The sequence below is a fragment of the Gopherus evgoodei genome, chromosome 8 (genome assembly GCF_007399415.2).
Source record: "Gopherus evgoodei ecotype Sinaloan lineage chromosome 8, rGopEvg1_v1.p, whole genome shotgun sequence".
NCBI lineage: Eukaryota > Metazoa > Chordata > Testudines > Testudinidae > Gopherus > Gopherus evgoodei.
In genome coordinates this window covers 78,968,749-79,040,079 of record NC_044329.1, presented here as the reverse complement: position 1 = coordinate 79,040,079, position 71,331 = coordinate 78,968,749, and the positions used below count along the sequence as shown (strand labels likewise).

The window sequence follows — 71,331 nt, the reverse complement described above, 5'->3', positions numbered from 1 at the left end:
GGTAAAACTCTCACTGAAGTCATTGACTAGATAGACGTCAACCTTATTTACTGGGATGCAATCTAAAACAATCTAAATCTTCTTATCCGTGGACTGATTCCACTGTGAGCATAGTCTGTTTACAGACGACATACTTTTGTATTTTGATGAGGGAGCATCCAGAGGATTAGCTGCTACAGGGATTTTATGGTCATACCCTGACCTGTCCCCTGCAGAAGCGTTGCCTCAGGTAGGATCCTCTCAAAGGCATCTAGGGCATATGCTAATGTACTTGTCCAATGCGAGAATCTTCAATCCCTTCCCTTCTGGGAACATGTGGTTGTATGAACTTCAGGCTCCTGTATAAGGAGATGTAGGCAGTGGCAGAATTTTCATCAAACCACCATTATCCCGGCACTTTTGAAGCTGATAGCAAAACTCCCATTGACTTTGTTAAGGTCAGGATTTCACCTTCTGTCTTCTGTGAACACTACTGTGAAATTACTGTTACATGTTTTCTTTTTATATAAAACAGGGTAGTTCAGGATTTAAAATGCTCTCTCATGTGCACAAATAAATAGTGGAGAAGACACAGCCACCAGCTGCAGTGCATCAGCACAGACAGCCGGACTGCACCTCACTTGGCTTCAGCAACTCCTGTATCTCAACAGAGTTACTAAACTAAGAGGGCTCCCCTTTCCTCTAAGCTCAGAACACCTCCAGACCTCATAAGTTTTGCAACCTTCCTCAGGCCAGGGTGGATACTGCAGTCATTCTGGAACCCCCACCAGCTTCCTCAAATCACATCCTCCTACTTCCCAGCCTCATCTGCTTCCCCAAGTCCCATAACATGACCCCTACTCCCAGATCCAGCTTTGTCTCCTTGCTAACTTTATAACATCTGCATTGGATCTCCGGTTTCTGCAGATATAACGATATGCAACATGTCTTATAGACTTTTGAAGGTCCACTGTACAGTAAAACTGTAATGGAAGGAGGAATCTAGGTATGGAGCTTTGGGAACCAGTAGGAGCCAGGAACTATGAAGAGCTCCTAAGCTCCACAGGTTTTCTCACCCTCTTCCTCCCACTAACACACAGTTCTATGCAGAGTTCCAGTGTTTCCAGCTCAACTTGTCCCAGTGTTCTGTAAAGATTAAGAGCTTCATGTCCTCGCTCCCTTGTCTTCTAGTGCATGTGAGAAACATAGTTTACATTAAAAACCTAAGGAAATTCACAGGCCAAAAAAAATCAGTTAAAGTGGAGAATATCAGTAATCTAAAGTTTAAAAAAAACCATAAGAACGTTGAATTTTCCAAAAACAAAAAAAAATCAGAGTAAAAATTAAACTTAAAAGAAACCCAAACATGCACAGGCACTCCAGTCACCTTAAATCTGCTCCCAGTAAAACCAGACATTCTGAGACTATGTTATCCATTCATGACAGAGGTTCAGATACACCCTCAGTGATTACAAAAACTAAAATTCCTTACTCTCAGTTGTACAGTGGTTGCATCAACCTTGACTTTCTTGTTGCCAAGCCAGACTTAGGCCACAGAAAGAGCTGTATTTTACAAATTCCTGATTACACAAATAACTAGGGCTCTACCAAATTCACAGTCTATTGGGCCAATTTCACAGTCATAGAATTTAAAAAATCATAAATTTCATGATTTCAGTTATTTAAATCTGAAATTTCATGGTGTTGTAATTCTAGGGATCCTGACACAAAAAGGAGATGTGGGAGGGGACTGCAAACATGGGCAGTGGGTGAACCCCAGCTTTGGGGAGGCAAGTCCACTGGCCCCACCCTGAGCTGAGCTGCTACTGCCCCCACCATTCCACCCGACTGCCAGGCCAAAACATTGGCCCCCGTAACCCACCACCCCTCCCAAGTCGGGCTGAGCTGTCGGTCTCTCCCAGCACCAGGCAAGGCCAAGCCGCCGGCCACCCCGAGCGCCAGGCTGGGCTGAGCCACCCGCCTCCCTCAGTAGTGGGCCAGGCCAAGCCACTGGCCTCCCCCACACTGGGCTGAGCCACCGGTTCCCCCAACCCCCAAGTTTCTATTGAGCCAACCCACAGCCCCCTAGCGCCAGCTCCTTCCACCCTTGAAGGCTCTGCTCGAACGCTGAGCCACCAGCACCTGAGGAGGAGGGATGCAGCAAGCAGTGGGGGTGGGGGGTGTAGAGTGGAGGAGGAGATGGGGGTCTCAGGGAAGGGCCAGGGCCACCACAGCCCAGGTGGCCGGCGGTGTCAGCACCAGGGAAGGCAAGGCCTTCCCTGGCCTATTATACCTGCCACCCATGGTTTCAAGATTATTGTAGGGGGTGTTGTGGTACTGCTACCCTTACTTCTGCGATGCTTCTGGCGGCAGCACTGCCTTCAGAGCTGGGCAGCTGGAGAGTGGTGGCTGCTGGCCAGGATCCCAGTTCTGAAGCCAGAGCTGTCGCCAGCAGCAGTGCAAAAGTGAAGTGCAGCAGTGCAGAAGTGGCATGGTATGGTATTACCACCCTTACTTCTGCACTGCTGCTGGCCAGGCACTGCCTTCAGAGCTGGGCACCCAACCAACAGCCACCACTCTCTAGCCTCCCAACTCTGAAGGCAGCGCAGAAGTAAGTGTGGCAATACTGCAACCCCCCTAAAATAATCTTGTGACCCCCCCAAATCCTCTTTTGGGTCAGGACCCCCAATTTGAGAAACGCGGTCTCCCCTGTGAAATCTGTATATTATAGGGTAAAAGCACACAAAAGACCAGATTTCATAGGGGGAGACCAGATTTCACGGTCCATGATGTGTTTTTCATGGTCGTGAATTTGGTAGGGCTCTGCAAATAACCCATGAAAGGCAGTCATCCCCCTCTCTGTAGCAAGATTCTATGTGCTACAATTATACACATCATTAAAAAGGGATCTTGCATACCTATAAACCTAGGACCAGACTTCTGAAACTGTAGCTGTTACGTGAAAAAGAGCAAAATCATTGTTGTGATAAAGCATTACACTCAGTATCAGACACGTTTATGAAATCAGTTATTAAACGAATGTTCTGCAGAGCACATCTGAATACATCCCTCATAAACTTTACTGTATAGTGCTACCTCCAAATGTAAGATGCTCACAGCTATAGACTGCAGACTTTTTAAAGACCTTATACAAAAGAACAATGAAGAAAAGATGGCAGGATGGTGTTGGCACAGTCACTATACGTGTATAGTGGCTTTTACAAGTGGAAGATGTGTGCAGCTATAGGCTGTGGACTTCTTAAAACCCTTAGAAGTCTTTGATCCAAAAATCACTTCTTACAAAGTAGGTATAAAATAAATAAAAAAGAAGATTGGAAGCTGGTATCATTACAGGAGCAGAGTTAAGAGCATCTGGATGCTTAAATTATGCATTTCCATACTTGCAAATGTTCAGAAAACTTTTTACTTTAATCTGTATCTGAATTCCTTGACTTTCTATATGTTTGTCTTGATTTTTTTTTACCCTTAGCTTATTGATACTCTGAACCGCAACAAAAATTTTGACTAAGATTAATAATAATACCTAGCTCTTATATAACACTCTTCTTCAGCAGAGCTCAAAGCACTTGACTAAGGACGGCAGTTAAATTATCCCCATTTTTACAGATGGGAAAACTGAGGTATAGGGCGGTGAAGTGACTTGACCAAGGTCAAACAGAAGGCTAATAGCAGAGCCCAGATTAGAACCTAGGTGTCCTGAGTTCCACTCTAGTGTGCCAGCCACTAGGTCCAAATGAGAAGACTGTACCCATTGTCCCTGAAGATCACCAACTTCCTTCTTTAGTGTGCAGCTACTCCTGCTTTTGCCCCAACTAGGACTCAAACCTGAATTAATTGTGCATCCAAAACTCCTATTAGAGTGAATGGTGATTTTGGTGCACAAAGAATGCAGGATTAGGCCCATTAAGTCATAATCTTCTATTTGTTACATTACAGTCATCTCTATTGCAAATAACTATGATGTCACAAGCAACATTATAGCTTCATCTGAGGAACACACAGATGGGTCTGTCAGGAACAAATAAACTGTTTATATGCCATTTCTTTAATAATCAAAAAGTGGAGAAAAGAAATATGAAAGTGTCTGCGTGCCTCACACTTTGGACCCAGTATACCCAGATCTAGTTCTAATTGGAATGTTTTTCAAAGTTTTCCATGAAACATCAATGACTGTATGCATTCATAAATTACTTTGGGAATATTTGGCATTAGACTGCTTTTTTATTTTTGTATTAACTATATGGATGTTCATGTGAATTTGCTTAAGATCTGCACCAGAGCATCAAACTCATGAAACATATTCCCAATGGACAATAAATTTGAACCTTATCCATTGACTTTAATGTTGCATCAAACTCTTAATAGGAATATAGTAGTTCTTAAAACTTTTTAGGTATCTTTTGGGTGCAGAAGGAAGAACTGGAAGTGATGAGACATTGAAAGCAGGAGGAAAGGGGACATTAGATGACAGCAGTCAGACTCATTTTGCATCAGAATTTTTTCTTTGTTTTCTTTAATCTGACGTGATTCATTAGAACATTAGAATTTTAAAGAAGAGAAAATCCTATGCAGTTTTAATGGGACTAAGCTTTCTTCTTTTCTTATTAATCTCATTTTTTAATACACAAAACAAGTACACATAACCCAAATACAATAAAGCAAGACATAAATATATCAGATTTTATAACTAACTCAGGAAAATAATAAAAACAACCATAAAAATGAGTTTTTCTTTAAAATCAGAGAAAACTGGAAAGGAAAGTGCAGATGTTTCTCCTGAATGATTCTCCTGAGCTTCACGGGCCACAAATATAACCTACATTTTTTGTTGTCTTTCTCTTCATGAAAAACGTAGAAGATTCCAAACTGAGCATTACAGCACTCCCAACTAGTCAAAGACCTAATCCAAAGTCCCTTAAAATTAATAGAAAGATTCTTACTGACTTCAGTGGGTTCTGGATCAGGCTTTAGGAGGTAAACTGCTAGTAACAAACTCAGGACACTTATTTTTTCTATTAAAATCATGTTTATGGGACTTGGAATCCTGGGCAGCCTTCCCAAGATCTGCCCCCTTTGCCCTTACTCCCATGCAGAAAAACCATATTGGCTTTGCCTTCAACAGCCATGCAAGGAGTGCCAAGATTTGTCCATGAATTAGAATTATCCAACAGTTATTTTAGAAAAGTGATGCATTATTGGGGAGGTAATGGTGCCAGAAGATTAGAGATAAGCAGATGTACTACTTACAGATCTTCAAAAAAAAGAAAGAAGAAAGATCCTGGAAATTGTCCTCCTGTAAGTCTAAGCTCTGTCCCTAACAAAATAATGAAACTAAGGCCTCAGTCCTGCAAACATGTACACACTTGAATTTATCGGAACTGCTCATGTACTTACAAGTGAAGCATGTGTGTAAATGTTTGCAGGATCAGGAGCTAAGAGAGAAAAACAGTAAAAGCCTGATCCTGAAATGTGGTGAGTACTATCAAGTTCTATGGACTCTCCTGAGAAAGGTAGGCACTCAGCACTTCATAAAGTCATGCCCTGAGTATCTAAAAGGTAATTGGAATGATAAACAATCAGCAGGATGGATTTATAAAAAAGAAAATCTTTCTAAAGTTGATTTTCCTAATAGTGTAAAATTAGTGGATTTTTGTGAGCAATTTGATAATCTTATTCTCATAATACAACACTGACACAGACTGAAAAACTGAAGGAAAGACCATAAACAAAAGGTCAAGAAAAACAGTAATATATGCAGTTGTGGAGGCATTTGAGGGGAAACCATAAGGAACTGTGTTAGGTCCTTCATATTTAATAGTATCTAGCCCTTTTATAGTACTTTCTGTCATTAGATCTGAAATCACTTTACAGAAGAAGTAAGTATCTTTTCCCCCATTTTACAGATGGGGAAACTGAGGAATCTAGTGGTGCAGTTACTTGCCCAAAATTACACAGCAAGCCAGTGGCAGAGCCAGGAAGAGAAGGCAATACACTTGAGTCTCATTCCAGTGCCCTATCCACTGTATCATACCCTAAGATTTAAAATCTGCATTAATATTCTTGAAGACAGAATAAACAGTACATGAACTACATTCACAGAGGCTCCTTGTAACAGAATGCTGGTTACGAAACCCTGGACTAGATCTCTGGCACACCAGCTCCAATCAGAAAAGGGGAATTGGAGGTGGCTGAGTAAGTCCAGGCCTAAGTGGCAAATGGGGAATAGCTGCTGACCTCATCAGCCAGGGGCTACATAAAGACTGTCAGGATCAGGAAGGAAGCCAAGGGGGAGAAAATGGAAGAGCCTGGGAGGCATTGTTAGCTGCAAACCTGATGCTGGCTGTAGTTATAAGGTGGTGGGAACTTGTGTTGTGAATAAAGAGCATGGGTGATTGTACCAAAGTAGAGGTCTCTGACTGTTTTTCTGGGTGTAGAAGTAGCAGAAGATAGAGGGGGCCCACTTGTGCCTTGTTACACTCCTACATTAGGCACAGTTGCAAACCCTGGCAAAAGACTTGGAGTGTTTAGCAATATTGGTGATTAATTCTTAGTATAAAATCTTTCAGAAGAAATACATAGTACAGTACATGTACCAAATAGGAGGGACATCATCAAACATTCTCATCCACCACTTTCAATTAATAATTTTCATCTTCTCCCAACTGTCCTAATTTAAAAGGGACTACCTGTTCCACTATAGTTAAGGCTGAGGAACGCTTTCTGTTCAAAGGACAACTCTTCTAAGTACTCGAAAGTCTGCATGATTACCTAGATTGCACTGAAATTTGGTGTACCTCAACGAGGAGCAGGTTAGGTTTAGTGATTCAAATTTGGAATCATTTTGACAGAGGAGTTCCCAAGATATAGCCCCTCAAAACTCCCCACTTATGCTTGACAGATCTATCAATATATGCAGAGTTGCTGTACTCATGTTGGCCCCAGGATATTAAAGAGACAAGCTGGGTGAGGTAATATCTTTTGTTGGACCAACTTCTGTGGATGAGAGAGACAAGCTTTTGAGTTTACACAGAGTTCACACACAATTTAAACAGACCTGGAGAAGAACTCTGTGTAAGCTCAAAAGCTTCTCTCTCTCACCAATAAATGATTCTATCAATGTTTTTTACACACACCAGGGGATCAAACCATAGCTTGGTTGGGCCCCAAAGGGTCTCTATCAGTTGACATTTACCCCACAATATTGAATGTTACTCAACCAAGAGTTAAGATGTGCACATGGGCTCAAGCCTAATACTCACATGCCAAATGGATTACATGGCGCGTGTGTTGACAGTTTACCCAAGAGAGTTAGTAGCCCGCCAATTTTCACATTACCTGTGTGGCTCAAGGGGAGTTGTTGTGGCCACTGAATTTGCTTAACACCCAAACATTGTAAATTCTGCTCCCCTGGCAAAAATCTGAAAGTGAAATGTAGGTGTGTTGCTGCCCTGTGTCAAAGAGGGTGGGGTGTTTTGAGGAAATTTAATGAGTACAGCAGAAAATTCAGAGGGCACTCAAACTATTTTTAAAAAGAAAATAAATTACTAATGCTTGCTGGGAGGGAAGGGAGGATAAGAGGGGCAGAGAAATTGGGAAGAATATGGGGACAGCAGTTTGAAGCTGCAGCGAGAGGAGGGGGACCAGAAAGAGAGAGATAAATGGGGATGGATGGTAGGGGTGAGAGGTTGGGGTCACAGATCAGGGGAAGGGAGGATTGGGGAAGTGGGAGGAAACAGGCAGGACACTGGTAACATTGGCATTGGCATGGGTGGGACACTGGGGCCAGAGTGACATGGGTGACAGGGCAAGTGGGGAGATTAGGAGTGGGGGATACCTGTCAGACCCACATTTTCCCCTATTGTGTGTGTGCCAGGTTCTAGCGGAGCCCTACCCCTCTGGGGTGTCTAAGTCCCTCTCTCTGCCCCCTGTGAGCCAGCATCTTGAGAAGTCTGAGCCCCACTCCCTGCTCCCCATGTTATCTGACTTCTGGGGAAGTTCTGATCCTCTGGGTGGGGAGTGGAGAACATGCATGTTGGGAGCAGCACCAAGAACATCTTGCTGAGAGTGGGTCAGGAGCTGATAACAGGCATGCTTGACGCATATCACAGGCTCTCAAACATTGGCAGTGGGGAGGAGGAATGAGAACACCCATAGAGACGAATAAAGCAGTTCACCTGGCTCAGAGCTATTGTTTCAGACTGCATTCATCTCCTTAGGGTATTCTGAGACTATGATATTGAGATGAATTGGCTACTTCACATATCTCTGAGCCTCTTATGCAGCAGATGGATGTATAGAGCCCCTTCCTTCCATCCTCTCTCTAGCCTAAAAAATCCCTGTTTTGGGATTATTGTTTGGGGATTTGACTATAACAAAGCAGTTGCTGATGACTTACAGTATTATATCAGCACATCAGCTCTGCTATGATTAACATTGGCAAACCCCGCATGTTTAAAAAATGACATTTCTTACTTTCACTTACTGAGTGCTCTAAAATCTTCATGCTTAGTTAAATTGAGTTGAAATTTGGTGTGCTTCCTGGGCAGCGGGTAGGGTTAGTGCTCCAAATTTGAGGTCAGTTGAGCCAGAGGCTGCTCTAGCTATAGGCAATATAGGCAGCTGCCTAGGGTGACAGATTTGGCCCAGTTGCCCTTCTGTCATGGTGCAGGGGCATCCAGGCCAGATCTGAGTGATGTTGTGACTCCGTGTGCCAGTTCGCAACACCATTACCTTAAATTTGGTCCAGTTGCCCCTTCATCATGATGGAGGGATGGCTGGGCCGAATTTGAATGGAATGGGGTGCCACACTGAAGGATTGTCAAGGATGGCAGATTGCCTTGAGCAGCTTCTAATTTGAGCAAGGGAGTCCCCTGAAAAAAACGACCAGCATTTCATAAAATCAGCACATTCTACCAACATTTTTTGCATACTCTTGGAGCTCAAACCATGACTTTGATCATCCCTCACTCAGCTACTACTAACATTTAACCTAGCTGGTGCATGGCACCCACCCTTTGGCAAAACAATATTGGACTTGTTATTACAGAAAGAGTTAGGTTCTCTAGATTAGCCTATGAGACTCAGGAGTCCTGGGTTCTATTTCTGACTCTGCCCCTGGCCTGCTGGGTGACTATGGGGGAATCCCTTCCCTCTTGGTGCCTCTGTTTCCCCAGGTGTAAAATGGGGATGACGACACTGACCTCCTTGATAAAGTGCTTTGAGATCTAGCGATGAAAAGTGATATATAATAGCTAGGTATTAGTATTGTTACCTAAGGTTTGTCTACACTTGAAATGCTACAGCAGCCACTGTAAAACTTCCATGTAGACACTACTTATGCTGATGGGAGAGGTTCTCCCATTGGCATAGATAATCCACTTCCCCAAGAGGTGGTAGATATGTCGATGGAAGAATTGTTCTGTTGACTTAGTGCTGTCTACACCAAGGGTTAGGTTGGTTTAGCTATGTCACTCAGGGGTGTGGATTTTTCACACCACTGAGCACTCTAGCTATGCCAGTGTAAGTTCACAGTGTAGCTTGGCTCTTAGCCACAGTAGTGTCTCAGCTGCAAACCTATATGATAACTCCTACTGCCTACATGACCACTGACTCCTACAACAAATATGTATCTTTCTGTTAAAAAATAGGAAATTGACCAAAAACTTCATTAATATATATAACTAAGTAAAACTTAAACTTCTGAAAACCCTGAAATATAGAGTTAAGATACATGCAAACCCAACCTTAACTCTGTCCTCTTTGAGCGATGAGCCAATACACCCACAATGCACTTCCGCAATCTTCCTTTGCAGATAGTGCACATCACTCAAGGAATAGGGTACATAACAACTGTAGCACAGAGTCCAATACTTTCTTTTTCCTAAGACAAAACTTGTGTTTAAATGAGTTACCCAGCCCTGTTCTACATTCAATGAGCCTCAAAAACAACCCCACCCTTAATACATTTTACAATCCCTTCACCTCTTTTTCAACCCACTCACTCTCACCCACAGTATTCAATCTAACACTATATTTTCACTTACTGAGCTTTAAACCCACAAACCACGTCCCATAACCCATATCTCCCTTGCAGTGATGGAAATCCCCATGGCAAGAAGACCCCTGTGCTCAACCATTGACACAACCTACAGAACTGAAATGAAGCATATCTCAAGGATGCACCTCCTCCACCTTGAGTGACCAGATAGCAAGTGTGAAAAATTGGGATAGGGTGGGGGGAAATGGGCTCCTGTATAAGAAAAAGGCCCAAATACCGAGATTGCCCCTATAAAATCGGGACATCTGGTCACCCTACTTCCACTACACATACAGGGGGGCGGTGGGAAGGGAAGGTGATGGTCAGATCAACCAAGTGGGGCTGGGGACCCACAAAATTCCTCATATCCCAATCACACCACTGCCAAGATACTCCAACTAATTCCTCCACCATTCAGTACAACTCCACCTAACACAGTGAAGAAAGCTGGAGTGCAGATAGATAATTGCCACTGGCTATTGCCTGCTCAAGGATGGCAGACTTAAAGCTGCATCGGCATGTACCTTAACTCTGAATTTCCTGATTTTCAGAAGTTTAAAATACCTCGACTCTTCATTTGTGGTTCTGGAAGGGGACAAGGAACTACAAAGCAACCTTAACACTGCGTTAAGGATGGTTTTGTCAGTGACTAACTATTACTGTATGTAATCAAGCATTCCAGTGACTGCAAAGAAGATGCACAATTGTGAGGGAAGGGCGTCTTCGCTCTTAAGAAAAAAGCCACTGTTGGCAGAAAGTAAATTTCAAGGGGAAGACAAAGTTTAAGTGATCCAGGAGGAGGGGAGTGGGATTCCTGGGGAGGATTCCATGGGGACATTCCAGGAGCAAGGGCACTGGGGAATCCAGCTGGGTGGGAGAGCTTTGAGGAATCTTGCATTATGGCAGGGATGGCCAACCTTTGGCTCTGGAGCCACATGCAGCTCTCAGAAGTTAATATGCAGCTCATTGTAAAGGCACCAACTCTGGGTCTGGAGCTACAGGTGCCAACTTTCCAGTGTGCCTCTGTCACAAGTCCTACTCCCACTCCACCCCTTCCTATCCCCTCCCCTCAGCCTGCAGTGCCATCGCTCCTCCCCTAAAGCCTCCTGAATCCCAGGAAACAGCAGATTGGGAGAGGGAGGCACTGATCGGCAGGGCTGCCTGTGGGTGGGAAGTGCTGGAAGTGGGGTAGGGGGAGCTGATGTGGGGCTGCTGACATATTACTGAGGCTCTTTAGCAATGTACTTTAGTAAATTCTGGCTCCTTCTCAGGCTCAGGTTGGCCACCCAGAGTTATGGCGAGGGAGCCAGGCTGGGGAGTCCTGGAGAAGCCCTGGGAAGGGTGAAATGAAAGCCAGGGGATCCCTCTGTGTGTGTCCTTGGGTGCCTGGGGAAGAGGGGAGCCTGGGGACCCCTGGATGAATTAACGCACACATGAGGATGTGCGGGAGCCGAGAGGGGGTCGCTGGGGAACCCGGAGCTTTCCAGGGAAGTCTAGAAAGACAAGCTAAGCAAAGCCAGTGGCAGCTGAGGCGCTGCCACTCCTGGGAGCCGAAACTTCCCTCTGCACTCACGGCTCCGGCGTGCGATTTCTCTGCCTCCCAGAAGGGGGCACCAACTTCCGTTCGCGCCCCTAGTGTGCAGGGCGGCTCTTTCTCGCGGCACCTCCCTCCGCCTCGTCGGTCGGGCTAGGTGCTGCGGCTGCGCAGTGGGCACGGCCTTTTCCCCCAGTACTACGGGCTGTGGACGTTGCGCTGAGCGGCCCCCGGCCTAAGCCGAGACGGGACAGAACCTGGCGCAATGGTCAGTACCGCGCACCAGGGGCCCAGCGGGGGTAGGGGCGGCACGGGCCGGGGCCCCCGCGCCCGCTGCGGCCTCCAGCGCGGCCCCCGCCGGCCCGATGGACTCTGATTGGGGAGGCGCCCGGGCCCGGCTGCTGCAGCTTCCAGCGTGGCCTAATGGCCGCCCCCACCGCCCGGGTCCGCTGCTGCCGGGGACAAGAGCCGCTGGCACGGGCCTTGCACCGCGCCTCAGCTGCCGGCTCCTCAGGCCTGTGTCAGCGGCTCGGCGGGCCGAGTCTCTCCGCCATGTCTCCGAGTGCGGCGGAGAGCCCCTGTCCGAGGCTCCGCATGGCAGCTCTTGCTCCGCGCGTGCATGGCCGGGCCTGGCTCCTAGCGTATGGGCAGGGCTGTGCTCGGCGCTGTCTAGCTGCGCGTGAGACGTAGGGGGGAGGCAGGACACGGGGGTTCTGGGCGGAAACACTTCCTGAGTGGAAAGACTTTGTCGGTCTCCCTGGATTGTTGTGAAAATGCTCCATGTTCCCTCTAGGCACTGGCTGTTGGCTTCAAATTTGGCAGCGCCAGTTTCATACCAATATTGTCTTCTCTCCCCCTTTCCCTCGCTGCCACAGGTGGGCTTTGATGCGAATGTGCCAAGTCAGTGTGGTCAGTGATAGGTAGTGGAGACTGGTTGGAAGTTTTCTTATCATGTAGACATTAAAGCTGGTAATTGTCCTTTTGACACTATTACCTTGCTCAAGAAAATAATTATGAGTACATGGTAATAAGTGATTAAATTAATTTATTTGGGTAACATAGTTTTAAGAAGCATCTAATGAATATATATTATACATCTAATGGTCCTCTGCTGTATTTCTCTACTTCACGTAAATCCACATGAAATGAGACAATAAGATGTGCCTTAAGTTAGAATTTGAAGGTTCCTTTCCTCTCTTCACTTTGGGGTAACTTCTGATTTTTAATGTGTTTAGTCTGAGAAGACACTGTATTTCCTGTCTTTTTCAACCCCTCCTCCCACAGACACTTTTTAATTCACAGTAGCCATCAGTAGACTTCTTGGTGCTGTGGTAACTGTGTCCAGTTGTAATTGTTTTCTTTGTTCAAGGGGTTTGTGAAAGTTGTCAAGAATAAGGCCTACTTCAAGAGGTACCAAGTGAAATTCAGGAGAAGGAGAGGTACAGTTAATTTTTCCATAGCTCAAACTATACTGGTAAACTATATTGACGTACACCTTTGCTATATGTCTTTGCTGTTTGTTTCTCATGTCCATACTATTGTCTTTTCAGAGGGAAAGACGGATTATTATGCCCGTAAGCGTTTGGTGATTCAAGATAAAAACAAGTATAACACCCCTAAATATAGGATGATAGTACGTATTACCAACAGAGATATTATCTGCCAGGTAAGGATTTCTTTGCTTGCTTGGCTATACCACAGCACTGCCTTTTTTTACCTTTACACACTAAGGAGGAAAAAAAGACCCGTGTTCTAAGGTCTGGTCTAACCACAGTTTTTGTAGTGGTATAGCAATGTCTGTTAGGAGTGTGATTTTGATCATTATAGATAAAGCATTGCAGTTCTATCATGGATGTAGTTACACAGGTATAAATGTGCTTATTCCTAGATGGAATAGTACAAATACAGTTGAACTGATGTCTCAGTTCAAACCCTCACTGCTGAAGCAGAAATGAAGTGGTTTTCTTAATCTTGAGTGCTAGTTTTCAGTTCAGAGTGACACACACTGTGAGCTATCTCCATCTTCCTTAGGCAGAAAGAAGCAAGACTGACCATGAGGTCTTGTCAGCTAGGTCCTGCTCCTTCACTGCTGTGGGGTCTCCTCTCACACCCAAACATTCTGTTGGGTCCAGAAGCAAATGTGTTTTTAACAGGTTGTCCATAAAATCCTGAATCATAGGATTTAGTTGGGGATTGGTCCTGCTTTGAGCAGGGGGTTGGACTAGATGATCTCCTGAGGTCCCTTCCAACCCTGATATTCTGATTCTATGACACCTTTTGAATTATGTGCGAATAGACTTATCTTATCTGTGCAAATAGAACGCTTTAAGCTTGGAAGCTTCATATAAGTTGTTTTTTATAGTCCTTCATGAGGACTATATCACAGTCCAAGTTTGAAGAAAACAGGACAACAGATAACTGCAATAAAAATGTAGAATATGTTCAAATGCTGTACATGCCCCTTAGTCCTCTTCAGGTTTTTAAAAAACATATTCCTTTCTCTTGCTGTCTGAAAGTACCACACAAATAGGGGAAATATCAGTGCAGGTGAATGGTGAAGTTAACTAGATGTAATTGCTGTCAAATACACAAAGGTGAAACTAAGAAAATAACTGTTGTTGTCATCTTAACTATTGTAATGGTAGGTTGGGGCGGGGATTCAGATAGAAGTGACTTCATTTCTATTTGTCAGTTTAGTGCTGATGCAATAGAAAAAGCAGTATTGAGGCTGCATCATCACAGAGCTGTACTTCAACTCTTTACATTTTTTATACTTTTTACATTTTGAGGTTTACTTTTAAACCTTTCATCGTCATGTTTTAAATGAGGAAAGATGAAGAATTTAGATCTAAACTTGTTTTTTCCAAACCTGCATGTGGAGGTCTTGCAGTACTGCCATTGACTTTAATAGGATTTCCACATGCAGATGGGAGGCAGGTTTGAGCCCACAATATTATAACCGCTGTGACTAACATTGATTTTGTTGTCAGATTGCATATGCCAGGATCGAAGGTGATATGATAGTCTGTGCTGCGTACTCTCATGAGCTGCCAAAGTACGGTGTGAAAGTTGGTTTGACCAATTATGCTGCCGCCTATTGTACGGGCCTGCTGCTGGCCCGCAGGGTATGTACCCACTAAACTTATATCTAAATGTCAAAGGGCTTGCTTTAGCAGATGAGCAAAAAATAAAGGAGTCTTGTCTTACATAAGTGGAACCCTCTGTTTTGTATGTACCACTGACTTATTTGGAACTGTGTTCTAAATATTTTTTAAAACCCTGAATTTGTAGATTGATTTGATTGCCCAGTGTGGCTGTCTAACAAACATGAGTGGGCTAAAGTATGCACAGATTTATTTAGTGATTCCTGTTAAAACCTTCTGAGGGTAAGATTAGTGTGCACTATTAGTGAGAAAGCATTAATGTAGAATACCTGGGTACTGCCACAAATACAGAATCAACTTTTATGACGATTGTCTTGCAACATGAAAACACTTCATTTTGGTTCTTAAATCAAAGCACCTAAGTGTGGAGAGAACTCTAGAGGAGAACATACTTACACTTTACTGTTCCTGTTACAGCTTTTGAACAAATTTGGCCTTGATAAGATTTATGAAGGCCAAGTTGAAGTGACTGGTGATGAATATAATGTGGAAAGTGTGGATGGACAGCCTGGTGCTTTTACATGCTACCTGGATGCAGGTCTTGCCAGAACTACGACTGGAAACAAAGTCTTCGGTGCACTAAAGGGCGCAGTGGATGGTGGCCTGTCCATCCCTCATAGGTAACTTATCTCAGATAAATTGGTCAAAAGGGAATTTTGAAAACAGACTTCACATTTTTTTATGCATTATAGTGATATTTCAACTTCACCTTAAGTTAGTTGAATTCACTGTGGAGTGACCCTGTTAATGTGGTAATTAAGTTTAATCCAAGTTGTATTTACTTGTTTTCAGTAGATGTTATTGACGTTCCTCCCAGGGACTCTTCAAGTTAAGGGAGTAAGATTAATGCTTATTTCCATAAAGGTTACTAAAAATATAGCAATATAATCACCTTTCACCTTGAATATCTAGTGACTGCAGTTAAGCAGAGTAAACACTTCTTACTGTTCATATTGCCATAGAAACAGTTTGTAGTAAATGTGTAATTCTTTTTAATTTTCTGCCTTAACTCCTATTTGTCTGACTTTGTTTTGTACACCACATTCAGAATGATCATTGGCCTTAAGCCCTCTATACAACTATTAGTGGAAACTTGGGCCAGAATCTAAAATCCATCTACAGTGGTGGCAAGTCCTGGCGACCTCTGCTTTAAGCTAGGATCAGTGAATGATCATGACTCAGGGTTGTAGTCTACATTGTCTAATTTTGATGTGTGTTGATTGCTTCTATGAATGCAGTTGTGAAAAATAGTGCAAACAGTAGCTGGGATAACTTAAAGGAAAGGGGGAAAGTTTAGTGTTGCTGCTTTTTTTTTTTTTTGGCTGTCAACTTTGTGTCGGTTCTTTAACTTGGCTGCTGTATGATGATACCCCAGTGACTGAGCAGTCTGTAGTTGGTCCTCGGTCTGTGTATGATGTATGTCATTGTTTCAAGACGGGACTGATGGCAGCTAAGGATGTCAATTTGCAAGTTGATTTCTTAACTTTGCTTCTAGAAAGCATAATCTGTCAGCTGGTTTAAAATTATTTTTCTTTGGTCACGCTTTCCAGCTACCTGTAGGGGAGCTATAGTGTATCAGTCACTTGAGACTTGTAGAATGCAGTCTGTGAATCTTAAAGAACTTCCTAAACCAACTTTGATTAGATGACGTAAAATTCTAACCACTAACCTGTAACTCCTGTTTCATAGTACCAAACGTTTCCCTGGTTATGACTCGGAAAGCAAAGAGTTTAATGCAGAGGTTCATCGCACACACATCATGGGTCAGAATGTTGCAGGTTACATGCGTTACCTGATGGAGGAGGATGAAGATGTCTACAAAAAACAGTTCTCCCAGTATATAAAGAACAATGTAACACCTGACATGGTAAGACACTGTCTGTCTGTAAATTAATTGCATATTAGTAGTGGCACTAAAAGATAATTTGTCTTGTTTAAAACTGATGCTAGGAATGCAAATACTTTGCAAAATAGTAATGTGGGCCATGTAGATGGCATGTTATCAGACCAGAGGGGTACTCCCAATGCAGGCCTCTGCAAACCTAGTGATATGATTCTTAAAAGTTGGACACATTCCCTGAACCCAGAACAGCTGGTAATGAAGGCCAAATGTATGACCTCTCTTGTCATACTACATGCTTCACCAAAAAGATGATAAAGGTGTGACCTGCTATCAAAAAGCTTAGCAGCTTGTTAAATGTCTTGTTTGACAGATATCAGACCAAGGATCTCCTCCTTTCCATGACACTGTTCTACCCAGAATAATTTGTTGCCTTCCCTCCTCCTAACTCTTCCTTACCAGTGGCTTCTTGCCTGTCCCACTGTTATGTTGTTTTCCTTGTTTCCCTGTCACTCCTGATTGTCTGAGAATGTTCTGTTTGTATCACCTGAAAAAGCCAATTAAACAGCAGTACAATGTGAGAACACTATATACATCCCCTTACTTGTTAGTTTTTAGGTACACCTCTACCCCATTATAACGCCACCCGATATAACATGAATTCGGATATAATGCAGTAAAGCAGCGCTCCGGGGGGTGGGACTGTGCACTTCGGAGGACCAAATCAAGTTCAATATCACACGGTTTCACCTATAACACGGTAAGATTTTTTTGGCTCCCGAGGACAGTGTTATATTGAGGTAGAGGTGTATTATGTTGGTATCTTGTAAATCATTTCGCTAGTATGTCTTAACGTCTTGTCTTAAAATAACTCCAACTAAATTTTAGCATACTAAACAGTTAAGAAATTCCATGAAAATTACAGTGAAACTTTGGCATTTACAATCTTAACTTCTTTATTCTCTGAAGTAATTTATGAAGTTGATATTGCCATGAAGTCTGTACTCAAATCTTATGCTTACAGCAAGAACTCTTTCCTAGTGCCCATACACTAGATATGCTAAAGAGCTGTAAGCTTTCAAAATCCTTTCAGGGCCGACCTACATACACATTTTTACCAAGCTAACTTTAGCTGTGTCTATATTACAGATCTTACAGCAGCACAGTCAGAGCACTGCAGCTGTGCTGCTGTATGGTCTCCTGTATGGCCGCTCTGCCAGCAGGAGAGAGCTGGCATAATTAAACCACTTCCGACAAGGGCGGTAGCTGTGCCAGTCAGAGGCACTGTCCCGCCGGCATAGCACTGTCCACCCCGGCACTAATCTGCATTAAAGAATACTAATGGTACACTTCCATGTATGCAGTTGCCAGGAATATACTGCAGTCATGAAGGGAGGAGAAATGTCCCTGAGATGTGGTTTAGATGCATTCCATGTTTAAAGAGAACCTCTATATTAGACAAGAAAACTTATGCTGAAGCAGTCTGAATTGTTCCTTAGTAGTGGCCTAGTCCTAGTGCATAGAGCACTGTATTGGAAGTTGCTGACCTGGGTTCTATTCCTGGCTCTATCACTGGTATGCTGTGTGATCTTGGGCAGATCACTACTGTTCTGTGCCTCAGCCCATCTATAAAACAGGGATAAAGATGTTGACCTCCTTTCTAAAGCACTGAAATCTGCAGCTGAAAAGTGCTATTTAAGAACTAGGAATTTTTATTTTCAAGTATGCTAAGATGGAGGTTTTCTGTTTAGAGATGTATTTCCCTTACCTCCCACAATGAAGTGATTTCTGATGGGATGATCTAACACCTAATTGATAAATTCATCAATTGCATGGCTTAAGAATTAGTGACTCAGATTCTGCCATTCTCTCACCCCTGCATTAACAATAAAATTTCTATCTTTATTGAGGCACAGCTGTACAAAACTACCACTGTTGTGAAAAGTTGCATGTTTTTTAGTTCAGATTACTTCATTCACACATGGCCATTGTTGTTGGTCACTGACTTGAACCAAAACCTATCAAAATGTTCCCTCAGACTTGTATTGTCTTTGGAGAAACTGACATGACTTGAGTTTTCCTCCTTTGCCTGGGACATGCTAAACATTCCAGTTTTATTTAGAGAACTTCCTGAGCTAGTTCTTAATTTAGGTTGAGGAAGGAGACATTTTGCAAAAGCGATGCACATAACCTGGATAGACTTCAGAGAGAGGATGATCTAGTGGATAGGATGCTTCCTGGGTTTCATGAAACTTGTGCAAATCCCTGTTCCCCTGTAGACTTCTTGTGACCTTGGTCAACTAACTTAGGCCATGTCTACATCTAAAATTTTGCAGCGCTGGTTGTTACAGCTGTATTAGTACAGCTGTATAGGGCCAGCGCTGCAGAGTGGCCACACTTACAGCAACCAGCGCTGCAAGTGGTGTTAGATGTGGCCACACTGCAGCGCTGTTGGGCGGCTTCAAGGGGGGTTCCGGGACGAGAGAGCAAACCGGGAAAGGAAACCAGCTTCCCCGCGGTTTGCTCTCTCGGTCCCGGAGCCAGCCAGCAAACCGCAGGGAAGGAGACCTGCTTGCTCGGGGTTCCGGGACCGAGAGAGCAAACCGGGAACGCCGCGGTTTGCTCTCTCGGTCCCGGAGCCAGCCAGCAAACCGCAGGGAAGGAGACCTGCTTGCTCGGGGTTCCGGGACCGAGAGAGCAAACCGCGGCGAAGCTGGTTTCCTTTCCCGGTTTGCTCTCTCGGTCCCGGAACCCCGAGCAAGCAGGTCTCCTTCCCTGCGGTTTGCTGGGTGGCTCCGGGACCGAGAGAGCAAACCGCGGCGTTCCCGGTTTGCTCTCTCGGTCCCGGAACCCCGAGCAAGCAGGTCTCCTTCCCTGCGGTTTGCTGGGTGGCTCCGGGAACGCGAGAGCAAACCGCGGGGAAGCTGGTCTCCTTTCCCGGTTTGCTCTCTCGGTCCCGGAACCCCGAGCAAGCAGGTCTCCTTCCCTGCGGTTTGCTGGGTGGTTCGGGGAACGCGAGAGCAAACCGCGGCGAAGCTGGTCTCCTTTCCCGGTTTGCTCTCTCGGTCCCGGAACCCCGAGCAAGCAGGTCTCCTTCCCTGCGGTTTGCTGGCTGGCTCCGGGACCGAGAGAGCAAACCGGGAAAGGAAACCAGCTTGATTACCAGAGGCTTCCTCCTTCCACGGAGGTCAAGAAAAGCGCTGGTAACTGTCTACATTGGATTACCAGCGCTGGATCACCAGCGCTGGATCCTCTACACCCGAGACAAAACGGGAGTACGGCCAGCGCTGCAAACAGGGAGTTGCAGCGCTGGTGGTGCCCTGCAGATGTGTACACCTTCAAAGTTGCAGCGCTGTAACTCCCTCACCAGCGCTGCAACTTTCTGATGTAGACAAGCCCTTAGTCTTTCTGTGCCTCTATTCGCTGCCTGCCGTGGGTATTGCGAGGTGCCCACACTATGCTATAGTAACTGGTGGGACCATCTAAGCACCATAGAGAGAGACCAATGACTCTCCCCCCGTAAAGAAAAGGTTTCTTTGGATTCCAAAGCCAATCATGCTCTTAACTGAAGGATGACTTTTTTTTTCTTTTTTTCTTGTGGTAAAATCCTATCTCCTGAGCACAAGAGTGCACTGCTGGTTGAAGGGTGACACTTGAGGTCAGTAGTAGTTTTAGAACTTCAGATAGGTTTTGCAGCAGAAAGTTTCTGGCGTGAAATCTGTAGTGCATGCCTGTGTGCACAGTTCCTGTGGGAGCTGCAGGCTTATTGCCTTTCTGAGGTGCTCCTTTGAACTACATCTTAGGCTTTGTCTACATTGGCATTTCCGTCACTTAAACTTTTGTTGCTCAGAGATGTGAAAAAACACTCTCCTGAATGACAAATTTTAGCAACAAGATGTGCTGGTGTGGACAGCACTTCGTCAGTGGGAGCCACGCTCCTGGCGACTAAGCTACCACTCCTTGTTGGAGATGGTTTTATTTTGTCAGCAGGAGAATGCTCTCCCAGCAACAGCGCACCTTGCAACAGAAGCCATTGTAAGGTGCGCAGTGTCGGCAGCCTTGCTCTGTCTTAAGTTACTGTTTCTGGAGGAAGACTTAGCACCTTAGGTGCCTGTGTTCTGTTCCCAGTCTGGTTTAGACTTCTCTGTAGGACTGTTTAAAGATGTTTTGAGAACACATTTGACCTTAGTCAGTATTCTTTCTCTACTCACTAGTATGTTCTTGGCAATGGGATAACTCCCAACTTGTATGCATTGAATGAAGTTCTGACATTCATGACTTTATGGACTACATTGTATTTCTTGCAGATGGAGGAAATGTATAAAAAAGCCCATGCTGGTATACGGGAGAATCCAGTCCATGAAAAGAAACCCAAGAGAGAAGTCAAAAAGAAGAGGTAAAATTTTTCCTCCTTTGAGTTAGATATGCCTGTTACAAAGCAAAATTCTGGAGCTGTGGCATTTATGTTAATTAATTCCTCCAGTCCGTTTGGTGTTGAAACTAACTGGATGTTTCAGACTTGATTTAGGACAGGGGTTCTCAAACTTCATTGCACCGTGACCACCTCTGACAATAAAGTTATTACATGACAGCAGGGGGAGGGCTGGGGCATGAGCCCCGCTGCCCTGGGTGCAGGGAACAGAGGCTGGAGCCTGAGCCCTGCCACCCTAGGTCTGAGGAGAGGTGGCCACCCCCAAGCTCCACTGCCATGGGTGGAGTACGGACTTCAGCTTCAGCCCTGGGTCCCAGCAAGTCTAATGCTGGCTCTGGCGACCCCATTGTGGTCCTAACCCACAGTTCGAGAACAGCTAATCTAGGAATGTAACTGGTATACTGGATCAGACTTGAGGTCCATCTAGGCTAGTTGCCTGTTTGACAGTGCTGCCACCACACATTAGAATTCTTTCCCTTGATAGTAAACTGGATACTACAGTGAAAAACATGATGCACTTTCATAATGTGACCAAACCTTGTGGTATACTAACTAACCCATTGCCTTGACCACTGAAAGAAAGAGTGCTATAGAAAGTAATCTCTGAAACACTATTTCCTAGGCATAATCTCACACTCATTCCTTATGGTCATGTAACTCCTGGTGTTCTGGTACTTAGATTTACTATTACTGCCTTGTGTATTTATACCGTGTTTGCATTGCAGATGGAACCGTCCCAAGTTATCCCTTGCCCAGAAGAAGGATCGTGTTGCTCAGAAGAAGGCTAGCTTCCTCAGGGCCCAGGAGCGTACAGCTGATAGCTAAGATATCTTCCACAATTTTCTATGAAGACTTTGAAAAGTACAATAAATTTATTGAACCAGCAACTGTGTAGCATTGGCTTATTGACATTTGATCTAAAGATGCTTTATCTAAATGAAAGTCCAAACAAACTATCTGAAAAAGAGGCTTAGAAAATATTCTACAGCGTTAGACTCATGATGATTGTTTTCAAGGTAACTTTAGTATGTTTAAGGATCCAACTTACTGTATTTCACAGACCACTGGATAATGTTGTAAAGTTTCATTTTGTCACCTATTGACTTTCTCACCCTGTGAATTTTTGGCACTGGCTCTATTTCTCAGTTAACTACCTTTGTCTGTAGTTCTACTGGAGTTTTAGCTTTATGCATTGGAAAGTAAGACGAGATTTTTAAATACACTTTGCTGACCAGTCATAGGCATTGGTGAGTCTAGATAATAGTCAAAAGAAAATTAGTGTTAATTAAATGGGGTTATATATGCATGTAATTATCTGTTCCTCCTAACTAAAATATGTATTTAATAGTGGCAATCAGTGTCTCCTGTAAACTGCACACATGTGGCTGCACAAGTCAGAAACTGTGCCTCTGTCTCCTCTTTGTGGCCCCAGCAAGGCTGTGGTCTGGTCCTTTAAGAGCCTATTGTACTCTGCTCAGTGCTGCGTGACACTCCCCTGTGGCATGAAAGCCTTCCTTCTCCTCTTGAGGCCACTCCTGGCTGTGGGGAGGAGGTGGTGGGACAGCTCCTTTAGCAACAGCTCTACAGTATCCACCCAGTTCTGGGAGGCTCTGGAGTTGATCTGAAGAGGCCAAAGCATATCACCCCTGCCCAGCAGTTGGTTTCCGGAGATTAGACAGTTGCTCCTGGCAGAGGGGGTTTGAAACTACTAGCCTGGGGGAGTTGCCGTTTGATGCACACAGACTCCTTGCAAAGATTCCTGGCTGGCACATCCCAATTTTGTCCTTAGGCAAGGGTAAACTTGCTCAAGGACAAAAATGTAGTGTTCATTGGATTTGGTAGCCCGCTTGGTACCAAGAAAATGTAAAAGAATATTGGCGGCAATGCTAGTGTATGAGCTTTCTTGCAGAGTTCTTTCAGTTAATTAGCAACAAAGTAATGACATTGCTGTGCAATGAGAAGATTCATTGAATAATTTTTAAAAAAATTATCTACATAAAAACTAATAATTGAAACAGTGGGATACCTTGAGTCATGATTTATCCTACCAATGTTGATTTTAATCTCTAATATTCTTTGGAATATCCAATTTCATTTGAAGCAATTGCTATTGAAGGGAGGATGCTGAACACTTAAAAAACAAACAAAAAAAAACTGCTGCCAATCATACTTTCTTAAAACAGGCTAATTCCATGTCTTAAAACCTTGCTTAAATTAATCTGTTCCTGCCTTTTAATTTTTATAATTCCAATAGTAGTATGAAAACTATCGAATGAGATTGTCTTCCAATGAAAATTACCATATATACTCATTCATAAGCTGAATATTTTGAGTAAAAAAGGGGAGCACCAGAGAAGGGTGGCTTATGAGCAGGTATAATGAGGGAGAGGTAGGACACAACACCTCCCCCCACAACAGAGAGCGTAAGGAGAGGCAGCAGAGCCAGAAGGGAAGAGGTGGGGCCAGAGTCTCTGCTTCTGGCCATGCTGCTTTCCCCCTCAGCCTCTGAAGCAGCTGCAGCTCGGCCCCTCCCCCCAGAGCAGGCTGTTGGAGCAGCTCTAGCCAGGCCAGAGACATCCTCCCCAGCTAAGGTGGGAAGGGATGGGTTGGGAAGAGTGTGGGGGTCCTGGGCTAGGGGTGGGGTCATGTGGGGGGGTGGTCACAGGGGTTACTCCCCTGACTCCAAGCTTCCCCTCCCCGCCCCGCACAAAATTTCCCCACCAGTTGCTGTCCTGCCAGGACACTTGTTTACTTAGGTTTACCTCCATGCCTGCAGATGCTCAAGGTAAACAAACCATCTCGGCCCACCAGTGGCTTATCCTGATGGCCCGGGAGCCAAAGTCTGCTGACCCCGAATTATAGGGTCGGCTTATGAACGAGTAATAAAAATTTTCCATTTTTACTTATCTATCTTGGGTGGGGGGGTTGGCTTATAAAGGAACCGGCTTATGATTGAGTATATATGTTAAGCAGTAACTGAGCTCATTAAAGATTAAGTGACTTGCTCCTTTTCTATAATTTAAATTAAGAATCAAATTGAAGCTGGATATTTGAAGTTATTTTAAGATAAACCTTCCTTTTAAGAGTTTTTCAAACACCCAGTGTTAATTTATAAAAAATACTGCTGTAAAAGAGGGAAAGGATTCCTTTGATTTATTGTAAACAAAACTCTAAATGAAAGCTCCTGAAGGTGGTGCAGGTAGCAATCAAAATGTACAATAAACTGCATTGTTGACAAGTTTCCAGTTATCTGAAAAGCATTTAAAATAGTCACACTATTTTGTTCAATAGTTTCAATGCCTAATAGCCATCATAGTATTCACATTCAGATTTATCTGGTAAGAAAATGATATGCTTAATGTTTGGTTTCTTTACTAGTTGCAGATATATTGGAGGGCAGATCAGTCAACTTTAAGGAGACAGCAGAATGGTAGACACGGTGCAAGAGTCAAACAACGGAATATTTACAAAAAAGCAAAACCACACCTAAACCAAGAGAATTAATACTTCCCGCAGTATACACAGAGGGAAGATAGATGATTTTACCTTCTCTAAGTATGTTTGTTATATGCCTTCATGAACAAGAATTTTGTTGAATCCAGATACTAATAATCATTTAGGAAACATGTTTAACATAAAAGGCCTGCAAAGTAATTAAAAGAATTAACACTTTAAATAGTACTTTTTAAATAAAAGGTTTTTTCCTCATCTCCCTTGAACAAAAGGTAGAAGTGAATGAAGTGCTTACGAAGGTTTAGTAATGGGTGAATACAAGCACAGTGTTCACAAGTGCTTTACATACACACACAGTTCTGCAAAGTCTCATTTGTGACTTGAGCCACTCCTGAGCAGTCAAGAACAGTGTGGAATGTGGACAAATGGGAGTTAAGATGAGAAGTTATTTCCCTCATGATTTAAGTCTAGTATTCACTCTGCTTCAGAGCTGCAGAGAATAAACCTAGCACCCTGCAAAAATTTAAACAACGTGACAAGGAGAATATTTCCAATAATAAACTAATTATTGATTTAGTGCTTAGGGTAAAGATGGTCCCAAACAAAAAACTCCATATCTGAACACTTCCAAAATTTAGGAAAATCCAGATCAGGATCTAGATTCTGTCCCGTGGCTTAGGCCTAGCTATAATTTAGACATTTGTTAAAGTAAACCAGGAGAGACTAAATGCAAGACATCTTGCCACACAGCTTTAGCTACAAAATCGAACTTTTAGACTACATCAGTGTTAGAAATGTAGTTTGTTAGATACTTTTCACTTAAGTCAAACTACGGACTCTAAACCTTTACTATGAGGATCTCCATTATAAAGGCTACAACACTGCAGCTACCAAAACTATTAAAGTTATTTAACTCCTGACCCTTTTAATCCACAAAATCCCTGGCTTCAAAACTAGCTATTGCTTAACTTTCCTTTTATCTTACTGACATTTCAAGACTCTGGCTTTGTAGTTTCTCTGTTTCCCCATTGTGTAACGGTATATTGTTGCTCTAGCATATGCAACTTTTTAAATACATATTTTAAATTCTTAGCTCCCAACATGGCATGTTGTACCAGGACCTTTAGTTAAGAACTTTCAGCTAGTGTGGTAACATTCAAGATATATTTAAGTATGAGGTAAAAAGGTGTATGCAAACAAAATCTAACTAAAAATCTCTCATTCTAAAATACCCAATTTTCTGGAATACATTTTAATTGTCACGCTGAGTTTAGCAATTTAAAAATCTTCCATTGTGCAAATTTTGCCATGCTAAGTTATTAGTAAACTTCATCCTCAAAATGTTCAGTTCATTCAAAAGAGTCTCTTGGACTTAAGCACATTATTTCTAATAGTGGTGGGTCTTTTGGCTAGCATTTGTAACACTACTTGGAAAAAAATAATTCTCAGTGGATATTTACAAATGAATGATGCTAGTCACAGCATTAAAAAAAAGTTAAATTAGTCAATATAGTAGCACAGTGAATATTGACAGCAGGAGACCCCAGTTTAGGGTCTTCTGCCAAAGTGCAAGGGGAGGGCAAGCACATGGTTTATTTCCATGATGGAGCATTCTAACCACAAGGCTCTTTTAACTTCTGTCAGACAATTCATTAAGTGGCACATTCTTTCTCTGAGAAGCACTATAGTAGCAGTGTTTGCTGGAGTAAGAATTAGGAAAGTTAATGAATTCTGAGCTAAGAAGACATATTTTTAAAATGCCAAAGATGCATTTGATAAAAAGTGGTAAATCTCCTAGAGTGGCAACGTTTTCTTCTGTGGTTAAAGATACTAAGAATCATTTGTATGGGATATTTTCTTCCACAATAAAGTTTTTAAGTTATTTAGTATTAAAGAATGCTCCATTTCCATCTGGTTTGCTGAGACTTTAAGGGCAATACAAGAATACAGTTGTTTCTCTAACTCTTCGTGTATTTCTGATGGAGCACCGCGAAGCAGATAGTCTTTTAGTAACTGGCATGTTTTTGCCAAGTTGGGCTGAATTATTTCTGCGGTACATTTCATTTTACTTTGGTCACATAGAGTTCTACAGTCTGTACCATAAACACAGTCCAAGTCAGACTCACAGTGACGATCTTTAAGTAATTCCTTCAAATTAATTTCTGGCACAATTTTTCTCATGTCGACCATTTTCAAGTCATATTTATCATTATAACCCAAGTTTTTGGCACTGGTATCACACATAAGAAAATTCCCATAAGGTCCATGGAAAATGTCTTCCACAAATTCTAAAAGCCCGATAGCTATTTTTGCCTTTCTAGGCCATGATGGAGTAAACCACTGGTCCATGCTTCTTCTGAAACTAGAGGGAATGAAAAGTTCTAAGATCCATGGAAGGCTTATTCCATAGAGAGAGGTATATTCAACTCTTTCCATCACATAGAGATCTCCACAAAAACCCATCAATTTGGGGGTGTGTTCTTTATTCTGGAGGATCACCATGAGCAGAAACTCATTTAGCTGCAGAAGAGCCCATGCTGACTTTGCTTCTGGTAAGGAAACTCGACCATCTTTGTTTCCATCAGCAACTGACAGGATGAGATTAACCAGTTCAGAAAGATTTCCCTGTTCACCCAACTTTTGCTAGAAAAAACAAATATATATATATTTAATTCCATATACATTTTTCTTCTAAAAACTTAAAGCTGATTACCTGTCCTGTGTTTTTATAGTCAATGAAGTATTTTACCCATTCTACTCAGCTGCATGTGGAACCTAAGCAGTGTCTATTGTCATGCTCTGTTTTTTCTGGTTTCAGTAATGATACATACACAGTGCTTTTTAGGACTATATACTGAGTGTTCTTTTCATGTGTATGGTGCAATGAAAGTATGTGTTTTCTTCCTTTTCAAAGTCCTAAAAATGTGCACCTTGTCCTCAGTAAGAGAGTCTTTAATAAATTATGTTAGGTATCATGTAATTAGAGCTGTTGATTAATCATAGTTAACTCATGCGATTAAAAAAAATTAAATGTGAGTAAAAAAATTAATCGCAATTAATTGTACTGTTAAATAATAGATGACCAATTGAAATTTAATAAATATTTTTGGATGTTTTTCTACATTTTCAAATATATTGATTTCTATTACAACAGAATACAAAGTGTACAGTGCTTACTTTATATTATTTTTGGTTACAAATATTTGCACTGTAAAAATTATAAAAGAAATAGAATTTTTCAATTCACCTCATACAAGTACTGTAGTGCAATCTCTTGTGAAAGTGTAACTTACAAATATAGATTTTTTTTGGTTACATAACTGCACTCAAAAACAAAACAATGTAAAACTTTAGAGCCTTCAGTCCTACTTCTGAGTCTACTCAATCCTACTTCTTGTTCAGCCAATTGCTTATTGGGGGAGAGTTGTATGTCTCCTGTTCTGTTTTACCCACATTCTGACATATATTTCATGTTATAACAGTCTTGAATGATGACCCAGCACATATTCATTTTAAGAACACTTTCACAGCAGATCTGACAAAATGCAAAGAACGTACCAATGTGAGATTTCTAAGGATAGATACAGCACTTGACCCAAAGTTTAAAAATCTGGACTGCCTTCCAAAATCTGAGAGGGATGAGGTGTGCAGCATGCTTTCTGATGTCTTAAAAGAGCAAAACTCTTGATGCGGAAACTATAGAACCCGAACCACCAAAAAAGAAAATCAGCCTTCTGCTGGTGGCATTTGACTCAGATGATGAAAATGAACAAGCATCGGTCGCTCTCCTTTGAATCATTATCAAGTGGAACCCGTCATCAGCATGGACGCATGTCTTCTGGAATGGTGGTTGAAGCTTGAAAAGGCATATGAATCTTTAGTGCATCTGGCACGTAAATATCTTGCAATATCCAGCTACAACAGTGCCATGCAAATGCTTGTTCTCACTTTCAGGTGATACTGTAAACAAGATGTGGGCAGCATTATCTCCTGCAAGTTGTAACCAAACTTTGTTGTCTGAGCGATTGGCTGAAGTAGGACTGAGTGGACTTGTAGGTTCTAAAGTTTTACATTGTTTTATTTTGGAATGCAGTTATTTTTTGTACACAATTCTCCATTGGTAAGTTCAACTTTCATTATAAAGATATTGCACTACAATACTTGTATTAGGTGAATTGAAATATACCATTTATTTTGTTTTTTACAGTGAAAATATTTGTAATAAAAAATAAAGTGAGCACTGTACACTTTGTATTCTGTGTTGTAATAGAAATCAATATATTTGAAAATGTAGAAAACATCCAAAAATATTTAAATAAATAGTATTCTATTATTAACAGTGAAATTAATCGCAATTAATTTTTTTAACTGAGTGATTTTTTTAATCGGTTGACAACCCTACGTATAATAAAAACATTTTGTGGTTCTTTTGCTAGAAAAGTTTTGAGAGTTCAAACACCATTTCATAGTAAAACAAGCTCTGATTATTATAATTCATCTGATTAAAGCTTGGATCTTGCAATAGTGACTAGAGATTACAGGGAATACAATCATTTCTAGCCAGTCATAAATATGTTTTTAATATCTCTTAGTACTACTCTTATACTAATAAATGTACTTTCATACTTAGTTCTGTCACTTACTATAATAACTTTCATTTCATTGGTTAAACAAACCAGCAGGACTGCTGCTGTGCTTTTGAATAGGGAAGTCCTGTCTTTTCTGGAATCAAAACTGCACTACACCCATCTATGACCAGTATAGACAGGACATTTTTTCGAGTCCTTGTCTACACTGAACATTTTCTGATATTGTCCTGCAATTACTCTAGCATCTCTGCAGCTCCACCAATGTTAATTATAGGGGAAAGCACTAGTGTAAATCCGTCACCAACATTCTTACAATCATGTTGCATAGACCTGCTTTGAATAGGGGTATGTGACACTTGTAGATCAGCTGTCAGGTTTTCTGTTTGGTTTTTAAACTCACACTGCCACAGTTGCTATCACTACTGGAGCTGCACAAGTGATAAGAGCAATGGAGGGAGAAGTTCAGAAAACCCTCAGTGTAAACATATCCTTAGATCAATGCTTCTATACTGGGAAAACTGGGCTGTAGACTGCTTAGTAGGATAGAATAGTTATTAGTATGGTAAAGAAAAAGCGCAGAGGAAGAGATACCTATTTAAGGGCCAAAAACAGGTTCAAGCCTTAAATATGTAAAAGTTGCATGCTAGCTTTCATTCCAATAACTATCCCGCCACCTCCACCCCTCTATTTTTGTTTTTCTTTTAAATTACACATGCTTGTCTCTAACATGTAACTCTGGATCTGAAATTTTTCACGCTTATGTGATCTACTCACCAGCAACCACTGTAGCTTAGAACATAATTGAGTTTTTCCACAATCAGAGTAGATTCTTAAAATGAAAAAATATGAAAATGGTTCTCAAAGCTACAATAGAAGGTCATCCCTAATGTAATTGGAATTGCAACTTAGTAGGTTTTGACTTTACATTTAATTTGTGTACTCTTCCTGCTGAAAACAAACGAACAGACAATAAACAGACAAATGAGTCAGGCAAAAAAAAATTTTTTTTTAATAACAAATAAATGTGGTGAGAATGAGCATCTATGCTCATTTTCTCTTCTTTGACATATACTTACTTTAAAAAGACCATATACCATTTCTTTGAATTTCTGAACAGTAGTTCCTCTAGTTGGTTTATCAAACAGAACTATTTCTTTTCTTGGTTCCAGTTCAGTTCCAAGATCAAGATGAATAGTTTCTTCCATCTGGCATTTTATGACACCTTGTAGATTACCCCAGATTCCTAAATACATCTATGCAGAGAAAAGGCAATGATATAGTTACATTAAAATTTCCTCAAAAGCTCTCCTGTCTTCTACTGTCCTGAGTCAGAATGCTGGGTTTGCTCATGGAAACTGCAAGAAGCCAGCATTCAGACTGGTAGTGGCAGCTCCCTGTACAATGTGCCACTTTAAAAGATATTTAAGAGAGACCACTGTATCCAAATATGATTTTAAAGAGCAACATGCCCATGCTCCATAAAAGTGTGCTTTATACAATGGCATCAGCACCTTCTCTGTTAAGGCTGATAAGAGGCATTTATTTTAGTTTGGTGATGCAGGATGGGAGAGAGGAAGCACACTGTACTGGAACATGGGCACTCTGTAAAAACCTTTAATGGATCTGGAGTGTCAGCAGTTTTGGAAGTGACCGTGTAATGAACGTAAGAATGGCCCTACTGGGTTAGACCAAAGGTCCATCTAGCCCAGTATTCTGTCTTCCCACAGTGGCCAGTGCCAGGTATCCCAGAGGGAATGAACAAAACAGGTAATCATCAAGTATTCCATCCCGTCGTTCATTCCCAGCTCCTGGCAAACAGAGGCTAGGGACACCATTCCTGCCCATACTGGCTAATAGCCATTGATGGACCTATCCTCCATGTATTTACAGACAATCCACAATTTATGCAAGTTTTTTGTTCTGGAATGCCTTGCGTAACTCGAAATCTGCGTAAGTCGGAAACGTATACCTGACCATTACCAAAAAAAAAAAAAAGACACCTCATTTCTAGCTTATGGAAATTTTTCCATAAGTGCAGATTTGCGTAAGTCGGGTTTCTGTAACCCGGGGGACGTCTGTATCTAGTTCTTTTTTGAACCCTGTTATGGTCTTGGCCTTCACAACATACTCTGGCAAGGAGTTCCACAGGTTGACTGTGCGTTGTGTGAAGAAATACTTCCTTTCATTTGTTTTAAACCTGCTGCCTATTAATTTCATTTGGTGATCTCTAGTTCTTGTGTTATGAGAAGCAGTAAACATTTCCTTAAGGTTCCTTCTACTTTCTCTACACCAGTCATGATTTTAAAGACCTCAATCATATCTCCCCTTAGCCGTCTCTTTTCCAAGCTGAAAAGTCTCAGTCTTATTACTCTCCACTCATATAGAAGCTGTTCCATACCCCTAATCATTTTTGTTGCCCTTTTCTGAACCTTTTCCAATTCCAATATATAATTTTTGTGATGGGATGACCACATCTGCACATAGTATTCAAGATATGGGTGTACCATGGATTTATACAAAGGCAACATGATATTTTCTGTCCTATTATCTATCCCTTTCTTAATTATTCCCAGCATTCTGTTTGCTTTTTTCACTGCTGCTGCACATTGAGTGGATGTTTGTGGATAGTTCTCTCAAATGTCTCCAAGATCTCTTTCCTGAGTGGTACCAGCTAATTTGGACCCCATCATTTTATATATTGTGACAGACCTAGACCAGTGGGGTACAGGAGTCTGGTAGAGGGCGAATATACAGGTCACTGGAGGAGTAGTTTTCTGTTCCCTGAGTGACCAGAGCAGGGGCTGCACTAGAGTAATCAGGAACCTGCTAGAACCAATTAAGGCAGACAGGCTGATTAGAACACCTGCAGCCAATCAAGGCAGGCTAATCAGAGCACCTGGGTTTAAAAAGGAGCTCACTCCAGTCAGGCAAGGAGGAGCCAGAGGAGAGGAAGTATGTGTGAGGAGCTGGGAGCAAGAGGCACAAGGAGCTGAGAGTGAGAGGGTGTGCTGCTGGAGGACTAAGGAGTACAAGTGTTATCAGACACCAAGAGGAAGGTCCTGTGGTGAGGATAAAGAAGGTGTGTGGAGGAGGCCATGGGGAAGTAGCCCATGGAGTTGTAGTTGTCATGTGGCTGTTACAAGAGGCACAATAGACAGCTGCAATCCACAGGGCCCTGGGCTGGAACCCAGAGTAGAGGGTGGGCCTGGGTTCCCCCCAAAATTCCCAACTCCTGATCAGACACAGGAGGAGTTGATCCAGACTGTGGGGAAGATCACTGAGGTGAGAAAATCTGCCAGTAAGCGCAGGACCCACCAAGGTAGAGGAGGAACTTTGTCACAATATATATAGTTGGGATTATGAAATGGGATTTCATAGCTGTTCTAGTGCAGGGTCCACACCAAGTATAGCTTTATTGTACATTTTAAAGTTTCAGTTTTTTAAAAGTGGCGTTTGTAAAATTAGAGAAGTAGAGTGTTAGACAGTATTACTTAAAGCATACATACACATCTGTATAATATGATACGCCAAATCATCAAATACACTAAGAAATACCACATCTATACATTTATTGGACAGTAGTAGTTATCTAAATCACTGTAAAAGGTAAATCTCTGTCCTCATTTTTCCCCCAATACCCAATTTATCACAGATTTGCTGAACCAAGGATACTGGATTTAAAATGCCTAAAGTTAAAAATGATTGAGTGGCAAACATCCTATTTCATGGAAACAGAAATGTGAATTAAATACAAAATTCAGACAAGTATGATCCTTATAAAATGGAATCAAACATTATTCTGAATTGTTGTCTGCTGTTTCTAAGATAGTGTTCTATATTGGTTAACAGCTCAGATTTCTCGCTTTTAGACTGGGATTATAAATGCTGTGCCAACAGAATCCCTAGTTTAAAATTCTCATCCCTTGAATATCTCAGTGAGCAAAACTTTAAATAAGTAAAATTTAACTGAAGTCAAGTTAAACAGGCCTTTTACATAAGGCCTGTTTAATATTCTGTAAAATCCAAACAAACCTCAAACCCGGTTTAGATAAAGAATCGTATGATTAGCTCATATAAATAAAGTCATACCTGGTTATTGGGTTTTGTTGACAAACATTTTCCAAAATATAGAGTTTCTTTAGCGCAAAGACTGCTACATGCTGATCCATCAATAACTCCAGTCTTATATTTATCACACTGAAAGACAAAGAGGAAAATAGTTTCTAGAAAGAACTGAAGAATAGAAAGAGGAAATAATACACCTGTTGGCTTTTCCAATATCTATGCTTTTGTCCTGTACAATGAGTGGGGAAAAAGCTGTAGAAACTCTGAAATGTGTCTGGGGTACAAAAAAATATTCAGATACACCCCAATTCTGCAAGTTATTCTGCAGAGGTGAACCCCCTGCATCTGCATGAGGTCGCTATATAGAATAGAATAGAATACAGCAGAATGTTGAAGCTAATGGGGCTCTGCGCAGGCCCAGGGGTCTGCCTGCATGGAGCAGTCTGCAAGATCAGGACCTTACTGGGTCAATGATTCAAACTGGGAGACAGACTGGGAGCTTTTACTCTTGATCGGAAGAGACTTATCGAAAACAGGAAACAAACAAAACTACATATTAGATGGTGCCAGAAGATGCCTTTTTTGGGGGGGTGGGGGAGGCGGGGGGGTGTTGAGGGAGGTAAGAAGCACAATGACAGCTAATGCCTCAAACCTGTTAATGCATCTGCTAGCATTTATCTCTGCTTTTACATGGGGGTCTGCTAATATGTATTTCTACTTCCACGTGGAATCCTCAGATTTCACCATTTTGAAATAATAGAAAAAGGAACAGCCTGCCACTGAGTTCACAGTATTATTTCTTTTAATCTATCCATTCTTTCAGTAAAGAGGTCTATGCTTTGGTGTAGGTGCTCCAACACATTTTAAAAATACAAGTATAAGATTAGATTATTCTAGCAACCCCCCTTTGTCTAATAATTAAGGTATAATAGACCAGCAAACAAAAACATATTTAAGATCTTTAAAATCATTCACCAAAGTCCTCCCAATCCCTTGCAGCCAGGGAAAACAAATGGACAGCATGCCCTAAAAAGCCAATAAACTAAAATTATTTTGGACTATGAAGGAGAAAGTTTCAAATCTACAGGGCCCCTGTGGAGAACACACTGCCAGCTGCTTCTCTCTTATAAGAGTGAGATTCTCCCTGAGTGTCTTGTGGGTACTCTAGCAGCATGCATCATTTTTAACTCATCAGAAGGAGTTAAACAAAGGCAGGGGGAATCACTAACTTAAAATTAGTATGTCAGTTATAATTGATTCTCCCACAACAAAACTGTCACAAAGTGAATTTGATCACATGGCAGTTTAAAACTGAGCCATTAATCAATGAGAAAATAAAGTACAAAAATAATTGGTTTTAGTTGTAGGTAACTGAAATTAGGATTATTGTATTTGCATAATGTAATAGTTAAATATTACTTTTTGATGGTAACTACCGAATAATCCAAAAGTAGATCCATAGATGATAAAAAAGCTTAACAAACAGGACATACAAATATACTTACTATTATTTTCTTACAGTCATGACCTCTGCATAGCTCTGTGTAAGTGGAGTACTCAACATATATAATCCAGCTGCCAATAAATACTACTAGCCAAGAGATGAAGAGATACTTCATTCGCATATATGAGAAGCGAACCTGAAGATATAAAAGAAAAACATGAAAATAATTAATTCAGGAATAGACTGAACTGCTTCCATTGTCCTAACATGATTTGCCATTCAGTCTTTACAAAAACTCTATATAAAATCCAGTCATCTTTTTTATTAATGTGTAGTATCCTTTTAGAAAAGACGGTTACTCACCTTTGTAACTGTTGTTCTTCGAGATGTGTTGCTCACATCCATTCCAGTTAGGTGTGCGCGCCGCGCGTGCACGTTCGTCGGAAACTTTTTACCCTAGCAACTCCAGTGGGCCGGCAGGTCGCCCCCTGGAGTGGCGCCGCCATGGCGCCCAATATATATCCCTGCCGGCCCGCCCGCTCCTCAGTTCCTTCTTGCCGACTACTCCGACAGTGGGGAAGGAGGGCGGGTGTGGAATGGATGTGAGCAACACATCTCGAAGAACAACAGTTACAAAGGTGAGTAACCGTCTTTTCTTCTTCGAGTGATTGCTCACATCCATTCCAGTTAGGTGAATCCCAAGCCATACCTAGGCGGTGGGGTCGGAGTGAGAAGTCGCGGCACGGAGCACTGCAGTTCCGAAGGCCGCATCCTCTCTCGACTGCTGGACCAGGGCGTAGTGGGAAGCAAAGGTGTGGACCGATGACCAGGTCGCTGCCCGACAGATTTCCCGGACGGGCACACGGGCGAGGAAAGCCAGCGACGACGCCTGCGCCCTGGTAGAATGCGCAGTCACACGGCCCGTAGGGACATGGGCCAAGTCATAACAGGTCCTGATGCAGGACGTAACCCAAGAGGATAACCTCTGGGAGGAGATAGGAAGCCCTTTCATACGGTCCGCTACCGCCACGAAAAGCTGGGGGGATTTGCGGAAGGGTTTGGTCCTCTCTATGTAGAACGCGAGAGCCCTACGGACATCCAGCGAGTGGAGCTGCTGCTCCCTGCCTGAGGAGTGAGGTTTTGGGAAAAAAACCGGAAGGAAAATCTCTTGGTTGACGTGGAAGGCTGAGACCACCTTGGGCAGAAAAGCAGGGTGTGGTCTCAGCTGCACCTTGTCCTTGTGGAAGACCGTATATGGGGGGTCTACCACAAGAGCTCGGAGCTCCGACACCCGTCTAGCTGAGGTGATAGCCACTAGAAAGGCAGTTTTCCAAGAGAGGTAGAGCAGGGAGCAAGTAGCTAACGGCTCAAAGGGGGGCCCCATGAGCCGGGACAACACCAGGTTAAGATCCCAGGTCGGAGCAGGGGGACGGACGTTAGGGAATAAACGTTCCAGCCCTTTAAGGAATCTCGACACCATCGGGTGAGAAAAAATGGAGCGACCGTCCGCACCCGGGTGAAAGGTGGAGATAGCTGCTAGGTGGACTCGCAACGACGATAAGGCCAGGCCTTGCCCTTTGAGGGACCAAACATAGTCTAAGATTTCGGTTACCGAAACTTCCATAGGGCGGAGATTTCTCTCTACGCACCAACAGGAGAAGCGTTTCCATTTCGCCGAATATGTGGCTCTTGTGGACGGTTTCCTGCTGCTCAAGAGCACCTCTCTCACAGGCGTGGAGCAGCGCAGCTCGGAACCAGTCAGCCACGCAGGAGCCACGCCGCTAGGTGCAGCGACTGCAGGTCTGGGTGACAGAGGGTCCCGTGGTCCTGGGTAATCAGGTCCGGGTGAAGGGGCAGGGGAACTGGGTCGGCAATGGCCAAGTCCAGCAGCATGGTGTACCAGTGCTGCCTGGGCCATGCCGGGGCCACCATGATCACGAGAGCCCTGTCTCTGCGCACCTTCAGGAGGACCTTGTGGACCAGAGGGAACGGGGGAAACGCATAGTAAAGGTGGGTCGACCACTGGATGAGGAAGGCATCCGCTATCGACCCCGGCTCCCTGCCCTGAAAGGAGCAGAACGCTTGGCACTTCCTGTTCCCCTTGGACGCGAAGAGGTCCACCCGGGGATAACCCCACCTCCGGAAAATGGAGAGAGCGACGTCCGGGCGAAGGGACCACTCGTGTGACAGGAAGGATCTGCTCAATCGATCCGCCAGTGTGTTCCGTACTCCAGGGAGGAAGGAAGCCCTGAGGTGAAAGGAGTGGGCTACGCAAAAGTCCCAGAGTCGTATCGCCTCGAGGCACAGGGAGGAGGACCTGGTGCCGCCCTGCTTGTTGATATAGTACATGGTCGTCGTGTTGTCCGTGAACACGGCGACACAACGACCCTGAAGCTGATGACAGAACGCTTGACAAGCAAGGCGGACCGCTCTCAACTCCCGCATGTTGATGTGTAGCCCCACCTCCTCCTGGGACCACAGGCCCTGTGTCCGCAGGGTCCCTAGGTGGGCCCCCCAGCCTAGATCTGAGGCATCCGTTGTCAGGGATACCGAGGGCTGAGAGGGGTGGAAGGGAAGACCCGCACATAATACGGACTGGTCTAACCACCAGCCGAGAGAATCCAAGACCTTCTGGGGGATTGTGACTAACATGTCTAACGGTTGCCTTGCCGGCCTGTAATGACTGATAAGCCACAGCTGGAGAGGCCTCATGTGGAGCCGAGCGTAGTCGGTCACAAAGGTGCACGCCGCCATGTGGCCTAACAGGGTTAGACATGTCCTCACTGACGTCAATGGGGCTGACCGCAAACGTTGAACGATCGCCGCCATGGTCTGGAACCGTTGCAGAGGCAGCGAGGCCCTGCCCACAGTGGCGTCCAGGACGGCCCCGATAAATTCCACCTTCTGAGTGGGCCTCAGGGTGGACTTGTCTGTGTTTATCAAGAGGCCCAGACTTGCAAACATGCCGGTGATCACGCGGACATGGCTGTTGACTTGCTGTTCCGACGTGCCCCGAATCAACCAGTCGTCCAGATAAGGGAACACGTGGACACGGTTGCGCCGAAGATGCGCCACGACAACTGCCATGCATTTTGTAAACACCCTCGGGGCCGTGGACAGGCCGAATGGGAGGACTGCAAATTGATAATGAAGAGCCCCCACAACGAAGCGGAGAAAGCGTCTGTGGCGCGGCCAAATGGCAATGTGGAAATACGCGTCCTGCATGTCGAGGGCGGCGTACCAGTCTCCCGGATCCAGGGATGGAATAATGGTCCCCAGGGATACCATGCGGAACTTCAACTTCACAAGGTATTTGTTGAGCTCTCGCAGGTCGAGGATAGGCCTGAGGCCCCCTTTGGCCTTGGGGATCAGAAAGTAGCGGGAATAAAACCCCTTGCCTTTCTCGTTTTCCGGAACCGCCTCTATAGCTCCTTTGCTGAGGAGCGTCTGCACCTCCTGCCGAAGGAATTGCTCGTGAGAGGGGTCCCTGAAGAGGGACGAGGAAGGAGGGCGGGAAGGAGGAAATGAAACAAACTGCAGGCGGTATCCCGTCTGCACCATGCTTAAGACCCAGCGGTCCGATGTTATTTGGGACCACGCCGGGAGGAAAAACGAAAGGCGGTTGGAAAACGGGGGGGAAGGATCCATAGGGGAAACTGTTACTGCGCCCTCGGGCGCACCTTCAAAATGAAGGCTTAGGACCAGGCGGGGGTTTTGAGGAGCCTTGGTTCTGCCCCCCTTGGTTCCCCGACTGCCTGCGCCTTCCGTTCCTGCCGCGGCGCCTGTAAAGGTCCTGCCGCTGGCGGAACTGGGAAAACGGCCTGCGTTGTTGCTGTTGTTGCGACCTAAAGGGTCTACGCTGCGTCACGGGGGTGTGCATCCCGAGGGACCGCATAATGACCCGGTTGTCTTTTAGACTCTTGAGTCTGGGGTCTGTCTTGTCAGAAAACAGGCCCTGGCCTTCGAAAGGAAGGTCCTGTATAGTATGCTGGAGCTCCGGCGGAAGGCCGGAAACCTGCAGCCAGGAGATGCGACGCATCGTAACTCCTGATGCGAGGGTACGGGCAGCCGAGTCCGCAGCGTCCAAGGAGGCTTGTAAGGCCGTGCGTGCGACCTTCTTGCCTTCATCCGTAAACTCTTGGCGAGCATCCTGTGGCAGCAGCTCCTTAAATTTGTCCACTGCCACCCAGGAATTAAAGGCATATCTGCTCAGCAGGGCCTGCTGGTTGGAGACCCTGAGCTGCAGCGCCCCAGCCGAATACACCTTACGGCCAAGGAGGTCCATCCGCCTGGCTTCTCTGGATTTGGGGGCTGGAGCCTCCTGGCCGTGACGCTCCCTATCGTTCACTGATTGCACCACCAGTGAACCCGGAGTCGGGTGTACATGGAGATATTCGTATCCCCTAGAAGGGGCCATGTACTTCCTCTCGACTCCTTTCGCTGTCGGAGGGATGGAGGCCGGGGACTGCCAGATGGTATTGGCGTTGGCCTGGATGGTCCGTATGAAGGGCAGGGCGACCCTGGTGGGAGCATCAGAAGAGAGGATGGTTACAATTGGATCCTCTATCTCCGAGACCTCCTCTGCCTGCAGACTCAGATTTTGAGCCAATCGCCTGAGGAGGTCTTGGTGCGCCCTGAGATCCAGCGGGGGGGGACTGTTGGAGGAGGTACCCGCCACCGCCTCATCCGGGGAGGAGGATGATGAGACCCCAGGCACGAGAGTGTCTAACTGAGGGTCTTCCTCAGCCCTCACCTCTGCCTCCGGAGCCACAGCGGAGTCCTGCTGCTTGGACCCTTCCTCCCCTTCCGGGGAGGGAGGGGGGCGAGACAACGAGGCTTCAGGGGCCCTACGCTCCGCAGTCGCCAGCCTAGCAGGGAGCTGCTGGGGGCCCTGGGCCTGATGGTATGCCCAGGGTGTCCAGAATCCCCACTGTTGTAGGCCTTGGTCCTGCAGCGGCGGATCACCGAACAGCGCCGCCTGCCGGTCGGTGCCCAGCGCATACCCGCTGTCCGTCTGGGAGGATACGGACGGCTGTCTAGAGGGCCACGGAGGGGCCGACCCTGGATGGTAAGTATCTGCGCGGGTCGGCAAGGAGGATCGTCTCGGTGCCGGGGACCGGTGCCGTGAGTCATAACGGTGCCGGGATCGGGATCGGGACCGAGTTCTGTCACGGTGCCGGGATCCTGACCGGTACCGGGGCGCCGCTTCGGTGCCGGGACCTGCCACCAGCTCGGTGCCGGGAGGTCGACCGGGACCTGCCACCAGCTCGGTGCCGGGAGGTCGACCGGGACCTGCCACCAGCTCAGTGCCGGGAGGTCGACCGAGACCGGGACCTGCCACCAGCTCGGTGCCGGGAGGTCGACCGGTGCGGCGAGTAGCGTCGGGACCTGCTCCTGGAATCGCGGTGCCGGTTTCGACGACTGGAGCCTGACCGCGACCGTCTCGATGTCGACCGGTGCCGCGAGTGCGACCGGTACCGCTGAGGGGAGCGGTGCCGGGACTGCGAGCGGCGTCGGGATCTGGAGCGCCCAAGACGTCGGGACCTGGATCGTGAACGAGTGTCTCTGGGCGGTACCGACATCATGGGCTTGCCTCTGGACACGACCCGCACCGGAGGTACCGGGGGTGGCAGCCGAGTGGGCTCAGTCAGGGCAATGAGGTCCCGAGCCGAGGCGAAGGTCTCCGGTGTGGATGGGACCACTATCTCAACCCCAGATCTCATGGGGGAGCTCGGCGGCACCGGACTCGACGGACCCGCCGGGCCCGGAGTCGACGGTGCTGGCGGCGCCGCGGCCGATGTCGAGGCCGGGCGCTCTAGTCGGGTCTGCCTGGCCGGAGTATCGGACTTCGACGGCCTTGGCTCTGACTCCAGTGCCGGAGAGGGTCGGTGCCGGGGAGTCTTCTCGGTGCCGGTGCGATCCGGTGCCGGTGCCGATACCACGGCCTGCGAAGCCGTCGGGTCAAGTGCCGCCTCCATAAGGAGAGTCCGGAGCCTTTGATCCCTCTCCTTCTTTGTCCTCGGCTTAAAAGCCTTACAGATGCGGCACTTGTCGGATCTGTGCGATTCCCCGAGGCACTTCAGGAACGCTTCGTGGGGATCGCTGGTAGGCATGGGCTTCTTGCAGGCCGCACACTGCTTGAAGCCTGGCGAAACAGGCATGAGCCTGGCGCCGGGTGCCGGGAAGGGCTAAGCCCCCGGCGAAGAACTACTTAACAACTATTTAACTTAACTATCTACTTAACAAACTAATTAACAACTATAATGGAACTAGAGATGAACGATAGATAAACGATAGATAACTAGGAGAGCTAGGGACGTGGAGGACAGCTATGCCGCGCTCCACAGTTCCAACGACCGACACGGCGGTAAGAAGGAACTGAGGAGCGGGCGGGCCGGCAGGGATATATATTGGGCGCCATGGCGGCGCCACTCCAGGGGGCGACCTGCCGGCCCACTGGAGTTGCTAGGGTAAAAAGTTTCCGACGAACGTGCACGCACGGCGCGCACACCTAACTGGAATGGATGTGAGCAATCACTCGAAGAAGAACAATAAGTTCCAGGATCAAACAGAACTGGTGCTGGATGCCAGCTATAGGGGAAAAAGAAGAACTCTGATAAAAGAAATTGGAAAAATGAGACCAAAGGAAGGGTTGGTAAAAGTTTACCAAATTGTAAAAAAATTGAAACTGCCAAATTTCTACTATTTCCACCTATGCCAGTCCAGCTGGAAGAAACATTTATTGTCAGTCACTTAGAAGCGCTACTTCTGGAAAATCAGTTCCAACAGAGCAGAAACTAATGAAAGATATAACCTAATCCAGATGAAAAACAAATATGAAATCATCAGTATATGGAGGGTGGTGGTGTAGATGGAAATAATTCCCATGTGTTTGAACACTTTCCATTATGTGGCTAATTAGTGGAATTCAAAGGAGGGTGATGGGAATTTCCATGTACTATTCTGATCTCCAACGGTCTTCTACATTGCCATATTTTCATTTTCTGGCTGCTTCCACCCCATCAGCTACATGTTATCCCTTTGGACAAGGGAAGGTTGTTTGGGTTTTTAAAGTCTGAGGGTGGGCTGCTGCTGTCCGGCTTTAAAAAACAAACAAGCAGGGATAGATGCTGATCTGGCCATTTAGTTTTTAATACTGACAACATGCAGTGCTTAGGATCTGATTTTGCACTCAGGAACAACAGAAAGTGTTGGAGAGAACAGAACAGCAGAGACCAGTCTTGGCAACATAAAGAGTGAGAATTCAGATTACATAAATGTAAAATGCCTGTTCATTCTTCTTCAGCCACATGAAATCTGTGCTCTGTATAGAGAAACAGTGAGACTTAGCAGGCATGCAAGGAATGGAGAGATGGGAATGCAAAAGCATGGATATGCGAGGTAGTAAAGTACATAAAAGATTCTGTTTCTGAAGGTTCTTGTTCTTAAATCACAACCAGAGGCCTTTAAAGATCCACCCACGCCAAATATGAATACCAGTTTCAGCTGGAGATAGCAATTCCAGGAAAGAGAGCTCTGTAATACTGGATTGCTGTAAATGATAATGTCTTTAAATTAAACCACCTAAAGAGAATATACAAAATTGTTTAAGCATCTTAGCCAGCGATGAGCTGCCAAAATCTTAACAAAGGGTTCCCTACCGGGTCTTTGGCGGCACTTTGGGGGCAGGTCCTTCTGTGCTGCCGAAGACCCAGAGCGAGTGAAGGACCCGCTGCCGAAGTGCCGCCAAAGACTCAGAGCGCCGCCCGGTGAGTACAAGCCCCACGTGTTTGGTTTTTTTCAGTCATCCCTGCCGGGCACCGTCAAAACTGTTCGAATCGGGCCCCGCACTTCCTAAAGCCAGCCCTGCACATCAGCCCTGCAAAACTGTATCAGGGGCTGGGTAGGGAAGGCTGTTCCTCCCAAAACAGCCTGTCCTCCCTTCTCCGATCCCCACCCATGTCCTGCCCCCGATTGTCCCCCCATAGAACCCGCAAGGGTCGCAAGCAACCCATCAACCCCCCCCACTCCATGTCCCTTGATCACCCCCTCCCGAAACCCCCCCACTCTAACTGCACTCCAGGACCCTCCCCACCCCCTAACCCAACTCGTCCCGCTCCCTGTCTCCTGACTCCCCCAACCCCCAATTAAATTTTTAATTTAAATTAAATATGTTTCTTTTAATATAAACCCATTTAAAATTAATTTAGAAATTATAACAACCCAAGTTAAGGCTTAAATTTATTATAATCTATTAAAGTAATTTAATTTAAATTAAAGTAGTACATGTTTGCTACTGAGGTATTAGAGAGAGCCAAACTACTGAATTGGTAGAAGTCACTGGCTATGCACATGGAACAAGAGTTTGCTGCAGTGCTAAACCAGTAGCCTCTTCCTCAAAGGCAGACAAAATATTGCCTTCATTTCAATTTATTCAGCACTCTTCCATTCAATGACTAGTTCATTCAAAATAAAGAAACCAGTGCAAATAGAAAAACCAGGAAAGCTTGATTTTCTTTTCTAATCTATGAAAAATTAAAGCTGATCACAACTTTAAAAATGGGGACCCTGGGCAAAGGCCTGTAGTGCCTTACTCTGGCTCTGGTGTAAAGGGAACTTGAAGAGGAACTAAGCAGGGTCAGAATCGTGACCAAGGTAGGAGATATTCTGTGGCAGCATTTAGGGCAGAAACAAAAACTATTTTACTCTGTTCCTACACTCATTTATACCTCTGCAAAGGCAAGTGTTACTTGGTACTTTTCTGTGGTGGCTGCTATTTTCCCCTCCAAATCTAAGATTTTAATTTTTAACACACACGTAATTCTCTAACCCTTATGGTTGTGAAGAAAACCTTCAGAACATGAACTTGGTGTAAACCAATGAAGTGAAGTCTGCCCAAGTCCACAAACTCAGTACATATTGAGTACATACTGCTCCTTTTCATCTCAATTGCGTGTTAGCTCTGAAGATTAATAAAAACAAATTAAATATCAATTTAGTTAAGTTTTGCCACTGAACAAAGTCCGTAAGTAGGGTTAGACATCCTGTTTTTAAAGGGGCAGTCCCATATTTAAGCCCTCCTACAGGTGTCCTTTTTCTTAAAACTGGGCAAATTGTCCCATATTTTCTGTTTTCACTCTCCCCTCCACATTAGTACTGGTGGGTCCTGCTGCTGGCTGGATCCCTGCTCACCAGCTACCTGCCCACCGGCGGTGAGTGAGAGGGTCCAGTGACTTAGCTGACAATTGGGGTGCAAGACTGGTGGCAGAGCAAAGCTGCAGCTATAACAGAGGGATAAATATTAGGGAGGGAGAGGAATTATTTAAGCTTAGTACCAATGTGGACACAAGAACAAACTGATATAAACTGGACACTAGGAAGTTTAAACTTTAAATTAGACAAAGGTTTCTAATCATTAGAGGAGTGAAGTTCTGGAACAGCCTTCCAAGGGGAGTAGTGGAGGCAAAAGACATATCTGGCATTAAGACTAAGCTTGATAAGTTTATGGAGGGGATGGTATGATGGGATAGCCTAATTTTGGCAATTAATTTGGCAATTGATCTTTGATTATCAGCAGGTAAGTATGCCCAGTGGTCTGTGATGGTATGTTAGATGGGGAGGGATAAGAGTTACTACAGAGAATTCTTTCCTGGGTGTCTGGCTGGTGAGTCTTGCCCGCATGCTCAGGATTTAACTGATCGCCACATTTGGGGTCAGGAGGGAATTTTCCTCCAGGGCAGATTGGCAGAGGCCCTGAAGGTTTTTCACCATCCTCTGCAGCATGGGGCATGGGTCACTTGCTGGAGGATTCTCTGCAGCTTGAGGTCTTCACACCACAGTTTGAGGACTTCAATAACTCAGACATAGGTTAGGGGTTTGTTACAGGAGTGGATGGGTGAGATTTTGTGGCCTGCATTGTACAGGAGGTCAGACTAGATGATCATAATGGTCCCTTCTGACCTTAAAGTCTATGCAGTGTGCGGGGCCGGCTGCTCCCCCTACTGGTCTGTCAGTGCAGCCCCTGCTGCGTGCCAGCTCTCAGCCAACAGGGCCTCACTCCTCATCCCATTTCCGACCAGCACTAACTGCATGCTGTGGCAGCCAGTAAGTGAGGGCAGGCACTAGGCAGTGGCTAGTTACCTGTCACCTCTACTGTCTACCATTTATGTGCTCCCCCTCTCACTGTCTGCTCCCTGCTTTGCCCTCTCTCTCTCACACACACACACTCACTCTCTCTCTCCTGCTGCTCCTCCATATCTCCCCCAGCATCCTGCTCCCAGTGCTGTGTGGAGAACCAACCCCTGGTTGGAGTGCTCAGCTCACTGGCAGACTCCTTCCTTCCACCACTGCCTCTGCCTGGGCCAGGGCCCCAGGCAAGCCCAAAACACTCTGGCACAGGGTGCTGGCCAGGAGAAGTCAAAGCCCCACACAGTGCTGACACAGGGTGCCTCTCTACCCTTCAGCTAAGCTCTGGAGTGGTGGGGATGGGGGGGGGGGTGATTTCCAACCTGTTCATGCCCTGAACCTGCAGGCTCCACAGCAGCTCCGAGGCAGGGGCTTAGCACCCTCTTCACCTGCCCCCTCCCGCGTTGGGTCCTGCCCCCAGGGACAGCAGCACTTCTCTGTCCCCTAGGCACCCTCTGCTGCTGAGCCACCTCCCTGGCCAGGTTTGCTGAAGCCCCTGCAGCTAGATTCCCTGGGCCCTGGTGCACAATGCAGCTTTAGGGCTTAACCTCTTCCTGCTCACGCTGTAGCTGGGGCAGGGGAGTGCGGAGGCAGAAAGACAGGAGGGGCTTGGCTACACTGGCGCTTTACAGCGCTGCAACTTTCTCCTCAGGGGTGTGGAAAAAAACACCCCCCTGAGCGCTGCAAGATACAGCGCTGCAAAGGGCCAGTGTAAACAGTGCCGCAATGCTGCAGGCTAATCCCCACGAGGAGCTGGAGTACATGCAGCGCTGAGAGAGCTCTCTCCCAGCGCTGGCGCTGCGACCACACTCGCACTTCAAAGTGCTGCCGCGGCAGCGCTTTGAAGTTTCAAGTGTAGCCAAGCCCTAAGATAGTTTGTGTCTTGCAGGGTGCTCACATTATCTGGCTGTTGTTAGCAGAGCGCTGTGCTAATAAAACAGAGTAGTCCAAAGAAGTGAGCTGTAGCCCACAAAAGCTTATGCTGAAATAAATATTAGTCTCTAAGGTGCCACAAGTACTCCTGTTCTTTTTGTGGACACAGACTAACACGGCTGCTACTCTGAAACCTGACAAACCGTGAGTCCTCAGTCTAACTTCGACACTGAAGAGAATAAAATGAGTGCAGTTTTCCTTTAAATACAAAGAGAATATTTACCTAGAAATAATAGTCACAGTTGTTAAAAAATATAAACACTTTTTCAAAGTATTTGTAACTACTGGCTTCTGACATTTTCTATGAAAGGATAAGTACCATGGTTTATAGTAACTGAACTTAAATTTTTGCTTATGATGCTTGAAAAAGATTACTGGAATTTTTTAAAACTGTTCGGGGTTCTGTGAATGTTCAATCTACGGTTTAACAAGATATTACATACCTTTAATACACATTTTGGAACAGAACATGAATTAAGATTCATGTTAAGATTCAGAGACGGGCTACAAGGATGATCCGAGGAATGGAAAAACTGCTTTATGAAAGGAGACTCAAAGAGCTTGGCTTGTTTAGCCTGGCCAAAAGAAGGCTGCGGGGGGATATGCTTGCTCTACATAAATATATCAGGGGGGTTAACGTTAGGGAGGGAGAGGAATTATTTAAGTTTAGTACTAATGTAGGCACGAGGACGAATGGGTATAAATTGGATATTAGGAAGTTTAGACTTGAAATTAGACGAAGGTTTCTAACCATTAGGGGAGTGAAGTTCTGGAACAGCCTTCCGAGGGAAGTAGTAGGGGCAAAAGACTTTTCTGGCTTTAAGACAAGGCTTGATAAGTATATGGAGGGGATGTTATGATAGGATCGTTAATTTGGGCAATTGATCTTGGATTACCACCAGATAGGTCTGCTCAATGGTCTGCGGGGAGATGTTGGATGGGATGGGAACTGAGTTACTGCAGAGAATTCCTTCTTGGGTGCTGGCTGGTGAGTCTTGCCCACATGCTCAGGGTTTAGCCGATCGCCATATTTGGGGTCGGGAAGGAATTTTCCTCCAGGGCGGATTGGCAGGGGCCCTGGAGGTTTTTCGCCTTCCCCTGCAGCGTGGGGCACGGGTCGCTTGCTGGTGGATTCTCTGCAGCTTGAGGTCTTCAAACCAATTTTGAGGATTTAAATAACTCGGTCCTGGGTTAGGGGTTGTTATAAAATTGGATGGGTGGGGTTCTGTGGCCTGCCTTGTGCAGGAGGTCAGACTAGATGATCATATTGGTCCCTTCTGACCTATGAGTCTGAGTCTATTAACCAAATCAACTCTCATTAAAGAGAGCTGACTTTTAAGGATTCAGGTAGCCTAGAACAACTCGAATACTCGAGGCTCCTTTTACTTACACCTAGTTTCTCTCCCTCTCCACTTCCTCAAATAACTATTTAGAGAAAACTGCAACTTACAACAGAAGAATTATATAGGAACACCAGAATTATCTTATCAAATCAGAAAAATACTCCATCTAGTTGAGTAGACAGCACTGACAGTGTATCAGACACTTCAACGGAAGGTGCAAGAAACCTCATAATGGAATTATCCATACAGAAAAGATTTTAATTCTATAATCCAAATAAAGGGGTATAGTATCATGGGTCTATGGTTCAGATCAGGGGCCGGCAACATTTCAGAAGTGGTGTGCCGAGTCTTCATTTATTCACTCTAATTTAAGGTTTTGTGTGCCAATAATACATTTTAACGTTTTAGAAGGTCTCTTCCTATAAGTCTATAGTATATAACTAAACTATTGTTGTATGTAAAGTAAATAAGGTTTTTAAAATGTTTAAAAAGCTTCCTTTAAAATTAAAATGCAGAGCCCTCTGGACCGGTGGCCAGGACCCGGGCAGTGTGAGCGCCACTGAAAATCAGCTCGCATGCCATAGGATGCCTACCCCTGGTTCAGATCACATATTTTCTCTAAGCAAGACGAGTCATTAACACTATAAACACTCATCTCATACAAAACTCAAAGTAAACTACTATTAGAAATCTCTGATGGAGAAAGGCCTGGGAGAGAACTACCTGTAGTAAGGAGACTGAATTGCCTCTTACCCTTATAGAAGGTGGTCCCTCCAAATCAGGGCTCAGGTCAGCAATGGGCCAGTGTAAGAAAGCTCACACTTTGGCTGCCTGCATCGTATCTGACCTGTGAATAAACAGAGGATTTCAGTTTCCAGAACAGCCAGTTCCTTAACCTTCATGCACATTAGCATTGATGATAAAATTTAATTTGAGAGTAAACTATTGATTTTTAAATCATTAGCTTAATTTTTTAAGCCTGGGAGCTAGAGTCCCTGCTAGGAAAAACAGTTGGGTTTTTAAAGCTTTGGACCTATGCTTTGTGTTATTATTTTAACATCTGCATTCTAAATGTAGCAAAGTGCCACAAAAGAATCATTTGAGGGATTTTGACCTTCATACCAAATTAAACAGCAGTAATGATCTATGCTTCACTACAATACAATGTTATTGTAATGGGAGCAATATTGGCTACAGTTGAATTTGCAGAACTGTCACCAGCCTAACAACCTAATTGAAGAAGATTTCCTAGCATGGGCTCTGCCCAGAGGTGAGTTATTTTGGAAAGTATGAATAAAATCAATTGACCTTTTTTGCACAGATAGGAGGGTAGAAAAGTAATACACACTTTTCCCATTATAAAAAATATATATTTATTAAAATAAAACAAAACACACACTCAAATCCACAGCCAAATTAGCTGTGGATTGAAATTTGGCATAAAAATATGTAGACCTTATTGAAAAGGGGTATCTTCACTCGTTCTGGAGGAAATTACTCATGGTTGTAGAAAAAAAGTTGTAAGATACTATATTATTTTAGATATAATGCTCTAATGTAATTAAAATAATGCAATTACATAATATAACTAAATATAATAGTACAAGAGGCCACTGCTAAAGTTGCATATGCATCTTAATTTGGTGTTTACTGATATTTATTCATTCAACTTTAATGTTCTATGAACAGTTTATGGAATTATTTTAAAAACACAGCAATTTTAAGATGGCATGATCTAATTTAATTCTTTCCTCCTAACTTAGTAGAGGTCAGATCTAACAGCATGGAACTACAGAAGGGAAATTTAATTATTACGAGAGGAATAAATAAGTGACATTGCAGAAGCTTGAGTACCAAACATTCTCTGAATGACAGTATGTATTTTTAAGGGGATCCTAAAGTCAAAATTAGGGCTGTTGATGAATCACAGTTAACTCACGCAATTAACTAAAAAAAAAAAAACAATAAAATCCCAATTGCAATTTATTAAATATTTTGGATGTTTTTCTACATTGTCAAATATATTGACTTCAATTACAACACAGAATACAAAGTATACACTGCTCACTTTATTTTTGATATTTTTATTACAAATATTTGCACTGTAAAAACAATAATAGTATTTTTCAATTCACCTCATACAAGTACTGTAGTGCAATCTCTTTATTGTGAAAGTGCAACTCACAAATGTAGATTTCGTTACATAACTACACTCAAAAACAAAACTGTAAAACTTTAAAGCCTTCACTCAGTCCTACTTCTTGTTCAACCAACTGCTAAGACAAACAAGTTTGTTTACATTTACCGGAGATAATGCTGCTTATTTACAATGTCACCTGAAAGTGAGACCAGGCGTTCGCATGGCACTTTTGTAGCCGGCATTGCAAAGTATTTACATGCCAGATATTCTAAACATTCGTATGCCCCTTCATGCTTCGGCCACCATTCCACAGGGCATGCTTCCATGCTGATTAAAAAATAATGCATTAATTAAATGTGCGACTCAACTCCTTGAGGGAGAATTGTACGTCTCCTGTTCTGTTTTACCAGCATTCTGCCATATATTTCATGTTACAGCAGTCTTGAATGATGACCCAGCACGTGTTGTTCATTTTAAGAACACTTTCACAGCAGATTTGACAAAATGCAGATGCAAGCAGAGTCAGGATGAGCTCTACCCTGACATCTGGTGGTGAATTATGGGAAGCGTGGAAAGAATTTCAGGAAGTGTGAAATCTCAGGTATTTGCATGGGTATGCCCAGCATAGCCCAAGGTAGCCTGGGATGGTTTTTTTGACCGCTCTGGGATCCCCAATTTCTTTGTTATTGGGGCAGGATAAATAAAGTGTTGCCACCTGATTATGTGAATGAGGAACTACGAGACTGCTTTATGACAGAGATGTCTCAATATAAATTAAGTGACACTTGCTAGACAAGGGACATGGGTTCCAAAGCCCAGTGAATGGAGAGAGGTTGGGGATGGGTGTGTGTACCTAGTGGTATGGGCCCGGAACACCAATTGCACATCCTTCTCTCTCCACTGTTAAAGAATAGAGCTAATTTTGATTCCATTAGGAGTCCATCTAGAGACTGCTGAGCTGAATTCATGTTGGGCCAATTGTGCACCAGCACCAGGGCTCCCCTACTAAGAGCTGAAATCACTGAAGGAGCTGAGCTGAGATCACTGAGTGCTGTGTTAACTAGTGGGGGAACCTGAAGACCTATTGTTAAGCGGCTGGCAGATCGGAGCAGTTTGCAGCATGTTGGAGCAGCCCATGGAACAGTGAGCGGAGTGAAGCGGTTTGCAGGGATGGCTGCAGGAGTGGGACAGCTGGTGTAGTGAAGCTGGTCGTGGTGAAGGCTGCAGCAGAACTCCATGGAGAGGCAGAGCATTTGGCCCTGGCCCATGTAAGGTGCCCCTTAACACCTTGTGTGGACTCTCCCCTCCTTTCCACCCAGGCTGGGGGGGTAAAACTCTGCAGATAAACTTTTGAATTCTGGGGTGGCACTGACCAGAGACTTTCGGGTTGTTGGACTTTGGGGTGATTAGGCTTAAGACCCTAAGGGGGAAAAGGACATTGCCAAACGTACTTGGAGGTGGGTTTTTGCTTATGGTTTGTGTTATAATCCTGTTTTGTGGTGTTTTTCCAATGGGATGCTGCATTGTTTCCTTCCTTTATTAAAAGGATTTTGCTACAGTCAGACTCTGTGCTTGTGAGAGGGAAAGTATTGCCTCCTAGAGGCGCCCAGGAGAGTGTGGTATGTAAGTGTCCCAGGTCACTGGGTGGGGGCTCAAGCCGGTTATGCATTGTGTTATTGAAACGGAACCTCTGGATACTGAACCCAGCCCCTGTTGCTGCCAACTCAGAGGGGCAGAAGGGTTACACAGAGAAGGTACCAATGTGAGATTTCTAAAGGTATGTCTATACTACAAAATTAGGTCGATTTTATAGAAGTCGATCTTTAGAAAGTGATTTTATACAGTCAATTGTCTATATCACAACTAAGTGCATTAAATCAGCAGAGTGTGTCCTCAATACCGTGGCTAGCATGGACTCACGGAGTGGTGCACTGTGGGTAGCTGTCCCACAGTTCCTGGAGTCTCTGCTGCCCATTGGAATTCTGGGTTACGCTCCCAATGCCCGATGGGGCAAAAAGATTGTCATGGGTGGTTTTTAGTACATGATGTCACTTTCCCCTCCCTCCTTGAAAGCAATGGTATACAATTCTTTAATGCTTTTTTCCTTTGGTTATGTGTGCAGATGCCATAGTATGTCAAGCATGCAACCTGATCAGCTCATCAGTGCTGTTGTGAGCATTGTAAACACCTTACACATTATACTGCAGAATGTGCAGAACCTGGCTAGGAGACACCAGCATGAGGACAATTGTGAGGACATGGACACAGATGTTCCCGAAAGCATGGGATTTGGCAATTGGGACATCATGGTGGCAGTGGGACAGGCTGATACAGTGGAACGCCGCTTCTAGGCCCAACAAACCAGCACAGACTGGTGGAACCACACAGTGTTGTGGGTATGAGATGATTCCCAGGGGCTGCAAAACTTTCACATGCGTAAGGCCACTCTCCTGGAACTTTGTGAGTTGCTTTCCCTTACCGTGAAGTGCAAGAATACCAAGATGAGAGCTGCCCTGACAGTTGAGAAGCAAGCAGCAATTTCCCTGTGGAAGCTTACAATGCTTGACTGCTACCGGTCAGTTAAGAATCAATTTGGAGTGGGCAAATCTACTGTAGGGGCTGCTGTGATCCAAGTAGCCCATGCAATAATAGATCTGCTGATATCAAGGATAGAGACTCTGGGAAACGTGCAGCTCATAGTGGATGGCTTTGCAGCAATGGGATTCCCTAACTGTGGTGGGGCAATAAACAGAATGCATATCCCTATCTTGGTATCGGACCACTTTGCCAACCAGTAAATAAACTGCAAGGGATACTTCTCAATAGTGCTGCAAGCACTGATGGATCACAAGGAACGTTTCACCCACATCAACGTGGGATGGCTGGGACAGGCGCATGAAGTTCACATCTTTAATAACACAGGGCTGTTTGAGCAGCTGCAAGAAGGGACTTACTTCCCTACCAGAAAATTACTGTCAGGGATGTTGAAATGCCAGTAGTTAACCTTGGGGACCCAGCCTACCCCTTGCTCCTATGGCTCATGAAGTCACACACACACAGCCTGGACAGTAGTAAGAAGCAGTTCAACGACAGGCTGAGCAAGTGCAGAATGGGCCTTTGGACGTTTAAAAGCTCGCTGGCGGTGTCTGCTGACTAGGTTAGACCTCAGCACAACCAATATTCCCATTATTATTGCTGCTTGCTATGTGCTCTATAATATCTGTGAGAGTAAGGGGGGAGAGACATTTATGGCCGGCTGGGAGGTTGAGGCAAATTGCCTGGTACCCAAGTGGAGCAGCCCAACACTAGGATGATTAGAAGAGCACAGCTAGGCACACTGAATCAGCTTTGAAAACCAGTTTCATGACTAGCCAGGCTATGGTGGGACAGTTGTGTGTATTTCTCCTTGATACAAACCCACCCCCTTTGTTGATTTTAATTCTCTCTAAGCCAACCACCCTGCCCCCTTTGATCACAGCTGGCAAAGGATATAAAGTCAGTATTGTTTTGAAACCATGCAAGAGAGATAATTGACAAGGTAGCCCAGGTAGGGTAAGGGAGGAGGGAAGGACAAGGCCACACTGCTTGTTGAAGCCATACTACAAATCAAAACTGTTTGAATGACAGCCTTCTGTTGCTTGAGCTATCCTCTGGAGTGGCTGGGTGGCTGAAGCCTCCCCACCCCCCGCATTCTTGGGCAGCTGAGTGAGGAGGAAATGGAACTTAGGGAGGAGGGCAAGCGGTTATACAGTGGATGCAGCAGCTGTTTGTGCTCTTGTTGCCTTTCCTGCAGTTCAACCACTCTCCCATTAGCCTCAGCAATAAATCTCAGGAAATAGAGATGGGAGAGCATAGAAACATTTGCACCTGCGGGGGCATAAAAAGGGAGAAGAAAATTTAAGATGTTACATTTCTGAGAACAAAAGGGAGACTCTTTTGCAGTGAATCAAGCAATTCACAGCAAACAGCACATGTACTTTAGATATGTCACATTTTGCATTTTATATTGAGCGCCTGCCAATATGATGACACATCACACATGACTGGGCAACAGAATTTGGTTGCCAGGCAGCCATGGTAATCCAAAGGGTACATGGGGTTAACTTCTGCCTTCATAACATGTGGGAATGGTTTCAAACTGCAGCACCCTCCTTTCCCATAGCAAGCAATGCCAGTTGGGTTTGCCATTTAAAAGAAGGGGCTGTGATTTTCAGGTGGATGTGCAGCACATACCTCTCCCCACCCCACCACGAGGCTATTCTCTGGGATGGGCCCTTCACCCCTCCCCCCACCATGTGGATATTCTCAGGGATGATCCCTTTTAGCCAAGTGCAAACAGTCCAGCATGAATGGGGTCCTTTTATTGTTCCCTATTTCAACCAGGTGATTATGAATATCACTCTCCTGAGGCTAATACAGAAAGATATAGACTGAATGTTGCTTGAATGTGACCAAAATCCAGGACCATTCACTGCCATGCTTTGTGCTGCAATGATTCCAGACTACTTGCTATTGGCTTGGCACAGTAAAGTGTCCTACTGTGGAGGACGAAGTAAGGCAACCCTCTCCAGAAACCTTCTGCAAAGGCTTTCAGAGTACCTCCAGGACAGCTTCATGGAGCTGTTCCTGGAGGATTCCCACTCCATCCCCAGACATGTTAACTAGGTATTTGGAGCAATCAAATCTTTGAATTGCTCTGCTCCAGCTCTGGGCAAAAACCTACTGGTCTACACTTCAGCTCCAGGCTCCACTCAAAAGCCTAGACATTAGCAGACTTTTCCATAGCTGTACTGGTTGCAAATGCATCCTAACCCTTCAGGGCAAGTCAAACATTAAAACACAATTGCTTTTAAATTCTGTACTGTAGTTACAAATGTGCACTCACCAGAGGTGCCTTCTCCTGCTTCAGGGTCCAGGATCCTGCCTTGGGAGGGTATTGACTCCAGGGTGATGAAAAGGTCTTGGCTGCTGGGGAAAACAGATTCTCCTCCTCCACAAAATCCTCCTCCCTGTTGCGCGAGACTCCCCACCACCCTTGCAGGTGTACACAGCCAGTGGTAGGGTCCCCACCTAGAATGCCATGCAGCTGATCATAGAAGTGGCATGTATGGGGCTCTGACCCGCAGTGATTGTTTGATTCCTTTGTCTTTTGGCAGGCTTGCCTGAGCTCCTTAACTTTCACGCGGCACTGATGTGTGTCCTCTGTCCACCGTGCCCTGTGCAATTTTGGCATATATATTAGCATTTCTTCTTTTTGATCAGAGCTCAGCCTGCATAGATTCTTCTTCTCCCCATAAGCAATCAGATCCAGTGTCTCCCTTTCAGTCCATGCTGGAGCTTGTCTGCGATCCTGGGGGGACTGCATTGATCACCTGCGCTACACTAACAAACAGGAAATGAAATTCAAAGTTTCCTGGGGCTTTTCCTATGTACCTGGCTAGTGCATTGGAGTTGAAAGTGCTGTCCAGAGCGGTCACATTGGAACACTCTGGGATAGCTCCCAGAGGCCAATACCGTCCAATTGCACCTGCACTACCCCAAATTTGACCCAGTAAGGTCAATTTTAGCACTACTCCCCTCACCGGAGAGCAGTACAGAAGTCAATTTTAAGAGCCGTTTAGGTCAGCCCCATTCCATCGGTTTTGTAGACGCATTGCTTATAAAAATTGACCTAATGTGGTTAAATTCGACCTAACCTCGTAGTGTAGACCAGGGCTAAGGACAGATTCAGCACTCAACCCAAGGTTTAAGAATCTGGATTGCCTTCCAAAATCTGAGAGGGATGAGGCATGGAGCATGTTTTCAGAGGTCTTAAAAGAGCAACACTGATGCGGAAACCACCACCAAAACCCGAACCACCAAAAAAGAAAATCAATCTTCTGCTGGTGGCATCTGACTCAGATGATGAAAATGAACATGCATTGGTCCACACTGTTTTGAATCATTATCTAACAGAACCCGTCATCAGCATGGATGCATATCCTTTGGAATGGTGGCTGAAGCACGAAGGGACATATGAATCTTTAGCGCATCTGACACGTAAATATCTTGTGACTCTGGCTACAACAGTGCCATGCAAATATCTGTTCTCACTTTCAGGTGACATTGTAAACAAGAAGTGGGCAGCATTATCTCCTTTAAATGTAAACTAACTTGTTTGTCTGAAGTAGGACTGAGTGGACTTGTAGGCGCTAAAGTTTTACATTGTGTTATTTTTGAATGCAGTGTTTTTGTACATAATTCTACATTTGTAAGTTCAACTTTCATGATAAGATTGCACAACAGTACTTGAAATGGAGGAACTGAAACTTTTTTACAGTGCAAATATTTGTAATAAAAAATATAAAGTTCCCCCTACCTCCTTGTTCCTAGTCTCTTTGCTCAGCCAGTCCCAATTTCATCCTTTCCTGGCACCTTATCCAATCTGCCTGTCTCCTGTTGTCCCCCCGGCTCTCAGTCCTCCAATCCTCATCCAAGTTCAGTCTCTCTCTCCAACCAATGGCTCCTAGTCCCGTTCCCCTACCCATCACTTCCTTACACCAGCTCCCAATCCCAATCTTCTTGCCCAGCCAGTCCTAGACTCCTTCACTACTAATTCTCAATTTCCCCTTTCTTTCCCCCACCCCTCTCAGCTTCTAGTCCTCCCCACAACTCCCAGAGGCTTTGTCCTGATCAACTCCCATTGCCACCCCCAGTCTGGTTCTTGTCCCCTCTGCATTAGTATCAGATAGCTTCCTCCTCCAGATAGTCTTGGTGTCAGCAGGAAGGGACTGAGAGAACAGGAGACTCTCTCCCTTTTCTCAGTTCAGGTGCTTGGTCCCAGCCTATGGCAACCCATAGCTGCAGCTGAATGGATTAAAAAAAGTCTGCTGAGCTCCTGGCTTGAGCATACAGAGATTTTAGCTGCAGAGTTCTAGCAAGTTTCTAGGAGCACATGCAAACTGCAGTTTTTCAAATTAGGAAAAAATAACGTAAAATATTAGTGGACCTATTTTTCAATTTTCTTTAATAAGGATATGCACTAAGGACTGACTATTGCCTCTTATTTATGCCGAGAAGAAAATGCAGAGTGGAAGCATCAGATCTCAGTCTCAGTTCCCCTACAATCTGAAGAGATCATATTCAACATATCTTGAAATAGTTCCAGCTGCAGAGGGGTTCTTAGCACAAGATATAGGGGCTCAACATTACACATTTTACCTAATTACCCCAATTCCTTATGCATCTTTACTAGCTTTGGGCTGGATCCTGCAACTTCTTGGCAGGAAGTGGAGAGCCCAACAAGTTCAGTTGTGTAGTCACTCTCAATGCAGAATACATGTGCAAAACTAGTGTTACAACAGCAACATTCTCTCTACAAGACAAGAGTAGAGAGCAGATACTAAAAAAAAATTTATATGATTTCAACAAAGTTGGAGGGAAGGGTACTAACTACTGAATCAGCAGCAACATTTTCTATAGCAGCTGGGTTTTTCCTTGAAGGACTTCCATTCAGATGTTGATCAAGTCTTCCCCTGCTTAGCCTAAGCCCTGGTCGACACTACAGATTTATGTCAGTCTAACTACATCACCATACCCAAGTTATGCAGTTATATCGCCGTAACTCCCAGCATAGACAGTGCTATATTGACAAGACTACTTCTCCCACAGACATAGCTACCACTTCTCAGGGAGGTGGAGTACCTATGCTGATGGGAGAGCTTCTCCTATTGGCATAAGTAGTGCCTTCAAGAAATGGTACCGCTGCCTGCTGCAGTGCTGTAAGTGTAGACAAACCCTGAGAGTTTGAACAAAATTACAGCTCAAGGATGGCTACAAGCATACGCAGAACATTCACTCATAACCACAAAAGGTAGACCTACTCTCAGTCTAGGTGGGCATCTGACTGCTCCAAAAATAATTGCCAATTGACTGGATTCTGTGACTTCCAAAGACCTCTGACTTCAGCCAGCCCCGGCTGGGAGCTGCAGGGTCAGTCCCCTGCCGCTGCCAATAGGCAGACCTCCTGCAGGTCCTGGCCATCGCACGTGGCACCCCCACAGCTCATGGGTGGAACTTTCAGAGTTTGGAGCTGCCAGCAGAGGGGGACCCTGGAGCTCCCAGCCCACCCACAGCTTCCCAGGCTCCTCATTTTATCATGGATATTTTTTAGTAAAAGTCATAGACAGGTCACTGTCTTCCATTAATTTTTCATTATTGCCCATGACCTGCCCACAACTTTTACTAAAAAAATCTGTTACAAAATATTAGCCTTAATTATGGTGCATGGCTGCAAGTTTAGGCTGGAGATGAATCTGGGCAAATGCAGTGGCCAGGCTGTTCTGGCACTTGCTGACCACAATGCCTAGAAGACGTGCAATCATTTGGTGTGGGTTCTTCCTGTGCTTCTGCTAGCAGTCTTGCTCGCACATAGCACATTATGGGCAACTTACTCTGCCACCTTGCATTCCTCCCTCTCCAGCATCATCTTAGCTGCAGTCTGGAATTGCTGTTCCAGCTCCAGCATTTCCCTTTGAAGCTCAAAGAGCAGGTCAGACTTTTTGCCAAAGTCCCTATGCATCTCCATCAAAAGGTCCTCCTGTGTTCTCTGCCTTCTGCTTCTCTGGTTCTAGACTGTGGTTCTGATAGTCAGTGACCTTTTGAGTGTGTGGCTGGACTGCACCTATGCAGATGGGTTTTAAAGCAAAGAAACAGTATATAGCTTTACTGTGTAGGGTAAAAAAGGAAGAGAATCTCCCCTTTAGCTTTCTTTGTCACATCAAGATATTAATTGAGGGGAGTGAAGGCCTTAAGTGAAACTCTTCGCTTTGCAGCTGCTAAATTCCAGAGTTCCTGAAATGTCAGTTGGTATGTCCACTCAGCACAGCATGGAATGTAGACATTACTGGATGCCAGGTTCTGCGGGGGGAAGGAGATCATGGTTTCCTATGCCCAGCAAGAAACGCTGAGGCAGCATTACCTAAAACCTACCCCCTGGATGCCAGGGATAGTGAAGGTAATGGTTGTTCCCATACCCCAAAGGGAAGCTACAGATGGCATCTCTTAAAGGCCACCCTACATCACATCACATCCCCTTGTATAGATTACCTTTGTAGAACCAATAACAGGTCCCTTATGTCATATCCCCCCTAACCATAACAATGGTCAATCAAGTCCTCACCTGGCTGAAGTAATGCTGTTTCAGCATCTCCTCCCAGAGTCTTAGTCAAGGATGGAGTGACTGCAGCCCCTAGCATTGGTTCTGCCTCACCCAAGAACTCTGACCAGCAACAGGCCCAGCTCTGGGTCCTTCTCAGGATCCTCCATGGTCAGTCACTCATGAACTTCCCAAGAGGCTTTGAGTTGCCCAGGTATAGAGCTGCATGCTGGAAATCACCCAGTCAAACTGTAGTAGAGTGAGCTTGCCAGGGTTTCACTTAGTCATTTCCCAGCAGTAGAGTGTCTTCAGTGATTTAATAGCTGAGCTAGAACAAATGCTACAGGTGCAGAGGGCCACATAGAAGACAGGGTCCAAGTATCAAACTGAGTATTAATACAGGGTGGAAATAGTGTCCAATCAAGATGCAAGGGGAGGACAGACAACAATTAACCTGGGTGGGAGTTTCAGGAAGGCATGGGGGGACCGCCCGATACTTCAATGTACTGTAAGCAGAGTCCTAACTGTATTACTATGCCAACTTCAGCTGAACTCAAGCTTCAACCCATCCACCCCAATGGGCCACCAGCACCTACCTCAAGCTTAATGCACCACTTGATTTTAGCTAGAGAAGTTTGTGTGCAGACCTGAATCAGGTAAGGGACAACATTGAAAGTATTCCTCAAAAACAACAACAATGCAGTGAAGACAAGCCCCTTGTTTTGTTTTAAATTAGAACTCAGCAATATTAATGTAAGTCAACTAGGTATCTACATACAATTGAAATGTAATGTGTACTGATGTCAATAAACTAATCAGCTGAGTAACTGCTCACCAGTGTAAAGCTATCTATACACTGTGAGCTCCTTCACGGTATAGTCCAGGGCAATTCTGTTCAGTACCTGTGTCATAAACAGATAGCTAAGGGTTAATGTCTCTTTCACCTGGAAAGGAGTAACCTGAAACACCTGACCAGAGGACCAATCAGGAAACAAGACTTTTTCAAATCTGGGTGGAGGGAAGTTTGTGTGGGAGTCCTTTGTTCTGGTCTTGTGCCTGTCTCTCTCTCGGCTATGAGAGGATTTCTGTCTCTTGCTTTCTAATCTTCTGTTTCCAAGTTGTAAGTACAAATATAGTAAGGTTTATATTGTTTTCTTTTGTATTTACATGTGTGTAGTTGCTGGAATGTGTTAAATTGTATTCTTTTGAATAAGGCTGTTTATTCATATTTCTTTTAAGCAATTGACCCTGTATTTGTCACCTTAATACAGAGAGACCATTTTTATGTATTTTTCTTTCTTTTAAGACCTGTTGGAGTTTTTCTTTAGTGGGGAACTCCAGGGAATTGAGTCTGTGCTCACCAGGGAATTGGTGGGAGGAAGAAGTCAGGGGGAAATGTGTGTGTTAGATTTACTAGCCTGACTTTGCATTCTCTCTGGGTGAAGAGGGAAGTACTTCTGTTTCCAGGACTGGAAATAGGGAGGGTGGAATTCCTCTGTTTAGATTCACGGAGCTTGCTTCTGTGCATCTCTCCAGGAACCCAGGGAGGGAACACCTGGAGGGGGGGAAGGGAAATGGTTTATTCCCCTTTGTTGTGAGAATCAAGGAATTTGGGTCTTGGGGTCCCCAGGGAAGGTTTTTGGGGGGACCAGAGTGCCCCAAAACACTATTTTTTTGGGTGGTGGCAGCTTTACCAGGTCCAAGCTGGTAACTAAGCTTGGAGATTTTCATGCTAACCCCTATATTTTGGACGCTAAGGTCCAAATCTGGGAATAGGTTATGACAACCTGGGATTGGGGTTCTACAGAATACACAATAGCACTATATCAGTAGTAAATATCAGCCTAAGACTGGATTTCAGTTACTCCCTTTAAACTCTATTGCCCAGAAAAAAAAAATCCAACTTATTTCTAAACGCCACCACCTCCAAACACACATACCGCAACAGAAAAAGCCCGGTTAGTAGGAGCTGTTCAGCATGCACTTTGGACTTAATTCCACTCTCACTTTAGTTTTGCAGTTCATCTTTAACTTAGTCCTTTAGACATATTTTTCATTTTAGGAAGACTGATTTTAACAGACTGAATATTCTTCATGGCAGGGCATTTGTATGAAAGAGTTGTTCCCACAACTCTGGGATCAATATGGCTTGCAAACTTTGTTTTGGACAAGCAACTTTAGGCAGGATGCCACAGTAATTTACAGCAATTAAACAAAAGAGGTGAAGGATTCTCTTGGGAAGGACTGCAGTTGCAGAGCAGCAAGTCTGCAGATAACAGGACACTGGGGGCAGTGTTTGGCTAGAAAGAAAGATACTCTGTTCTACTGCAGGAAGACCCTTTCTTTCCTTGGATTTTTTAATGAGTGCATCTTTTGCTGCTTTGCAACTAATTTAGTTACCCTGCTCTTGATGTAATCTTCAATAATACCTACAGGAAAAAGTGGCTAAGAATGATTTCATCAGATCCTTAGAACCTAAGGCAATCCTAAAAACTGCCTTCTTGCAGCCGGTTACAGGTTTCTTCCCTGCAAAACTCCCCTCGACAAAGAAGTTATAATTCAGAAGCACAATATAGATTTATTGACAGTTCTTGTAAAGCATATTTAACATGCTTTCCTCAGTTTTCTTCCCCCCACACAAACTATGGAAGTAAGATTGGCACAACTGACCAGAAATTACAGCAAGTGAAAGCTAATGCAAATAGTGTGAAGAAAACCTCTTTGCCTTAAGTTTTATTAGAAAAGTATCCTGGTAAACAGCTACAGGATTTTCTTTTTTGTTTTGTTTGCTTAAAGGTTTTAACATAATGGCTGATCAACTGTAGAACAGAAACAGAACTATGCCAAAACATAATTTTAGAAAATCTGGTAGTGACCAAGGGAAAAAGAAGAATGTAGGTTTTATGGAAAGTTTGTTTTAATATATTCACTGTGTAGATAATTATTCATACAGATATTGCCATATGTCCATATGAAATCTAGTATAGGAAACTATGAACAATCATTATATGATTAGGACTCTGGGAGGACAAGAATTTTGAGATGAGCCAGAAAGGAAGAAAATAATTCAGAACCAGCAAATACTGTTTCTTTCTTCCACCCTACATTCTCACCAATACTCTTGGTCTTGGACATGAGCCAGGGAACACAGGCATGAAGGAAGAAGCTTGACAAACCTAAAAAAGCATAGACACAGTCAAACATCTTGCCATCACTTTTACAAAAATGTGTGCTGCATGGTAATTATACTGTCATCCCCTGGGATGCAGATCTGGTAAAACCACTTCTGGCAAAATTCAAAGCTGGATGCATTCTAGAGGACGGGGAGAAGGGATAAGTTCAGTGGTTTGAGCATTTGCCTGCTAAACCCAGGGTTTTGAGTTCAATGCTGGAGGGGGCCCATTTAGGGATCAAGGCAAAAATCTGTCTGGGGATTGGTCCTGCTTTGAGCAGGGGGTCGGACTAGATGACCTCCTGAGGTCCCTCCCAACCCTGATATTCTATGACATGGGTAATAGCAAACTGAAAGATATCAGGAAGAATTATTAGCCAGTTTTTCTGTAACTACTTTATATTCTTCTGCTATAAGAAGGTTTTAAGTAACATGTATCCCTTTGGTTAATTCTACAAAAAAAAAAAAAAGTGTTTTACCACTGTCCTATATAATCATGTTTAAATAAACTACATAGAACACAGGTTCCAGTTCTGTACTGCAGGTTCCTGGTAATGTTTATTATGCTTCCAGTTCATTAATATTGTCATTTGACCACATTATGAATTTCCTTTTGTTATCTGCTCATTTCTATTTTAAAGGATTTATAAAGACACAGTATGTTTCAGCCAGGTTGGTGTGAACACATAACATTTGGGGTTTGTGAATAATGGAGAACTTCAGTTGCAAAGGCATGGATGCATTCACATTTTCTCTAAAAGTCGTGAACATATACATTATGATGATGAATGTCTTGAATTATTTATATTTTAAATAAATCACCAATTTGAGGAACAAGTGTGCAATGGACATTTACTATAGTAAAAAAAGATAAGATAGAAAAACAGGATGTCCTCTCATAAGTAAAGAACATGAGAAATAAGATTAAAAACTGAGGGAAATCAGATGACAGTAATTTTCTGCTACCAGATCTTTAAAGACAACATGCAAAATTTTGCCTCACAATATTATTTAAGCCAGTAGGACTTCACATGTTATGACCGAAAAAATTAAGCACAGTATCTCTCTTGGTAGCTCAAATTTCCAATCATGAAAAGCTCTTCTCTACACTACTGTTGCTATACATGAACCTACTAGTTTGTCAATCTCTTCAGCCTCACAATACAGTTATTCTAGTTAAAAGATTTGCAGGTAAACTGGCTGCTCTTAGGAAGAACCTAGATCAGCATTCCCCCAAACTTTTAAAAGCTAAGCCCCCTTCCCTTCAAAATAAAGGGAATCAGACACACCCAGGTGTGTTTGATGAGCAGTGAAATTGTTAGCAGTGTTAACATTTAAATTATTTACTGAGTTAGCATCCATTGAAATGAATGGGGTACTTCATATTTCAGAGCCATTGTTTCAGACTTCCTTCACACTCAGGCAGACGTTGCTTCATCAGATACTTGTTCTGTGTGTTACACACAGGTCAAGTATCAGAGGGGTAGCCATGTTAGTCTGGATCTGTAAAAGCAGTAAAGAGTCCTGTGGCACCTTATAGACTAACAGACGTATTGGAGCATGAGCTTTTGTGGGTGAATACCCACTTCATCAGATGCATGGTCAAGTTTTTCCTTACAACCATAATAAGTAGAGACTTGGTTTCTTTAAAAGGCTAAGAGGCTTGAAATCTGTGGCTCTAAAAAACAGATCTGCCAGTGCCATTCTGGCTAGTTATTTGTGCCTCCCCAGGGGAAATATACCCACACTTCGGGATATACTGCTTTTGACTGTTAGTAAGGAAGATTTAATTAAAAAGCAGCAAGACAGATTCTCTTCTGAAGCCATGTTCCAAGAAGGGGAGCATCAAACAAGACAGTTCTGGGTCCCAGATTCTGAGGGCTGGTCTGTACTGTCCCAACACCAGTGTAAATTATTGCAGCCCAGGGCTGCTCTATATTCCCTAAAAGAATAAATGCTAGTAGAGAAACACTACAGAGAAAACACTTGATTCTCCTAGTATCTATGCCAGGCAGGTGCGGCAAGTTGTATGGGCCCGTGGTGTCTGGGCTCCAGCAAATTCACAGCCCGGGTGGCCTGGCTCCACCAGTGTTCAGGGCCCGATCTCTCCCCCGGCCCCACCTGCTGCCCCCGCACACCTCCCCCGGAGCATCCCCCAGCCCCGCCTGCCCTCTCCCCACCAAGCATCCCTGCTTGCCCTGGGCAGCAGGTGACTGTCCCCTGCAGCTCTGTGCTGTGCTTCCTCACCGGCCGCAGCCGGCTACAAGGGAGTGGTATTGAAGGCAGCCTGAGGTGGCTGCTGCGCCTGAAGAGGGAGGAGGAGAGGAGGCACATGGCAGCACCCTCTCTCCTCCCCCCCCCCCCGGCAGGCAACTGAGGCCATGGCTACACTCACACTTTACAGCGCTGCAACTTTCGCGCTCAGGGGTGTGAAAAAACACCACCGAGAGCTGCAAGATACAGCGCTGTAAAGAGTCAGTGCCATCAGGGCACTGCATGTAAACCACATCCCCGTAAGGGATGTGGTTTACATGCAGCGCTGGGAGCGCTCTCTCCCAGGGCTGCCGCTCCGACTACACTCACACTTCAAAGCGCTGCTGCGGCAGCGCTTTGAAATTCCAAATGTAGCCATACCCTGAGTCAACTCCAAGGGCGAGGTGGGCTTATCCTGACAGGACCTCCTGAGCAACAGCTGGGGGTGGGGCTTGAGTGAGTGTCAGGTAGGACCCCCCTCCCCCTCCAAAGCTCACTGCTGCTTGCAGAGAGAGGGCTGGGGTGAGTCCCCCTCTCTGGCCCCCAGCCCCAGGGCAGCCTACCTACTGCACCCCAAACTCCTCATCCCCGGCCCAGCCCCATGCCTGCACCGCACCCTCTGTCCCAGCCTAGAGCCCACACCCAACCCCCTCCCAGAGCCCACACCCAGCACCCCAAACCTCCTCCCACACCCCAAACCCATCCCAGCCCAGAGCTCGCACCCAAACTCTCTCAGAGCCTGCACCCCTCCCACACCCAAACTCCCTCCCAGAGTTTTAGGTGGGAGTGGGGGAGGACTTGGACCCATTCTGGGCACTACCAAAAATTATACAAACCTGCTGCCCCTGATGCCAGGGTTGGGAGGGGCCTTCTGATGACTTTACAGCAGCTCAGAGATCAAACCACTCCATCCTCCCTGGCCAGGGTATTATCCATCAGCCCACTATAACCAGATTTCAGCCCCTTTGTACAGCCTGAGGCACACAACATGGCCAGATAAGAGTAGAAAATTTGGCCCAATGTCTATCTGGTTTACACATTAAACAAGTGTTTAGATTTGCATCCTCACTTTTAACCAACCTTTGGGCCACTGAACTAGGCAATAGCTTTCCCTCTTTACAATAGTATTCCCTTTCTGTCCTGCACTGTTGTGTAGTATTGCTATGTGTTGTTTAGAGTCTTCCAATCGCCATCCCAGACATAACTACATTTCAATAATGGGTTAAATGAACCCTTTATATAAAGTCTGGTGAGCCCTTTGGGATCTTTAGAAGGAAGAGCTATATAATGTGGGAATATCACCACATAACAAGAAGTAAAGCCAACATATTGACAGCCTCCTGCCAATTCTACACATGTATCAAGTGGCAGAAGGCACATATCATAACATAGCAAAATAAACTCACACTCAAAGACCATCTCATTAACCCTCTCAAAACAGAGCCATAAAACAGTCTTTTAGAGGCATCAGCCCAAAGTCACAATGGCTACTACTTTTCCTTCTTCCCCCCCCCCACCCCCCCAATAGATATAATAGGAAACTAAAAGGAAAAATAATTGTTCCAGGGATCCCAATGAGAAGTTCTATCACATTCTGACTCACGTTTTCTGTATATTTCAAAATTGTGTCTCTGCAAAAAGTGGTTTCAAAAGCCAGGTTTTCCCATCCCAAGCCCAGTGAGGGGTGAGTGGAGGTAAAATGGTGAGATTTGATGGTGGTTAGATTGAGTCATATTAGGGTAGAGGAGGCAACTAGATTAGAGGATTCTAGCTAGGAAGCCTGTACAAGTGTCTCATTTAATTTTTAAAATGTATTTTATAGCACGTACTTTAACTAAATAAAATGGGAAGGGTTATCCTTAAACTATTTAAACGCAAATGTTAAACAATATTGCATAACAAACAACAGCTTCATTACAGAAGTCAATACTATCCCCTCCACTCCAAATACCCCCATAAAGGTCTAGTGTGACGTTATTGACATAATCTGTAACTAGAATAGATGACTGTTGTGACCACTGTTATATATTTGCAGCAAATATTGTAAAAAAGGTTGTCATGAAAGGGGTCTCTGGAGCGGTTATGGTTTGTTGGTTATGATTATGCTGTCTATATGGATGTACCTTTTTTGTAGTTGAACTTATGAATATTGGTTCTATACTGTCTGTATTTCAAAAACTTATGCTATGCTTCTGGGTGACACCCTAGACAAATTGGTGTCAGCTCTGTCTAGCCTGCTTGATGGCCCATTAAGGACCATAAGCTATACAACAGACCCTTTGAGAGAAGGCTGACACACCTTGTGACTCAACAAGGGGCATGCCTATGGATAGAACTCCAAGATTTTTCCATGCCATGTGATTAACAGCTTCTCTTTGGGACAAAGAAAGCAGAGTCCACATGGCAAGAGACTAAAAAGCTGCTGCAGCTCCTCCATCTTGTCTTCAGTCCTGCTTCTTACCTCTGGAGGGACTTTGCTACAAACAGAAGCTCTACACAAAGGACTGATCACCCATGCCAGCTGAGGATGTACTCCAGAGACTGAACCTGAAGTTTATTCCATCATTGCTATTAGCCTGAACCAAGAACTTTGCCATTACTGTAAGTAATTGATTCCATTTAACCAATTCTAGCTCTCATCTATAGTTTTTTCCTTTTATGAATAAACCTTTAGACTTTAGACTCTAAAGGATTGGCAACAGCATGATTTGTGGGCAAGATCTGATTTGTATACTGATGTGGGTCTGAGGCTTGGTTTTTGGGATCAGGAGACCCTTTTTTCTTTTACTGGGGCATTGGTTTTCATAATCATTTGTCCCTATAACAAATGGCACTGGTGGTGATACTGGGAAACTGGAGTGTCTAAGGGAATTGCTTGTGTGACTTGTGATTAGCCAGTGGGGTAAAACCAAAGTCCTCTCTGCCTGTCTGATTTGGTTTGCTTTAGAGGTGGAAAACCCCCAACCTTGGGCTGTAACCACCCTGCTTTAAGCAATTTGTTCTGAACTGGCACTCTCAATTGGGCCTCACCAAAACCAGCATTGTTACACCCCTCCACTCCAAACACCCCCTATAAAGGTCTACAGAAAGGCAATTCAAATGACTAGAGATCTGAAAATACTTTAGTACAAAGAGATGAAAAAGATAGTTTAGGGTTACTAGGTTTAAGAATGAGGAAAGAGGTGACATAGTAATTGAATAATAGTACAGAGAAGATTAGACAAGTGCTCTATTTACTCTCTCTCAAAACAGAAAAAGCAATAGACACTCACTCAAATGAAAATGCAAATATGAAGCAAATAAAAGGAATTTCCTCCCCATATGCCTGAAGACATTCCTAGACTGAGCTCATAGTTAGTCTGTGGATTTCAATATGAGGCCATGTCTACATCTAAAATTTTGCAGCGCTGGTTGTTACAGCTTTAGTACAGCTGTATAGGGCCAGCGCTGCAGAGTGGCCACACTTACAGCAACCAGCGCTGCAAGTGGTGTTAGATGTGGCCACACTGCAGCGCTGTTGGGCGGCTTCAAGGGGGGTTCCGGGAACGCGAGAGCAAACCGGGAAAGGAGACCAGCTTCGCCGCGGTTTGCTCTCGCGTTCCCGGAGCCACCCAGCAAACCGCAGGGAAGGAGACCTGCTTGCTCGGGGTTCCGGGAACGCGAGAGCAAACCAGGAAAGGAGACCAGCTTCGCCGCGGTTTGCTCTCGCGTTCCCGAAGCCACCCAGCAAACCGCAGGGAAGGAGACCTGCTTGCTCAGGGTTCCGGCAACGAGAGAGCAAACCGGGAAAGGAGACCAGCTTCGCCGCGGTTTGCTCTCGCGTTCCCGGAGCCACCCAGCAAACCGCAGGGAAGGAGACCTGCTTGCTCGGGGTTCCGGGAACGAGAGAGCAAACCGGGAAAGGAGACCAGCTTCGCCGCGGTTTGCTCTCGCGTTCCCCGAACCACCCTGCAAACCGCAGGGAAGGAGACCTGCTTGCTCGGGGTTCCGGGAATGAGAGAGCAAACCGGGAAAGGAGACCAGCTTGATTACCAGAGGCTTCCTCCTTCCACGGAGGTCAAGAAAAGCGCTGGTAAGTGTCTACATTGGATTACCAGCGCTGGATCACCAGCGCTGGATCCTCTACACCCGAGACAAAACGGGAGTACGGCCAGCGCTGCAAACAGGGAGTTGCAGCGCTGGTGGTGCCCTGCAGATGTGTACACCTTCAAAGTTGCAGCGCTGTAACTCCCTCACCAGCGCTGCAACTTTCTGATGTAGACAAGCCCTGAGACTCCATATCACAAAGTATTCTTAAGACAAAGAGCATTTTCTACCAGAAGATCTTGAGTTACTTTACAAAGATTGTTATTATTACCTAATATTACAGATGGGGTAAGTGTATGCACAGACAATTTATGTAATATATATTCATAGCATATATTTATACTGCCTACACTACATACGGAGGTACACACACACACAATGACATGCATGTGCACACAGGCAGGGTGAAGCATCTGTTGCACATAAAAGATACAGTTCTTCCCAACAACAAAATACAGATCCCTTTCAAATGGTTTGCTTTTAGGGCAGATGTGTCAAAAATGAACCATCTTGCTGCCCATATAAAGAATTACATTCAGTCTAAACGGTTATTGAATCCTGTCATTTTCTTCTCAATGGAATGGATGTCTGTAGAGTTTTAAAATATATAACATGAAAACAGTGCTGGCAGAAAGCCACTGGTAATATGACAGGTGCAGCTAGCCATCTGAACAGCAGCTTGGAACTTGTTGCACACATTAGTCCACATACCAGCCTCTCTCTGGTTTCTGATAATCCCTGTAAACATAACATAAGACTAGCCGTACTGGGTCAGACCAAAGGTCCATCTAGCCCAGTATCCTGTCTGCCAACAGTGGCCATTGCCAGGTACTCCAGAGGGAGTGAACCTAACAGGTAATGATCAAGTTCTCTTGCCTGCCATCCATCTCCACCCTCTGACAAACAGACACAGTCTAGGGACACCATTCCTTACCCATCCTGGCTAATAGCCATTAATAGACTTAACCTCCATGAATTTATCCAGTTCTCTTTTAAACCCTTTTATAATCCTAGCCTTCACAACCTCTTCAGGCAAGAAGATCCACAGGTTGAGTGTGTGCTGTGTGAAGAACTTCCTTCTATTTGTTTTAAACCTGCTGCCCGTTAATATAAGAACTAGAGGCCACCAAATGAAATTAAGGGAACGAGTAAATAACTTTTCCTTACTTTTGCCACATCCCTCCTTCATCTCCTCTTTTCCAAGCTGAAAAGTCCTAGCCTCTTTAATCCATCCTCATATGGGACCAGTTCCAAACCCCAAAATCATTTTAATTGCCCTTCTCTGAACCTTTTATGTCAGAGATGACTTTACACACTACATGATCATCAACACTGCAATGCTGAAGAGAGTTGGTTAAGGTGAGTGATAGAGTTGATGAGAGACCTAGGACAGTGTGTTAGGAGGCCTGATGAAGAACCAGTGAGCCCAGCCATCAACATACACTAACCTTAACAGTCAATACAGAGAGAGAGGAAGTGAGAGAGCGGGAGCGCATGGTGTGGCATTATACACCTGCATTAACCCGTGACATGCACATGACACTGGTGCTGATACTTCAGCTTAGCGGCTGGCGTTTTCGATCTTACCAATGAAATCGGGCTACAAGGTCCAGTGCCCCTGCGACACTGCCGGTCTCACAGCCCTGGGATGTCTAACCTGCCACGCGGCCGAGGCTGCTCCGCACCCCACTCCTGGAAGCTGCCCAAGCCCCGCGGCCAGCTGGAGCGCGCACAGCTGAGGGCAGCGGGCTGGTGCCGGCCCGCGCCGCCTGACACGCGGGGATAGCTGCGCCCACGCCCGGCCGGGGAATGCCCACACCTCTGTGCCGCGCACAGACGGCAAAGCCAAGAGGGGCCGCGACGGCAGCGCCCCTGCACGACGGGCAGAGGGGAGCCGGGCTGGACTCACCAGAGCTTCGGGGGGCTTGGCACGTCCCTCCCCGCCGGCTCGGTCCAGGTGCCCGCCCCGTACAGCGCCCCGGCCCCGACCCAGCGCCGGGGGGCGGCACGCTGCCGGCCTACCTGAGCGTAGTAGCGTTTCCTGAGCCAGGCCCCCGGGAAGAGCCTCCTCGCCATGGCAATGGCACATCCCCGCAGCGGGCTGCGCTCAGAGGCGGAGCGGAGGCAGCGCTTCCCCGCCCGGCCGCCCAGCCCCCTCCGCTCGCACCGCGGCGCCGGGAGAACGGGCTGGGGCGGGGGCCGCTGCGGCCCGCAGCGCAGGAGAAGCAGGTAGCGGCTCCGGCCTCGCTGCCCCTCGGCGCTGGCGGCGGCAGCAGCAACTGGCAGGGCAGCGCGGAGTCTTAAAGGGCGGCCGGCCAGTGTCTCTGCCGACGCAGACCGCCCGCGCCGCCTCCTCGGCTTAAAGGGGAAGTTGGCCGCCCCAATGCTAAGGGGCCGGGCTTGCTCCCCACCCCGCAGCCTAGTGGCGAGCACCCTCCCAGTACGTGGGGCAGCGACTGCAATAGTGGGTAGGACACCCCCTCAGTCACGAGCCCAGATCCACGCCCCCCTCCCCCGAAGGCCCTGGGCCAATGCCGTGGAGCTAGGGTGCCCTTCTCCGTAGTTCTAGGCCTTTGGGGGGGAGTAGCACCCAGATCTGGAGTTAAGCTGCTGGGCACTAGGCACTGTCCCAGTGTGGTTAATTTTCCCCTAATCTCTCCTTTCCCTTCTCTCCACCCATGTGGTCAGACAGCAGCAGCAGGTCTAGTCCCATCTAGTGCTGGTCAAATAAGGGAGGAAGTTATTACTAATGTGTCAGATTGGTTAAAGATATTCACAAAATAATATCCCAGTAGTACAGAGGCATTTGAATAATGAAAATCTTTATTGAATAGTTGATGGGGAAGAACTGAAATACATTATTCATGCTGATTATTCCAACAACGCTATTCCTATCTGCCTCACTATGGGATTTCTAATACATCTGTCCCAGTAGTACCTAGGCAGTCGTGTTCAAATTTTCTGCTGCACTTGCAAACTGGGCCTTTGCCTCACCATCCATAAATTCTGAGTATCTTGCAGGCCAGCTCTGGCAATAGCTCTCTAGTGGGTCACCTCCCACATTCAGTATAACTACAGCACCCTCATGTAGGGTTACTAACTTGGTAATATTTAAAAACCAGACACTAGCAGAAGTGCTAGAACCTCCCCTGCCTCATCTCTTCCCCCCCACACTCCTGCCCTGCTCCCATCCCCTCTTCTTCCCCCATGCCCCAAGTTCCTCACTGCTTTTCCTCCTCCCACCCAGCTCAGGAGGGACTTACCTGCAGAGCTGGGGCTGGGAGCTGCAGCTGCCTGATGAAGACAGTCGGCTCTGTCTGAGTAGGGGCTGGAGTGGGTGATGACCCGGCACCTCCTCTGCTCACCGTAACTGGACTTAGGGTGTCTGGTCAGTAGATTTGACTGGACACCATCAGGTTCCCTTTTCAACCAGACTTTCCGGTCAAAAACCAGACATCTGGCCACCCTACTCTCATGGCCAAGATGGAGTCCACTCTACAGGGCAGCTCTGGCCAAGAAAAGGCAC

At 45.0% G+C, this 71,331-nt stretch overlaps 2 protein-coding genes and 1 non-coding gene across 5 annotated transcripts; 2 read left to right on the top strand and 1 right to left on the bottom strand.

The window, feature by feature from the left end:
• Positions 1-11,729: 11,729 nt before the first annotated feature.
• Positions 11,730-21,893, top strand: RPL5 (ribosomal protein L5). Of its 2 annotated transcripts, XM_030572072.1 has the most exons (8): positions 11,730-11,838; positions 12,940-13,009; positions 13,121-13,236; positions 14,561-14,695; positions 15,152-15,354; positions 16,424-16,601; positions 20,882-20,970; positions 21,732-21,893. In XM_030572072.1, exons 1-8 carry the CDS (start codon positions 11,836-11,838, stop codon positions 21,829-21,831), a joined length of 894 nt encoding a protein of 297 aa, XP_030427932.1. In that variant the 5' UTR covers positions 11,730-11,835; the 3' UTR covers positions 21,832-21,893. The 2 variants fall into 2 exon arrangements, with proteins under 2 accessions (XP_030427932.1, XP_030427933.1); XM_030572073.1 differs by lacking the exon at positions 12,940-13,009.
• On the top strand, positions 16,090-16,185 carry LOC115656995. Its single transcript, XR_004001862.1, has one exon. It is a non-coding gene; the product is annotated as a small nucleolar RNA SNORD21 (small nucleolar RNA).
• A 2,000-nt stretch (positions 21,894-23,893) lies between the features above and the next one.
• DIPK1A (divergent protein kinase domain 1A) lies at positions 23,894-69,946 on the bottom strand. 2 transcript variants are annotated; one of them, XM_030573320.1, is made up of 6 exons: positions 69,828-69,902; positions 47,772-47,865; positions 34,619-34,753; positions 33,138-33,245; positions 30,125-30,301; positions 23,894-27,102 (listed from the first exon to the last, which is right to left on the bottom strand). In XM_030573320.1, the coding sequence occupies exons 3-6, from the start codon at positions 34,736-34,738 to the stop codon at positions 26,290-26,292; spliced, it is 1,218 nt and encodes a 405-aa protein (XP_030429180.1). In that variant the 5' UTR covers positions 34,739-34,753; positions 47,772-47,865; positions 69,828-69,902; the 3' UTR covers positions 23,894-26,289. The 2 variants fall into 2 exon arrangements, with proteins under 2 accessions (XP_030429180.1, XP_030429179.1); XM_030573319.1 differs by lacking the exon at positions 47,772-47,865 and having other exon boundaries at positions 69,828-69,946.
• Between the last annotated feature and the right edge of the window lie 1,385 nt (positions 69,947-71,331).

What these genes read in the sequence shown, in the direction of transcription:
- RPL5 (XM_030572072.1), top strand. An exon ending in GGCCTGTCCATCCCTCATAG is followed by an intron (nt 15,355 to 16,423) that starts GTAACTTATCTC and finishes CCTGTTTCATAG; the next exon opens with TACCAAACGTTTCCCTGGTT. An exon ending in AGAGAAGTCAAAAAGAAGAG is followed by an intron (nt 20,971 to 21,731) that starts GTAAAATTTTTC and finishes TTTGCATTGCAG; the next exon opens with ATGGAACCGTCCCAAGTTAT.
- DIPK1A (XM_030573319.1), bottom strand. Translation starts at nt 69,881, where the DNA reads ATGGCGAGGAGGCTCTTCCCGGGGGCCTGGCTCAGGAAACGCTACTAC. An exon ending in GGAAACGCTACTACGCTCAG is followed by an intron (nt 34,754 to 69,827) that starts GTAGGCCGGCAG and finishes TTATATCTTCAG; the next exon opens with GTTCGCTTCTCATATATGCG. An exon ending in TGGTATATGGTCTTTTTAAA is followed by an intron (nt 27,103 to 30,124) that starts GTAAGTATATGT and finishes TGTTTTTTCTAG; the next exon opens with CAAAAGTTGGGTGAACAGGG.